This window comes from Manacus vitellinus, unplaced genomic scaffold (assembly GCF_001715985.3).
Source record: "Manacus vitellinus isolate BGI_N305 unplaced genomic scaffold, ASM171598v3 scaffold_20_pilon, whole genome shotgun sequence".
Lineage (NCBI taxonomy): Eukaryota > Metazoa > Chordata > Aves > Passeriformes > Pipridae > Manacus > Manacus vitellinus.
Window position 1 is genome coordinate 9587775 of NW_021939471.1, and position 61689 is coordinate 9649463.

General features: G+C 39.2%; 4 protein-coding genes and 2 non-coding genes across 10 annotated transcripts in view; 2 read left to right on the forward strand and 4 right to left on the reverse strand.

Moving 5' to 3' along the window:
* Positions 1-6857, reverse strand: part of ZDBF2 (zinc finger DBF-type containing 2) — an 11000-nt gene extending 4143 nt beyond the window's left edge. For 2 of the 3 annotated variants that reach the window (XM_029959558.1, XM_029959557.1), the window contains exons 1-6: positions 6750-6857; positions 6223-6274; positions 5635-5686; positions 4978-5083; positions 3992-4119; positions 1-923 (exon numbers count right to left, since the gene is read on the reverse strand). The exon at positions 1-923 is cut by the window's left edge. In XM_029959558.1, the coding sequence (XP_029815418.1) occupies positions 1-923; positions 3992-4119; positions 4978-5083; positions 5635-5686; positions 6223-6274; positions 6750-6773 (1285 nt within the window). In that variant the 5' untranslated portion in view covers positions 6774-6857. Of the gene's footprint in view, positions 924-2795; positions 3017-3991; positions 4120-4977; positions 5084-5634; positions 5687-6222; positions 6275-6749 lie in introns of those variants that run through there. The other variant, XM_018071908.2, reaches the window with a different exon arrangement.
* Positions 6858-19222: 12365 nt separating this feature from the next.
* GPR1 (G protein-coupled receptor 1) lies at positions 19223-34306 on the forward strand. 3 transcript variants are annotated; one of them, XM_018071930.1, is made up of 3 exons: positions 19223-19287; positions 21089-21236; positions 31541-34306. In XM_018071930.1, the coding sequence occupies exon 3, from the start codon at positions 31557-31559 to the stop codon at positions 32607-32609; it is 1053 nt and encodes a 350-aa protein (XP_017927419.1). In that variant the 5' UTR covers positions 19223-19287; positions 21089-21236; positions 31541-31556; the 3' UTR covers positions 32610-34306. The 3 variants fall into 3 exon arrangements, with proteins under 3 accessions (XP_017927419.1, XP_017927421.1, XP_017927420.1); XM_018071932.1 differs by lacking the exons at positions 19223-19287; positions 21089-21236 and adding an exon at positions 25740-25760; XM_018071931.1 differs by lacking the exons at positions 19223-19287; positions 21089-21236 and adding an exon at positions 29873-30120.
* Positions 34307-36933: 2627 nt separating this feature from the next.
* On the reverse strand, positions 36934-41033 carry EEF1B2 (eukaryotic translation elongation factor 1 beta 2). The gene is made up of 6 exons (XM_018071895.3): positions 40680-41033; positions 40399-40521; positions 38857-38980; positions 38415-38481; positions 37602-37727; positions 36934-37125 (listed from the first exon to the last, which is right to left on the reverse strand). Exons 1-6 carry the CDS (start codon positions 40757-40759, stop codon positions 36971-36973), a joined length of 675 nt encoding a protein of 224 aa, XP_017927384.3. The 5' UTR covers positions 40760-41033; the 3' UTR covers positions 36934-36970.
* On the reverse strand, positions 37979-38112 carry LOC112841060. The gene has a single exon (XR_003212702.1). It is a non-coding gene; the product is annotated as a small nucleolar RNA SNORA41 (small nucleolar RNA).
* Positions 38554-38633, reverse strand: LOC112841054. The gene has a single exon (XR_003212696.1). It is a non-coding gene; the product is annotated as a small nucleolar RNA SNORD51 (small nucleolar RNA).
* A 358-nt stretch (positions 41034-41391) lies between the features above and the next one.
* NDUFS1 (NADH:ubiquinone oxidoreductase core subunit S1) lies at positions 41392-59358 on the forward strand. Its single transcript, XM_029959484.1, has 19 exons — positions 41392-41416; positions 41890-41957; positions 42196-42287; positions 43734-43841; positions 44946-45022; positions 45110-45191; positions 45301-45431; positions 46158-46343; positions 51210-51344; positions 51741-51855; positions 52824-52969; positions 53581-53709; positions 54441-54570; positions 55054-55214; positions 56612-56766; positions 57351-57526; positions 58282-58416; positions 58614-58686; positions 58998-59358. The coding sequence occupies exons 2-19, from the start codon at positions 41894-41896 to the stop codon at positions 59087-59089; spliced, it is 2187 nt and encodes a 728-aa protein (XP_029815344.1). The 5' UTR covers positions 41392-41416; positions 41890-41893; the 3' UTR covers positions 59090-59358.
* The last annotated feature ends 2331 nt before the right edge of the window (positions 59359-61689 follow it).

Below are 61689 nucleotides of genomic sequence, written 5' to 3' on the forward strand. Positions count from 1 at the left end.
AGTCAAAACTCATTTCAGAGCCCTCTAAATTAGTATGGTCCAGAAGTGATGAAAAAGTTAAACAGGGATTATTCTCTTCTGTGATATAAATTTCTTCAGATGTAGTTTCATGGCAGTATTTCAAAATTACATCTTCAATAGTTTCATCCACTGAACTTCCATCATCTCTGTTTGTCTTCACGTTTTTGCATCTTGTTAATTGTGGGGATGTCCCAAGATGTAAGGAGCTGCTGATACCCACAGTATCCCTGAGATGGAGATCAGACACCAAAGTTTCATCCTGAGTTCGTAAACTATCTCGCTTTGAGAGAGATTGACCTGAGGTAATAAATAAAGAATTGCTGTGGCTGCATGTAGGATTCTGATGAGAAACTGAAGGGCGTTTTGGGTGAGCCAGTGCTGGAGCAGGATTCAAGCATGGGTTCAATAACACATCACTACTGCAGGCCTTTGTTGCCCTTTCATCACACCGACTACGGAGAAACAGATTTGATGCTGCCAAATCCCTAACATTTTTTCCTGTTTTAGAATTAACAGAAGAACTGTGGATTATAGGACTGATGGAAAATTGCTGAGGTACAGGGCTCACAGCTGTAAACTGACCTTCATGGTTATGATTTGCATTTTTCAGAGTAACCCATTTCTTATCGCTACAGATGCCAATAGACTTCTGGGATATTCCTGGAACATGCTCCTGGCCTCTTTCTCGTTTTTGAAAAACTGCTTGTGTTACAAAAGTTTTCTTTGTGCCCTCATGAGACAGGCATGGAGCAGAAGAGTGTATTTCACCAATGGACTCCTTGTCTTTGCTGGAAATCTCCTGTGTGTCACTGTTTCTCTTTTTCTGCATCTCTGTTGGGGTCAGGCAAGAAATCCTAGGAGCCTCCAGAGTGATGGGGAGTGGTATGTCATCGTATGTTGGTCTAAAAGGGAGGGAGGGAAAAAAAAAAAAAAATCAGCCTATATAAATACTGTAAATATACTTAAGATTTTTCAAACAATAGCAGTGTATGGAGGGTTTAAGAGTAATTACCTAGAGTGCATCACTTCTAACAAACAAACTCAAATTACCAGCTCTGCTACATTAGCAGAGATCGTGAATTTTAAAAAATTATGGAGAGGGAAAGGGGAATGTTCCACAAAGCTAATTTGGCATTAGTCTGTTACCCTCTTCATGATGCCATCAATTAAGAATGGCCAAAAATAGATTACAATAATTTTATAAATACAGCAAAGGAAGAAAATGTAAAGGTATTGCCTTTGGTTGAAGTTGTAGACTATAAAGAGGTTACTTCACTGGTCATCCTATCATTAACTAAAATTGAGAAATTGAAAAAATTCTTTTGTAGAGAAATGGAACATAATAATACAACACAGTATAAAACCGCTATTGAGCATAAATGCCCTTTTCCCTACAAAACATGGATGCCTGATAGGAACCCTGCACATGTTGCCAAGGAATTCCATGTTTACTGTTTCTCTCGGACATACCACAGCTTCTGACTCACTTCTATAAGAAGCCAAGTTCTGATTGTTCAGCCCCACTCTGACAACAGATGTTAACATATTCTGTAACTGGCAGTTCTGTCTTTAGGACTGCCTCGAATACAAAGGTTTGCATCTTGTAGAATTAACACAACTGACAGATAACGACTGTTTCTCTTATGCAATACAGGAACCCACAGGGCTTCGTTATGTAGCAGCTGGGCAAATCCAATTAAAATAATTTTAAAAATACGTAAATATAACCAAAGAAAAGAATATTATGTTTCATTTGAAAGTTATAACGAGACTTTGTGAGACACAAATGGATGCTTATTTTAATAAATGGCAGACATCAGATAACAGAAATATCATGAACAAATTTCATTGCACAGGAATTTCCTTAGTTATATAACTCAGAGTACATACAGCTCAGGGTTATAGGACTGAGTGAGCAAGAGAAACTTCATATAATGAAACAGTAAAAAGAGGATTATTTCTATTACTATATAAATGCAAAGTAATCAAACACATTAGATGATCAAATAATGCCTGCCAATTGAACTGCTGTGCCCTACTGTTGCATGAATACTTGGCCACCTAAGCTCTGAAACAGGACCTAAGGGGAAGGCCAAAGGCAGTAAAAATAATTCTTTAACTTTCTCACTTAAAAGTTCTTCCATCTCTGTGTGAAACACCTGGCATCTGGACACTCCTGAAAGACTCAATATAGGACTAAATGGATTTTGATATAAATAAAATATAACAAATGTATAGGTTTATAGCTCAGTTAACAACCTACATCCACTTTTCAAAAATAACTTATAAGCAAATGTCTCTGGGGCAGAGGAAACAGAACTACAGTTTTATACAGTTAGGTACTTCTGATAGTTTTGCTACAAATTACCCCCAAAGGCAGAGGAAAGATTTACTCTCTTAAATGCTCAGTATTATTTCTTTATGTAAAAAACTTATACACCAAGAGTTTGGAGGAAGGAATGATTTGGAAGTTTGTGTGTATCTGGTTTTGGTTTGGTTTGTTTTTTTTTACTGGGGGAGGGACAGAACAACAACATCCTTTGAAATTCGGTATAAGGCAAAGCTCTGATGAATTTTTCCACATAACTACTAGGTATACTGGTTCTGCAAAACAAATCAAGTCTAAGAAATATTTCCATAATCTTTAAAATGACACTCTCAAGATCCCTTGTGTGAATTCAGCTAAATAGTAAAAACAGTTATTTAAAGAACTGAGTGTAAACTGTATAATAATCCAAGAGTTTTAATGTGAAAGAAGAGAATCCAATCCTTACCTCAGATATCAGTTAAGACCATGACTTTTGTTTCAGAGCAGGACCACAACATAAATCTATTCCTCGCTTTTCCATCTTTGCTTTTCTTCCTCCAAACTCTGTCTAGATTTGGGATTACTCTTCCCTCTTCTTCCTCCAACTTCATCTAGATTTTGTACATTATTTTTCTCATTCCATTCCTTCTTCCAACAACTTAGAGGAACATGGGTAGCTTGTTTTCCCTAGTTAGTAGGTTTCATTCACCAAAGGAATAACCTTGTATTAGTGACACCTCGAGAGAGGGCTTTTTTCATTTGGATGTTGCCTTAAAGTGAATCTTATATTTTCTCCATGGTAAAAAATTGTGGATGTTCTTAAGAGGTTGGGTTTGAATTTATTTCTTGAAGATGGAAGGATTCATTTATTTATCTGTAGTGATGTGTATATGCCCTGAGCTAATTTGGTACAGACATGCATATTAACTTATTTTGTCACATCCTTGATAATATCAATATGACTGCATTCAGACAAAATAACCTTCTATTCTACCTCATTTTTCTAGAATGAGATTTATTTTCTTTCATCTACAGAGAAAAACCTAACACTTATCACTCTTAAAACATGCACACGATAAATAAAGAGAACACTTTTCAAAATTTGAGCATTAATTAATTGGCCAATTAATGTAATTCAAGTATTAACTGAACATGTGAACTGCAAGGATGATAAAATAAACATGTAAATATTTACCTGAAGTTATCCACAAACAACAAACAAAAATAATGAACTCTTTCAAAACATACCATAAAATACACTGCTAAACATGTATATCAAGCCCAGAATAATAATATTTATAATAAAATATATAAAGCTCAAATTATAAGAATTTGTAAATGCATATGAGATTGTACAGTCTGCCATTACACCTGTTCACCCATATACTCCATCTTTTTTTAGGTCTTCACACTTAAATGCTATCAGTGGTGTTGTCTCAAATCCTAAAGTAGTGAAAAAGTTTAAAAGTGAAGAGACAACACAAAAGCAATACACTTGCATGATGTTTACCTAAATACACTTTTTTCTAAATTGTCTTCATTGAAAAAGTTTCACCTCAAATGGGCAAAATTTACTGGTCAGAAGTATAAAAGAAACAGGAATTTGTAATACATGCATTTGAACAACATACACTAAAAACAAAAAAGCCATCTGTATTATACCTGTTGTCATGGTATCTGTGAGGATGATGCTGTAAAACATCTTGCAGAAAACGCTCCATCAAGCTACTGGTACCTGTACGATTCCTACAGTATGTGGTAAAATGTCTGTGCTGGGAGCTGAAAACATGCTGGTGAAAGATAAAACATGATTAGTCTAATACTACTGTAAACACACTGGCCTATTCCTAAAAATTACTTCCCGGGTTAAATCTTTGCTATGAAAATATTTAAATAAAAAGAAAAGTCTTCAGCCTTTTCTACTTTACAGCCTCAATTAATAGAGATTTTTAAGCAGGCTTAGGGAGTCTCAAATAATACTAAAATGTATTGAAATGTCTTTCTGAGTTGGAACTTAAGTTAATGGTTCTGATAGGTGCTGACAAATCTCTTGAAAGTAGTACAAATGCTCTCACAAATCTCACAGCTGCTCACAGGTCTTTTAACTAGAACAAATACAATAAATGTTTCTATAAATGACTTAAAATATTCTTGAACTTCATATGAGTAAACATTCTATAATTCACTGTAATTAACAAGGATTTTCATAAGTGTAGAAGATTAAATAGGCTTCTACTTTCTAATAAAAAAAATCTAAAAGACAGGAGACTGATAGAGCTAAAGAACAGAAAACAGCTGATCAAATGTCTTCAGCCTTGATATCAAACATATTACTATAACCTTAATAATTTACAATACCTACAGAACTCAAGACTAAAGACACAGAAATAAATGTAATGGATGCAATGCACAGCAGTGCACCACTTCAGAAAAGAAGACTGCAGCAGCCATGCCACTTCACCGGCATCTTTTTAACAGGTAATAGACAAGAAGGCTATCTTTTTCTCAGTGCACACATTCTGCAATTCAAACTGCTTATTTTTCACTCAGTATTGGTTATTCAGTGTAGCAGCTGATATTTTAAAAGCTGATAATGCCTTTTGGTGCTCCTTGCTATCTGTTGCTGAACTGTGCAGAAGCCATCTCACCTGTTCCAGATTACTGTAGTGTACGTGGCAACAGTTGCAGTACCCTTGTCTATTTTGCACAGTGGATACTCCAGGCCAAGCATGTTCTTGCCCTCTTGCCTGTGAACTGAAAGAAGCACGCAATATTACCAAGACATGTTGGGTTATTTAATGCATGTCCTTAACAGGGAAATTCTAAATATCTATCTTACCACAGCGATGGAACAAACTTGCGAGATAAATATTTCTATTTCAGAATTGCAATGATAAGTAGGACCATGTATTTTAAGGTATTCCCAAGCAAATTTGGACAAACTTTTTCTTAAATGCAGAACAAAGGATAACAGCTTGAAGGCACAGTGGGCTGAAATCTGAGAAGAACTGCCTCTACAGGAAAAGGCAGAGTCATCTTCTCATTCTTCTATTTTTTAGTATTTTGGAAAAAAACAAAACAAAACAAAGACACCCGACACATATTAGTTTTGGGCACTACAGTGTACCTTCCCCATAATTTTTAATAGTGTTTGGTATAAGATACAGAGGACCTCCATCACACACTTATTGTGCCTCACTGTCATCTTTTATACAAGACAACAGATAAGGCTGAAAAGCAGATTCTTCCCAGTTTACCTTGGTAAGCATTAAGCTAGACACCAGTTAGATCATCACCTAACTTACCTGCTACTGCTGTCCTGTTGTAGAGAGCCTTCAGCACCATGTCTTTGGATTCCTACAGAAAAACAAAACCAAAACAACCAAAAAAATAAAACAACCAAACACACATACAAAACAAAACACTAAAAGCAACAGAATATCAAAGAAATTGAGACAGTTTACCTGCAACTAGCTACTTCTCTTGCATTGCATTTGTCAAAATTACTATTCTAAAGGAAGGTAAAAAGTTTAGTAAGTTCAAGAATCTTTTTGTTCTCAAAGTCCATCCAAGAGCTTCACTCTTTTGCGGCTGAGTGTGAATTTTTCTACTGATTTGTCTGGGTTCAAGACTAGGCAATCTACATTGGTATTCCTACATCCGTGATCACTGAGATAAAATGAAACATGTCTTAAACAGCTTATAACAGGACAAGACAATTACAGCTACATGGAAACTCTTTGGATGATTCAGGAGTCAGTCCTTCCATCCAAGTTCCGTAATGGAATTTAGGAAATCAAATTATGCAATATAAGTTGATCTAATGCTTATACTGATAATTAATTTTTTTTTAAGAGTAATTACGTCAAAAACATCTACTTTGAACTTCTTACCCTGTGCTGAAGAAGCAGAAGCTTCATCAGATCGTCTGATTCTGTCAAACATCTGTAAGCAAAAACCAAAAAAAACTAAGTTATAATAATAATTAATATTACATCTAACAATGTTAGCATTGCTAGCTTTTGCAATGTTAGCTTTGCTAGAAGGGCCTAACTTCTGATCTAATTAATGAAGTCAAATACTATACTTATGAACACAGCCCAGACTATGATAAGTTATTAAGCAATAACCTTGTCAAATTAATTTAATTACTTAATTTCCTAAGTTGCCTTTACAATTAAGAGATATATGCTAATAAAACCCATACGAGACCTACACCACACGACATACTCATCCAGGCTGGAAAAACAATCCTTATTGATCGAAAGATCTGCAACTCAAGTTGGAAACTCACAGTTTTTAATTCAAATACGACTGCAGCACCATGTGTTTACATGCTTTAGGGTATCCAAACCCAAAGGGCTTCCGAGTGTCACACAGTCCCTTCACATTACGGAATGGAAGCACAGAACCTACATACCTTAGACTCACCAGCCTTCTTCATCCACCAAAGCTGACTCCAGACTAGCAAACGATCAGTGTTGAACAGGAGGCCATTTGCAGTGCAGGACAGGGGTTTTTTTTCATCCCATCTGGCAACAAGGAAGTTAAAGAGCCTTTTAAAACAGAGTTAATAATGCATGTTTTCCACGCCCTAAGGCATGTAAATTTTTCTGTACCACTTTGCAAACATGTCAGTCGATAAAGTGGATAAATCTTTCTGAAGTCTGCAGTACATTCTTCTGTTTAATATGGAAGTTGTTTTGACAGTCTTTCCTACATAAATGTTAACCACTCCTTCTGGAATAACTTTGTTCCTTCTTTCTTCCTCGCAGCCCCCATGTCTTAAACATTATTGTCATTTTGGATGCTAGCACTCATGAAATAAAGTATACTGCTACAACAAGAGAAAACAAATTCCTTAATAGTAACCAAACTGCAATGAATCTATTTTGTAGATCATTCATGAACCTGCTCAGAAAAACAATGTCTTATTTTGCTTATGTTACATGAGCTAGTTAGATAGTGAATAATATCACAGTAGAATGGGTGTTCAAAGCATTTTATAATTTAATTATTATATACTCAGTGAAGTATTATCATTAGCATAACAGACAGGAAAACAGAAAGGCTACAATAACTTGCACAATCACTGTCACTAGCATCATCATATCCTGCTTCAAAACTCAGGGCTTAGCAAGTCCAAGATCTGCTCTTTGCTTACCATTTCTGTAATTATGTGATAACAAAGTTTCAAATCAACCACTTTTATTTTTTATCTTTTATAAACTGTCTTAACAAGACTCATTCCTTCCCTTCTCATTTTTTGTTCTCATATATGCAGAAAAGTTGCTCCTATATGAGGCTACATACCATCAAGCTTGACAGATGTGTGGTTTGTTACTTGCTTTCTTTAAACTTGTTTTGTTCTTTCCCAGACTACAAACTGCTCATTATAAAATACCTAGGTTGTTATAGCAGTTATGGTCAGAAGGAATATCACAGTAGCTCAACTTTAAACACACACACCCCCAAAAACCACAAAACAATCCACACAACCGAAACACCAGACTCATTCTCCTCCCCACAGTGTATCAATTTATGTAATAATATTAAAAAAACAAATAAGCAAGAAACCCCAGCTGTTCTTATAAACCTTCTCATCAGGCAACTGAGAAAAGCCTTCTTGATAGAACAACTTATCTCAGCCATCCTGTTATGTGTCCTATACACAGCCAGGATCCAAAAGAAAGTAAAGGAAAAACACAGAAGACTATCTTTCATGAATGACGCTTTGTGTAAAATAACTCGTTCTATGTGCTTGAGGTCAACTTATCAATTTTTTAAGTCTTACTGTGCACACATAATCTTATGACAAAGCTAAAAGTGTGGCAAGAGCACAGGAACTAGAGGAGGCACAGACGGGGCAGTCAGACAACGGTTCCACAGTCAGAAGCGGCTCCACAACCACTCATCTCCATCCACTGCCCCAAAAGGCAATTAAAGCACCTGATATACAAATGTCTGATTTCGTCTCAGAGATGCCAGGCAGTGGGAACTGCAGTGTGCTGGAGGATAACTAAGACAGTTCGTTACTTCCTTATTTCAAGGACTAATTTCAATGGTGGTGTGCTACTGAGAATTCATTCAAGTGCAATGCACATTTAAACTGAGTTAGGAGAAAAGTAACTTTAAACAGGACAGGACTATGAAAATAACTATACTGAACTACTCCAGTCTGGATCTCCTTGTCATCTTTTTACAGTTCAAGGAGATTCAATGGACCAGATTTTCTCACCTGGAGGGAGGTTGTGCTAGGTAAAAGCTGTAAATGCCCAGCTATTGCTTAGTAAGTGACAGAAAAACATCAGAGGAAGATCTTTCAGGGATATTCTCCTCTCGTACAAAGCTGCCAATAGAAGAAAACTTCTTCTCCTTATATCAGTTTTTTTTAAGAACACTAGCGTACAGGAAAAAGAAATAAGTCTGAACTCTATACACACCTTGCTTACCATCTGAAGTCAAGTTCAAACCACCAGATAGTAATGTGAAGGAAATCTGTTATGTAGACGCCTTATTTAATTTGACAAAATCTGGACAGTCTAACTGTAATCCTTACTTTTTCAAAACAGAAACTGCAGCTATTAATTCACAAATGATTTTTCAGATGTTCAGGTAAAGACTGCAGAATTCTACATTAGTTGAGATACTTTCCCCTATAAATATCATAAACTGTTTGATTAAAAGAGCAAATTATATTTGTTCGAAACTTAGCTTAACCATTTTTTCACCGAAAAAAAAAATCCTGTAAATTTTAACAAATGTGGAAACAACTGGATAGACACAGAAGTGTTTGATTTGGTAAATTTCTATCCAGGTTACTTTATCAGCTGTTTCCAACATCAGTGTTTTATTCTGGTTTTACTGAATTACACCGCACACAGCAGCCAAAGAATGAAATACCTCAGACAACCACATTTAAAAAGAAAAATCCACAAAAAGGCAACCAAAAAGCATGAAATGTACACATTAAAAAAAAAAACTCAAACCAAAACAAAGAACAAAAACAAAACAAAAAAAAAGACAAAAGCAGTGGTTATGACAGTATCTGAGTATCAAAGGCATGAGATAAACTCTCCATACAGCGTCACTCTTGCAGTGCAACAGGTAAAATAAAAAAGGTAAAAAGCCAATCAAAACTGCTCCTCGAAAAACGCCTCACGAAAGCCTGAAACGCCCCTTCACCTACGAGCGACTGTGCTTGGCAGAGGGAGAAACAGGGGAAAACTCTCCCCTAAACAAAGTGACTTGCCGTCCCACAGCACCACCACAATCAGGGAGGCTGTAACTCATTCCAGGAACGGCCTTTGCCCCACGGCCGCACCGCACCGCACCGGGGTCCCGGCCCCGCCGCGCCATGCCCGCCTCGCCTCGCCCGGTCCCGCGGGGCGGCGGTGGCGGAGAGGGCCCGGGCCGGGCGTGCGGAGGGGCCGGGGCCGAGCCCGGGTCTGCCCGCGCCCGCCGGGACCGCCGAGCGCTGAGGGGTACGCTGAGGCGGAACGCGCGCGCGAAGCCGCCACCGCTCCCTGGGCTGCTCCGGCCTCCCTTCCCGCGGCCGTCTCAACTCCATCATGCCCCGTTAGCTCCTTCGTGCCGCGCTGGGGTCAAAGGGACGCCAATCCTGTGCTTCCTTGCTCCGGTCGGCGAGCGCGCGCCCACGCGACAGGGCAATGGCCGGGACTGCGGGTTCCCGCGCAGACGCTCCCTGCATGGCGGCGGCTCCTCCCGCCCTCAGCGCCCGGCTCCGCCCGCCGGCGCTCCTGGTGCCGTGCCATCTGTTAGCGCGGCTCACACCAAGCCCAGAAAGCTCCAGTTACTTCAGAACACTGCGGGGCGGCGTCTTTTTGTCAGCCCCAGCTGAGGTGATTCTGGTTGGGAAGTAACCTTTTGTCAGCCCCAGCTGGGGTGATTCTGGTTGGGAAGTAACCTCTTAGCTAAGTTTCACTTCAACAATTGTAATAGTTGTTTTCTCCTTCAAAATGTGTTATTCCACGTGCTTGAGAGCAGGCTGTAGGGTTTACCCTTTTATTTAATTTTCAGCCGTTAAAAGTAGCTTGTTTTTCACAGCGTGCCTTGTTTAGGTAGGCTTTACCAGAAAGTTACAGTCTGACTTCATCAGAGTTAATTATGCTAGATCAGCTTTTCTTATAAGTGGGCTTGAGAATGCGATGTTAGCTCGAGTTCTCTTATTTTCAGCTGTAGGTTTTTGAACGTTTATCTAATCTCCCGTGGGAAAGCAGCTATTGCATATTTCTCTCGTTATGCTGAAGCAGCAGGAATTTTTAAGCAATCTGGGCAGACACAAAGTCAACACAACACCCTTATGTGTGAAGACAGGTGCAGATACAGGCTTGGATTGTGCAATGGGGGGAAAACAATCTCGAATGCGCTTTAATATCGAAAATTTAGAGAGGCTCTTCTGTGGTTATGAAACCATAGCTTGGAAATGTCCACCCACGCTCAAAAAGTAATTGAACACAAATCTCAAATGACAGATGAGCAGGAGAAGGCTTCTCTTTAGGAGGGCTGAATTTAGTTGCTGTTGAATTCTTTTAATATGTGCAGAGGTATGAATATATCTTTATTGCTCAAAAATTATTATTATAGGTCTAAAGTTGCCTGATGATATTTTGTTGCCTATTATAATACACAACTTGGAAAAACAGCAGCTTTCTGTGGAGAACATTTACATGCATGAAGGCTCAGGCACGTGCCCAAATGCATGTCAGCACAGCTGCATTGTTTAAACATGTGGCAAACACATATATAGACATGTTATCTGAGGTTAAAATAGTTTAATTTTATGGTGGTTTACAGTAGGCTTAGTGAGTTACTGTGGCTCGGCTAACCCTTCATAACTTGTTGAAACAAAGTAAGCTTGGTTACATAGCTGAGACACTGACGTTTCTTTTCCAGAATGGCTGATGTAGAACATAAGTCCTTCTTAGCAAAGACAAAGCACTATACAGTCTGTCTTATAATGCCATATAACTTCTCCTCGGAATGTTCCTGAATATTTTGCATTCTATTACATGGAATGTAATATTCTATGTCTTGGACTGCCACTCAAAGTTAGCAGAGCTTAGGCTTGTGTTGCCAAGTATTTCTTGGCTTTCAGCTCTTTCTGTATTTATGAACTTGAGGTTGCACCGTGATTCAAACTCAGTTAAGATATTGAGAGATACTCCTTTACCTCAGTCTCCTCTTCCCCCCTAGGAAACTACTCCTCAATACATGCATGAACACTGAGTAGGGCTGACAAACTTCCTTTCCCCTTTAAAAATTATTCTCTCTCCTGGTCTGACTTTTCTCACACTATTTTCTCTTTGGTGGTATCTTTAGTTATCTACTGAGTTTCTATAAACTGCCCCATATACCTTTCACTGCTTTGCTTTCTACTTCCACTTTGATTTGTTATGTTTTTCACTTCCATTAGCCAAATATAAGTCAAAGGTGTACCTGTTAAAACATTAAGATAAATTGACAAATGCAGACAACAGCTATTTTCCTCAAGAGTCTCAAATTTCTTCCAGCATCTGGGTTCGGATTGGAAAGGGAGAATGTGATGAAAGAAAATCAAGGTTGGTAAAACTGGCTGGCAGGAAACTCTTGTCTAGATTTTTAGTTTGTTGCATATGTACTTTTTACATTGTGATGTTATAAGCCTAATTTGTCCTTATATTGTTGTTTTGGTAAAGTTCTTCAGAGGGTTTGAGCTAAGTGTTGACTGACAGCAGTTGAGGTCTGGGGTTTGACCCATGCAGAGATTACTTTTGCCAAATGTTCACAAAAATGGGTTTTTAATTCTAGCCTGGATTCTAACAAGCACTGCAACTTTCAAGGCAGTCTGAGTACCTGTGTAGATTTTAGAGAACTTCACACTCTGAGTAACCTTGTGGAAGAAGGATCTTTTCAAATTTATAGTAGAATGAATGTTCCATAATGCCTGGCACTATATTAAAACCTTTAATTACTGTGAAGTAATTGTTGTCCTTCTCTGAAAAATTTGATGCTGGCTGCTGCCTGATATCAGATACCAGACTAATGGAGCAATTATCTGATCCTCTATGGTATTTCAATTTTCCTCTTTAGTATAAATTCTGTGATTATTAAATAAAGGTTTTCAAAGTAAAGGAAAATAATTCCTCACCTGTGTAAAAGGCAAGGATAACCTCTTCTCAAAAGAAAGCTTCTTGTTTTCTTTTCTCTGCTTTACTCAAACTGTTCACTGAGTTTGGCAGACTGCTATTACACGTTGATTTTTCTCTATTAAAAGCACTTTTCTCATTTTTAAATGAAAACCATGTTTTTTTAAAAATAATACTGGTCTTTTATTTACTTTGGTATGGCACTGGAATTAAATGCAAACCAAAAAGACAAACAATTCTTAAAATTCTTTTTTTTTTAAAGAGAGTCCTATCTTACAAGAAGACAATCTTATTATGGGCATTCTGCTCACATTCTCATTATTTAAACTGAACTTTTATTTTGTACTCACAGTTTTTTTAATTTTATTATAAGAGCTTTACCTGAGTTAATAATAAAAACATCCTCAATATGCGGGATATTAGCTTAACCCCCAAACTTAAAGGATAATCTAAAAGTTGTTCTTTCTATTTTTCATTCTCTTGCCAGAACTACCTTTTAAGATTAAAAATTGACAACTTAAATTTTCATTTTAATTGCTTAATCATTTAATCAACCAAAAAGTTGTGTTATAATTGAAAGAAAGAAGTTTCAAATATCTTTTAGAACTGAGAGGGTTTTAAAAAGCACTTTTGAAATATGTGGACCAAGAATTTTCTCCAAAGAATATTATTTTACTTTCTTATAATTGGCTCTTAAATTTTTAAAAGGTTACCGGAAACACTTCACAGTGTGACTCTTTTTGCAATATCTTATTAGAAGCAAATCTTCACCTTGTCTGTTTTTTACTCTTCTTCAGAGGCCATGCTGCTGTTTTCACAGGCTTATGTTGTCATAATTTGTGGGATTTACACATTTCTTTTTCACTAAAATTCCTCTCTATGTTATATTTCTGTATACATGTACTTTGGAGAATACAGAGATTTTTATTATAATAGTGCTGGGCAAAATTCTGGGATACGCTGATCCCAGAGTGGTTTATTATTCAGGGTGTTTTATTAATTGCTGTTAGAGCTGCTGTTGCTGTTCATTTGCTAGCAGGTCATCCAGAAGGAACAGCTGATGAGACAACTCTTAAGTGTGTCACTTTGAACAGTATGTCTACAAAATTTATCCAAATCCAGTCTTTTCAGAAAGTTCCTGCATTATGGGCTACTAATGATCTTACATTAGATTTCAAATTCATACCTTGGCATTGCTGCAATTGTTTTGAATCTCTCCATTACCTTAAATCAACATGGTTTTAGGACTTTCTGTTCCAAAAGAAAATGTAAAGAAATTAAATCAGCAGCTGAGAAGTTTGAATGCTGAAAGAACATTCTGCTCTCAGAGAACGTCTTTCATCATAAAAGGCTGAATAGTTTACTGTTACATTCACAGTAATTTCTGTTTTCAGTTAATGATTGTTCAGTCAGTTCATCTCTCTGAAATAACTCTCTCTATTTTTTTAGGGAAGTGACACAAAGAAAGGTCAGAAAGTAGGTTTGCAGTAGCCTGTAGGTCACTGCTCATGAATTGCAGGATATTCTTTGACCTTCGTGTTGTGCATGGAGTTTTTTATAGCTTCAAAAATAACAATTCCTTAGAATTTCTCTATTCTATTTTGCTATTGTTTCATACTTATTTTCAAAAATAACACTGATTTTAAATTTGTCTGGTTGATATAGTCAGTTTGGCCTCTGAGAATTGCAAAGTTTTCATGTAGAATTGTTCATTACCAAATTACTTGGAAATATACAATAATTTCTGATATGTACATACTGGAAGATACAGTGGAAAGTTGTAAAATTACTCCATTTTCCAATGCTGAAGGGAACTCTGCAACCTGAGAGCCTTCAGCTCTGAAGGGAACAGAAAGACCAAGAGGTTCTTGTGTTAACCACAGTCAGATGCCATGACTGAAATACACTTACACTCAGAACAGAATTGGTTTCATCTGCATGGCACAGTGTTTTCATTAGCGTGTTTTAAACCATCCTTCGTTTCATTATTATAGATAAGGTACAAAAGGAATGTGGATTTTTTAATCAGATGTTAATGTGAGAGTCTTGAAGTATTTTAAATAGGTATGATAGATGACTAATACTCCCTTCTAGCCTACCTCACATTCTTTTATAGTAGGAACTCCAAAGCATTTTTGCATAGGTAAGTATGAATTTCCATTAGTAAAGCAGAGAATAAGGTCTTTCTGATACAAAGAGATAATTTTCTCAAAGCTTCTTGGAGGGTTATTAATTCTGTTTGTCAAGAATTTTCACACTCCCAGAAGTTCTGAACCTGCTTTGACCCCTCAGAATATTCTGAATTAAGTGTTCATATCCATCCATTTAAATGAAACTTTTTTGATTTTAAATAGACAGAGATCAATTTAAGATGATCCTGAATGTATAATACTTCTGCAGCTTCCTTGCCTGTAGTGTAATTTATAGGAGTTAGGGAGTTCCATCTATATATACTATTATGTTGAGTCACTGCGTGTTCTGCAGGCAGTTTAAGGTGGGGTCAAAATGTATTCCCAAGGCAGTTAAGTAACTGTTATTTTCCTCTGCACTGGCTGTTCTAAATCATGTTAAATTTTTTTAATGTTCCCACACTAAACCGTGTAAGGTATTTTCTTACATCTGAGAGCAAGCAGACTCTCTACTTTGCTTTACTCTGGGAATAATTTAAAGAAAGATTTCTTTATCCTATTCAGGAAAAAAGAAGAAAGTTAAACAAGAGTTCTGTGGTTTTCTTCCCAGGGACAAAACTTAATTTTAGGCTAGGAATGCTGATAAGCAAAAACATCAGCCTTTGAAAGAAGCCTCTTTCTCTCATAGTTTGAAAATGTAGAGTTTTTCATGGAAAAATTTGAAAAGAGAGAAAAAGAACTTTTTGTGTTTCTTCAGCATTTCACACAGTATTACTTTCAATCAGAGTTTAGCCTCTCTCTTTTTCTCGTCCATCAGCAAACCAGAAGCCTAGTCCATGTTGTGAGATTGTCTGTGTTTCTAATACTGAAGTAATCCAAGTTCAACTTCTCATTTGCACCCAAGCTACATACAATTAGTGTAATTCCCCTTTGCCTAGTTTTTCTTCCTGCAATGAAGAAGTAGCTGTTCCCTTCTACACAAGCTCCCCTCTCTTGTCTTGAAAAAAGGGACCCTTAAGTATCCTTTACATAAAATGCTAGTTCTAGTCTCTACATTCATGTAAATTCCATATTGAAGTGCCTGCCAACTGCTGAATTTGGGTCACATAGTCTTCTCCAAAAAAATAAATTGCAAAGTAAGAAGGATTTAAAATTAACCTCTGTGTGTCTTGATGGAGCTTGAGGATTAGAACTAGAATGGACAAATAAATGTTGGAGGGATTTGCTGTTTCTTTGCTTAGGCTGATTTCCTATGCCTCGTCCTCTGAGCCCGCTGCCCATTTATTAGAGATGGTGCTAGTTTTGCTTTCATTGAAGGCAATGGAGGAGATAAGATTGACTTGTACGATGAGCCCTTAACTAGCAAAGTGTTTTTCAGAGCTTCTAATAATTTGCTTTGCATCTATCACAAGCAGCAGGTTTTATTGGGATTTATCATCTTCTGTCTCGTTAGAGGCTGAGGGCTGGGTAGGGTTTAGAAGCAAAACTGTGTTCTCTGTTTTCCATGTCCATAAATCCTAAGGAATGTCAATGGCTGGTCAGTATGGTAAAGAGTAATCAGCAGGCTCCACGAATCCACATATGCACAGGTGTTTCTCTTACTTACGATTTTGAGTAGTAATGCTGCAAAGCAACAACCTTGCTTGATCACATGTGAGTCCTGTATAGGCACCCTGCCTATTAATGTATTTATTTCAGGGACCTGTCCCAGATTTTGTACCAACCCTCAGTTTTGCTCTGCATTTTTTGCAGAACTCCTCTTCAGTTTCCTGGTTCGCATTTTGTTAGTGTTTAAGACCAGTTGTGTCTCAGTGAGCACGGTAGCCAAGAGCAATAGTCTAATTGCAGAATAGTGATTGTCTCTTTCATGCAGATCTGCTTGTTTTATGCATTGTTATTAATCTTAACAGTCTTCAAGAACTTAGCTGTGAGTTGTTATTAGATGAATGCAGAATGAGAGACTTAAATACCTCTTGGGTCACAGAGCTGTGTCCATTGTATATAGCACCAAAATGTAATCCTATTTGTACTGTGGATTTGGGTCTTTAATCCAAACACCTATTACATAAAAGATGGATAACTGAATCTCCAGACTTTACACTTTAAATGGAAAATAACTCTGTTGGTTGTAAGAATAGGTGTAAGCAATTATGCTGGTGACTTGGATCCTGAGTGGGTGGAGGCAGCTAAAATCCTGAAGAGGTGTGGCTCAGGTTTATCTCTGTGCTTTGGATTTCTTTGAACATAGACTGTCAAGGCTTTGGGCAGATTTTGAGACACCTAATTCAATGCAAAATGCATGATATTAAATTCTGGCTTCACTCCTCAGACCTATCTAGGTAGCTCTGTAGTTCCTGGCAATTTTTGTGAGCTGGAAAAGCGCAAGTTGGTTAATCCCTATATCAGTACTAAAAATATGAAAATACTTTGTGAAATTTGTAGTGAAACAGCTATAATTTGAATAGCCTTATTTTTGTTTCTCTAATCTCTGTAGATCTCTCTGAAATTATTTTTCCAAACGCTGGCATTCCTTCATATGGGAGGAGACAGTACTTCAGCTAAAATGGAAAAATACTGCTGTCAAGTTGGCTGTTTAGCTATTCAATGACTATAATCTTAATGACATATCAGAAGTTTCATTGTCAAGATACCCTCTGAAAATTCCAGTGATTTCAAATGTTATCTAAATGGCAGGTATAATCTCTTATTTTATTGTCATATGAATGTAGCATTTCAAAAGCTGTGGTCTGAAAGTTATGTAGAAAATAATTTCTACTTATTAGTGGAAAATCAGAAAAAATGCAAGTATAAAAGGAAAATCGTGAGGGGGAAGCCTATTTCTAATAGCATTTTTTCGGAGTATCATTCTTTATAAATATATATATATTATATATATGCATATAATGCACTAAATTATTGTCTAATATTAATTATTTCACATAATGCAATGCCCTGCTGACTGTATTTTTGCAGGAGTTACATGAAGTGCTGCTGCTTGAACTGGTATGTATATACATACATATATAGACATATATCAATTCATTTATATGCTTGTGTTTTGACCTGACTAAAGTTACAGATGAAGGATTTTGCCTTCTGAAAAATTGCTGAATTTCTTTGGGGAATTATACATGAAATGTTTCAGATCTTTAATATCAGCATAGAAAGAGGATGTGGACCTGCCTAGATGAGCCAAACTTCCCTTCCTCCCGTGGTTTGTTTGAATGTGTCGCTGGAGAACTTTGTCATAGTTACTGACTGTGGTATATAGTGGGCAGTTAAGCCATAAGTAAACATTACAGCTTTACCAAAAGGATAGGCATGAATAGCCATTAGTTTCACAGGAAGGGAGGAAATGACCCTTTTCCTGATTGTCAGGTAGTTAAACTCGGTCTTTCCAGAGTGGATTTTAATCGATGAGGTATTCAAACAGTGAGGACAAAGGAACAGTGAAGAACTGCTTTTCTAAAAAAAGGGACCGAATTGTAAACAGCAGTAAGTAGTTGCTTTCTTGTGTTGTCCAGCTAAAATTAACCTTAAGAAAACAAAATATGTTTGACCTAATTTGCAAATTTATGGTTGGTACGACTTAATTGAATTGGTGAACATTGAATTTAGTTTGGGGTGTTCAGTTTTAGTCTTGGGTGTTCCTTAGTGCTGAGATTATCTGCACGTACAGATAGGCAACTTAATAAGGTCCCAGCAGTGGGAAAAATTATCAGAATTATCAGGCAATTGTTGGCAATTCAGGTAAATTACAGCTACTTTTGGTTTTTTTATTACTTTTTACTTTGTGTTTTGGTTAATACTGGTAAAGTGTTTCTGAAGGTTTTTCCCCTGTATATTTTTCTTCCATACATCCTCTGCCTTTGTTTTGTTTTATAGGTTAAAAAGCCCCCAAAGAATCAGAAGTGCTTTTAAAACTAGACTCAGGTTATTCACTGCTGGACTACCCAATATCTACTATGTGTATGTAAATGCTCTCCTTTTTTCTTTTTCCATCAGGTATAAAGTAGTATTTCTCTGCTTTGCAAGTTCCACGTGCAGTGTGTGTTCATGAATGCATGTCCTTCTTCAGTGCTGCTCTGGCATATTACCATACTTAATGCAGACTCAAAATTCCAAGACTCTGATAACTTACCCTGTTGAAAAAGCACAAATGACATGGCAGAATAAAATACAACTTCCAAACAGAAAAAGGAGAAGATGTGAAAGCAAACAAGGTTCATTTTTGTTTTCAGTTATTTTCTTCCAAGCATCTAACTTTCACAGAAATATCTGAAAAAATAATACTAAAAAATAAGTTATGTCAATGGTTAATGGGTTGCATGAAAGTTTGTATTAAAAAGCCATGTCATTTGTGCCTCACATTTTCACTTTTTCTGAGCATAGAAGGAACTAAAACAAGGAAAGATTTGGGGTCTAATCTTACATTCTTCAGGGATTTAAGACTCCCACTGTGGTTAGTCAAAACTGTAGGTGACTAAAATGATGTATTTACTCGAAACAGAAAACAAGCAGAACAAAGTCCTTTCAGATTAAATGTAGTTTTATCTGTAAAAGTCTGTTCTCTTTTCTTTTTTTCCTCCCAGGTGTGTTACACATGCTGGTTATACTGTGCAAATGGGGTAATTGCTCACCAGAGCAAAAGCCCCTTTCAATGGAAAAGGAGCAAATGTAGGTAGGATAGAAAAATTATTTTAAATGCAGTAATCTGCTATTCTTGGAAAAAAAAATTCTCATTTCCTGTGAAAACTTTCCTCTGTAAAATGTCTTCTGGGCCCTTAGCATTTGGGATTTCATATTTGGTACAGTGGTAAGGAAAGGTGAGGAAAATAGCCATGAGAGGTTTAATCCTCCCTAATGAGGATAAGCTATCATCACCAGTATATGTTAGAGTAGTCACAAAACTGTTTTAGTTTATGGTGAAGTAAACAGCACCTTAAGGACAATTCCTCACTACCCCAAACTGTTGGAATCCATTGCATTCTCCAGAAGAAGAGAAGAAGAACATTTGGCATATGTGTGACTACTTTTCTTGCTGGTTTTTTTTTCTTTTGTGTATAACGTGAGGGTTATCTACCCGGTAATTTCGTCTTTTGTCCTACTAAAATAGTACTGAGCAAACCCTTGAATTAACTGCCTTACAATAACTGGATTTGGCAAAGTACCTAGAGACATACAGACTCATGTGCCATTACAAGGAAAAAAACCTCAGCAGATCTGCTGTTAAGTGATGCCTATAGTTACCCTATCCCAATATTTAGAAAAGAAGAGAACTACTGTTAAAAGAGATTTTATCAGTGAAGGTTAATCAATCAGATACCTAGAGAAAATGGGAAATCTTTAAAATGCAAGAAATAAACAAGTGAGGTCCTTGACTCTTTCCATGTGCTTTCCTCAGTCAATCCCCTCTGTTCATCTCCTGTCACAGGAATCATGTCCCCCTGTCCTTTTCTCATAGTCCAGGGCCTCTCTGCCTCACCATAACATAATCTCCATCCTCCTTTCATGGAATTAGAGGTTTTCACACTCCTGTTCAAGCTATCAGTGTTTAAAGTTATATTGGCAGAACAGGAAGAGTTGTCATGGAGAAAAAACAAAACAGGTTAGTTTTGCTAAAAAGAAGTTTTGGTTAGTGTTAAGAGAATCTGTGATCTCTGAAATCTGGAAAATTTGGCATTGACTAGATTCAATCAGTGCTGAACATGTTACATGTTTTGCATTAGTGATAGAGAAGTAACACTGTTGGATTATTGCTCCCACTAGAAGATTTGATTTTGGTAAGGGCAGACTGGCAGATGCTCAGCTGATTTAAAATGGTATGATAAGTGTGATACCATCAGAGTCGAGTGAATCAATGGTAGGTTGAATCCAGTGGAATAATATTCCCATTTTACTGACTGAGAAACTGAACTACATGGAGGTCACGAGGCTTGGCCACAAAAATTCGGCAGGCTCTTTACAGAGTTGGGAACCAACCCAGTCTCCTAAAATCCAGTTCAGATTTCTGACCAGTGTTACACTGTCTGACAAAGAGTCACTAATCAGTGTTTTGAGGAGCTCACTTCTACCTTACACACAGAAGGAGATTAATCTACTAATCCTAAATACAAAAGGAACGTATCATGCCATACAGTTACAAAATGATGCTTTCAGTGTGACTTTTAGGCATCTTTCAGCTCATTCAACATTATTTTCTATAAACCAGAGTGCTTACAAAGAAATACTGTTCAGCCTCTTCTCTCCATAACAAAAAGCAGCCCACAACTGTAAGGTCTCTTTCCATTCATCAGTCACCACATCTGTTGCTTGCTTGGACACTGACCAAAATGATTCATTCATATGTCTAACATTTATTTTTGGTGAAATACTGGGATTATACAGAATGGCAGTATTTCAAAAATTGGTCTAGAAAACCAAGGGAAGTTGGAAACAACTTCCTCAGCTGAAAACAAACACGACGTTATATCATTCTGCAGCTTTATTAGAGGGAAGGCAGTAGCCAAGTGAAGCAGCTGGAATCACACTGAAGTCACTCTGAACTCTGCAGATCATTTCATTCTTCCTTCTGCTACAGAGCTCACGTCCCTGATTTACGGTGCCTTTTGTTTCAAAGAACTAAGAAAGGTGGGTCAATCTCTCTTATATTTAAAATCTTTTTCTCCCTCCCTTCTAAATAATGTGTCTCTGCAGCTACAACAAGACTTGCAGGCAAACTCTGTAAGATGGTGTAGCACATACTGGCCAAAACAGCTTCTTGGAAGAAAGACTGTGATATTCACATATTTCAAAGATTGTTTTGAATCACCCCAGCAGCCAGAAAAGATATGAAAGTATGCGTGAATTTAATTTTTAATGACTTCTGAATATGTTTATACACACTTCAAGGAGTTTTATCCTGTCAGAGAATGGTAAGTGACCTTAATTTAAATCTCTCTCTCCCCCCCATCTCCCATAGTATGCAGGTTTTTAGGTTTTTTACTTGGGTAGGGATAGTATGTCTCCCATAGCTATAGAGATTCCCAGTATTATCAGAAAAAAGTACACCAGTTCTGCTCTGAACTGATTCTAGAAACTGGAAATCATTTTAACTTAACAAAATAATTCTGAAGAATTACAGTCATGCAGAATTAAATAAGGTTTCTATGATCTCAGCTGGAAAGTGTGTATGTTTTCCCTAATCATTGTGGAATAAGGTAGGACATGGATCTAGTTCATTAAGTGTATTGGCTTGTTTCCTAGAAGTGACAAGAAGATCTGAAGCCTTGTATACTACCACACAATGAGACAGGGCTATATTCCACCACTTATTCAGACTTAGTGATAACAGTGTCCTTGTCACCTGTCGCCTTTCTAAATGTGATCTTGCAAAGCCAAACAATATCACAGACCTGTTTTTGTAGACTTACACAACATGTATACATTGAATTATGCCTATGTTCATATGTCTATGAATTAAAACACATCAAAACAGTTTTTTTCCTAGCTGAATGAAATTGTATTTCTGAATAATTTTAAATATTCATTAACTCACAGCTAAGGAGAAGAAAGTAAGGGTATATCAGGGTACAGGAATTTGTCAGAGCAGCTTTGTAGAAACTGCTTTCAGGATTAACTTGCTTATGATACCTTACCTTCACTAGCATCATATTATCGTCCTGCTTCAGCTGAATTAGGAAATGCAAATAGTTTGATAAACCAATTTACTTTTGTTTAATGTCATTGCAGCTTCTGCCCAAATTTAAAATATTATCAATCACTTATGCCAGGCAGACAGGATAGAGGTCCTACCAAGTTTACTTCAATCCTAGGAATCCCTATATGTGCCATGAGTGACACTACAGTCCACTTCTACTGCACTTAAAATCTCTGAGTGTGGTGCAGTGGAAGTTATTTAAGCCTGGAGAATGAATTTATGGTTTGAATTCTTGAATTGCCTTTGTGGAAAGGGATCATATGTCAGGAAAGCTCTGTATAAGGATTCTTAGGCAGAATCTGATCACAGAGTTTTACTGCTCTGGTGGGGGCAGAAGAAAAGTATTGATCAAAATAATATATTTCTATGTACTATACATTCTTTTAATTTTACGAATTTCTTTCTCTGCTGACAATCTAATGAGCAGCATCTGAAATGCTTAGATTTGTGTTTAGTTCTGATAGATTGATTAAAGAGGAAATTTATATCTGTTTCCTAATAAAGCCAGTTGCCTTAAAGAATTTTCTTCTACTTCTGTTTCTTAACAGACACTTGAAGTTTGTGATCTGTTATTAGATGTTAATTTTGTATTAATAACTCTGCTGTTCCAAGCACTAAGCGACAGCTAGGTTTGTAGAGGATTGTAATCTATTGAATGGTCTTATTATTTGCTTATTTATTTATTTTGTCTTGTGGAATGTGCCAGCAGTTCAGCTGTCTCTCTTACTGTGGTGGCTGATTGTCTGGCTAATTTGCACTCATTATTTCTGATAATGGTTTGACTTGTGTTCATTCAGTCTAAAGCTAGCAGTTTCACAACACTGCAGGGCTCTGTTGTTGCTGGCTTTGCAAAAGAGAGTTCACTGGAAGGAACAGCTTCTGGTGGCTTGTTACCAGAAGAAAGGGATTGCTGTGACTGTGGTGGGCAGTGACCAACACACATTGGTTTTAGAAGGGAAGATGCCATAATGCAGAGATGAACTCTCCCACACTTGCTAGGCTCCTGAGACTAAAAGAAAAGTTTTGTGTCCTCAAAAGAAACATATAGTTCTTCCAGGGGAGCTCAACTAATTCTGTACTCTTTGTGTCTTCATTATGTTCCAGAGCTTGAGAACCTGAAGACAGGAGCCAAAAACCCTGTATCAGCCCCCGGCTGCTTTTTTTCAGAGAAAATTACTGCTGGCTTATTGCAGCTCTCTTATACCTGGCCCACCATTTTACTGCATTACAGTTCTTTGGATAAAACTGAACAGACCTGCTGCAGATACAATAATTTTTTATTACTGGGCTCAAAGGGAAGCTAATAAACCCATTACTACAAGTCAGGTTTGTTTGCAGGAGTTAACTGCAAAAGCCAGCACACTGAGTCTCTACTTCTTGGCAGGGACGTTAGCTAGCAACAGGTTTGCAGCATTTTCCTATTTCTCTTCCCCTACCCAGGCTCTCTTGATACTTCTTGAAGAATGTATTTCAAGAATCATAAGGCACAAGTATGAAGAACCAGCATCTTTTACCTGTGTCCACAATAGATACTTCCCTCTTCACACTTTCAGCAAGGTCTGAATTCTGCCTCCAGCTCTACCTTTGAATCTACTATTTGGCTTTGGGCAAGATATTTCTTCTGTTCCTTCTAATGCTCTTCTTATGTCTGTTTATTTATAAACAAAGCAGGAATTGTCTCTCATTATGTTCTTATAGTGCCTAGATCCAATGAGGCTTTGATCTCAAAGGCTGAGGCCTTTGGGTACTTTCTTAACATAAAAACCATGCTTTTTCAGCAAGTGTGAGCTTGGCATAGAAGTTTTATTCCCTTCTGAAGCCTTTTAGATGATAGAGGGAAAGGAGTGCATAGTAAGTCCTGTACCATCAATGTAATATCACTTTCTACACTCCCACTCCTTCTTTCTAATGATCCTCTTTAATGAGCTCAGCCCCCCATCATTTTAATTAGATGTTTTGAAAATATTAAGAATCCTTGCCCATTTAGGAAGCCCGAATAATGTTAACTGAGGGGTTGTGCTATATCTAGCAGAGCCAAGTGAGAAGTGATTTGCAAAGCTAATATGGGAAGCCTGTAAAACCAGTATTTCCAAGCTCCTAATTTGACACCTTAATCATAGGTGCCATCTATTCCTATCAGTGCTAGGGAGTGTTGCCAGTGTCATATTAGGCAGATGAATAAATATCCAGTCCTCCTGATATTAACATTATGAATTTTTCAGTTTTGCAGCAATACAGGCAGTGCTTATTTTAGACTCGATCTTAAAGTAAATGAAATAGTTAGCTTTGTATGAGTAGGAATATTAGAATAACACTCATACAGAAGTAGACGCCCTTAATCTACTGTACACGGTGATTCTAGTATATTAATGGTGAGGACATAATAAAGTATGTTATCCAAAACATTTCAGTTGATAAGAAATGTACTAGAGATATTTTGGAATTGGATGTTCTGATTTATCCATGCAAGAGTAGGTGTCAACAGTAATATAATCACAGCAATATTGCATTCATGAAAGAAGAAACTGCTGATGTGTATTAATGAGGAGTAGAATAAACCTAGGAGAACAGACCTCAATTTGGAGGACAGTACATAACCAAGCATACTGTTATAAATGACTGGGAAATTTAATATTTCTGGAATAGAATAGGATATAAGAAGGCATATTAAAGGACTGAGTTGTGGTGCTAATTTTCTCTGGGGTTAGTTCTAAAGTCTTCTTATTAAAAGGACAGTAAGTGTAGCAAATTGTAAGCTATTTTTTATCTCTTGTTTGATAGATATTTTGTATCTTGCTGGAGAGAGTTATTTTATTTTTTTCTGTAATGACTTGTTGTTACTCTGCAGTACCTTTAGGATGGCTGTTGTCTAACATATGTTTAATTGTCCTTATTCAGTCTGCTGAGACAACAGTTGATAATCTGAAAGAAATATCTCTGCATACTCTTTATTCTCTACTGTCACTTTGATGCTTTCTGTCAGGAGGGAGTTGTGGTAAAGTGTGTGTTTGCTGAAGGAGTACGGCCGTGCAAAAAACATGCTCAGAGCTGCATGATCATGATCATGTAATGGCACATAAATGGTAGTCAAAATCATCTTTAATCACAAATATACGAGACAGTTGCAAAATAAAATTTCCAAGTAATTTTTGCTTGAAAACCTTTAAAAGCCTTTATTAATTAGAAATGCAAGCATTTCTAATTAATTAGTCAATCTAGTCACTGTGAAGCTGAGGCACTTACGTTTTTTTCAATTGGATATCTCTATTACTCTAGGTATGTAGTTGTTATGGTGGCTTATAGCCAAAGAAAATACTGCTGGCATTTGTGGAGGAATAGAAAACATGCCTGGAACAATACTTCATTAGTGTGCATATCTTACATGCTGAGAACACAGCCAGTATGATATGTGGTGTACCTGCTGGGCTCTGAGAGGTGTGCTTAACAGCTCTGAGGTATGTCCTGGGCCTGCAGAGACAGATTAGTGTATGTGACCAGCAAACAGTGGAAATCCAGATTCATTTTCTCTTCAGTGCAGAGGAAAAAGGTCAGAACCTGTAAGGGCTGCCCAGGTAAGTGCTGTCTCCCTCCAACACAATGGGCATGACAGCTCTTGGGGAGAGCCTCCCTTTAGGAAAGGGAAGGTCTCTCAGAGGTGAAGCTGTGGTTTCTTCACTTCATCATGAGTGAAGGGACAGTGTTAAGTTTAAGAAAGGAGGATAGGACTGTGGTTAAACCACTAGGCAGGGACTCCAGGTTTAGCACTCGGTTTGATCAGAGATTTCCTGTAGGTCACTCTCAGCATTCCTGTCTGTAAACCAGACTGATGATGCTTCTCACTTGAACCTAGTTTCAGTAAGGGTTATGAATACTGAGGGGTTGAGACTGGTTATGTAAATACTTTGGCAGTGCTGACACATACAATATAAGATGATATTTTAAATCTCAAGTGGCACTGTTTACCTAAACGTCTATTTTTACCTACTTGTAAGAACATGAGAATATTTTTTTTCTGCAAAAAAGGGACTACTTTAAGTGTTCACAGGTATCACCAGTCATTTTCTTGACTCTAATCTACTGTCTTTGAGATCAAATGATAGGCTTGCAGTGGCTACAGCAACTCCTTACATTCAAAAGGAATATTAAAAAAGATATTTTTACTTTTAGCTGTGTTAACAGAAAGGAATAAGAGCAAGAACAGGCACTAGTAGTTATCAGGTGCCCTCCCCTTCCCTAGTGTGTATCCTGAGGACACCTGGGTTTCTTTGTCATCTTTGGGAATAGAAGACCTGGTGCTTGGGATCACGTTTGTGTACGTGTCTGTGAAAGAGAAAACATACACACAAGCCTTGATTCTCCCTTTGTGTGTAGTACCTTAAAATGCTTGTGGCCTGGTAGCTTTGACTGCAGGGTCAGCTTTAGGCTTAAACTCTAGCATAGCTATGATTTAATTTTGTAGTACAGGTGTATCAGGCACTTACTGCTATAAGAAAGTTTCTACACAGAGGCAGGTGGTTGTCTTGGCTTTGTTCTTTTAGGGAGAAATATGAGTGTATGACAGTTTGTAATCTCATCAGTATACAAATATAAAAATATAAAATATAAATATATAAAAATACATATGTACCTCTAATGAATTTACTTAGCCTTCTGAGTTTTAAAATTTTTAGATAAACTACCCTGTGAATTTCATGTTTTGTTTTTTGAGCTAGATAAATTCAAAATTTGTCACCTCAGAAGTTCCCAGAAAAATATTTGAGGGCTCTCAAGTGCATTCAATGCCCAGATAAACTTGCTGATGCACAGTATGACAAGGAGGCTTTTTTTTTGTGAAACTAGTTGTTCTCCAACATTTGGTGCTTGCAAATGACAGAAGTTGAAGTGACTCAATCAAATAAGCTTTCCTTTAACCATAAATAATACACATGGAATGTGATATGCTCAAAATTATTCATAAAGACATTAAAAGGAGAGTTTGTGTAATATATTCCCTCTATGAACTGAACTGTTGAGACAGCCAACTCTGCAAACTGTGATTTTCCAAGTAAGTCAGAACTCACTTCTGTGACCTCTGAACCCAGTCTAGCTGGCCAGGGGCTCTGAACACTGTTTATCACACTGAACAAATAAATTTGGGGACTGCCTCTCAAATATTTGTGTTAACTTTTAACTGACATAGGCAATGAATAAACTCTTTCCTTGGTCCTCCATAAAATTCAAAGATAATGAGGACCAAATGTGAGAGAGAGGCTGTGTTATACCAAACATGTGGTATAAACTGCCAGTGTAATTCAGTTGGGTCCTAACTTGTGTGGTGCCCAGGGAACTTTGAACCCCCACAAAGACTTTGCGTAAAGTGAAATGGGCGAAAATTGCAACTATTTTGTTTGTTTTCTTCTATTTTAGACTGAAAATGCAATGTAATTTAATTCCGAAGCCGTTCCACTGACCTCAGGGCTGAGGTGTGGAGAGGTCAAACGACTTCCCCTGGTCAAACAGGGTGCATGTGGCCTAGCCATGAATAGATTCCAAAGTACCGGTCCCATGTCATAACAGCCATTCTTAGTGTGACAAAAGCTATTCTATTTTAGGCAGATCCAACAATTTGTCCAAGTTGTCATTATGGCTTAACTACATAGGGGCAGAGAAAACAAACTCTAGGTACTTTAAGTAAAAAACTATGAATATGTCAACTGAGATCCAAGTTTGTAATTCCCTGCTGAAATTCAGAGAAAGACATCTTGTGCAACACAGTGAAGTCTGTTTTCAGCAGTTCTGTGGCTTTGTATTTTAGAAATTGGTCCTAATGATTTGTATTTCCTGCTAATTCTGCTTTCTGTCCCAAGATCTAGAAGCACCAAGTGCTAGCCTGTGATATTTCTATGAAGTCGTTCAGTAATTAACTTCTGTTTTACAGAAGGGGACAGGAAATGAAACCTCCTGGTCAACTATTTTCATAATTAAGCAACTGAATCAAGGAGGCTCAGTTTTCAAAGCAGCTTATGACCTCAGCAAACAGGAACAGACTCGTCAAACCACTGCTGCGCATACACGTTACACAGGGTGTTTAGTATTTAAAATAAAATTTAAAAAAAGGACAGGATGAAGTCTAAACTTGGTTATATTAATCCATAGGCAATAGAACACTGTTCTGTAACCTGTGGCTGCTCCCAAGTCTTATTGGCAGACCTCTAACCACACTTTCCTGTTTATTGAAAAATATTTTCCATGCACTGGCTCCCCAGACCAGCAGAGACTGAGCCAGTGAACCGCACCAAACCTCCCTTACCCTTTCTAACAGATGCCTGAAAGCTAAGAAGAAACTGCTGTCTAGAAGTATTGTTTTCTCTACTGAGCCTCAGTTTGCAGGCAGGTTCATGAGAATTTTTTCCAGCTTGGAAATTAGGCCATTTATCAAAGACCATACAGGAAATCAGTGTCAGAATGAGGAATACAATTAGATTTCTTCACTTTCAAGACCTAGACTTGAACTGCAAGACAGCTCTGACTCTGAAAATTTATTAATTTCAGAGTCATGTATTTGAGATAGTGTGTTTTAAGATCACAAAGAAACATCCCTGCTGAATGATGGTTAATAGAAAAAAATCTGTGTCCTTATTGGTAAACCAGAGTAGCTCCCTGACAATCACCTACTGCTTATCTTTTTCAGAACAGGGCTTAGCACTGAGTCCTGTTATAGAAGTACTTCATACATGTCAGTGCCAGAGGTAAAAGTTCCTGGACTTTGCAGATGTAATTGGCAGTCTTTGCTGAACCCCAGACACAGAGTTTAGTTTCAGCATCTGTGCACTGGGAGCAGTGGTAAACAACGTTCCTCTTGCTTTTTTACACCCACTGCAAAAGAGTCATTGCATTGGAAGACTAGAGATAAGGAAACATATAAGCTTGGAAAAATAATTGCATCCTAAAGGTGTGCTCTTTCAATGGAGTTTTAAACTACTGGAGGCTTGGTAAATATTTGGCATTTATTTATGTATGTTTCCTTTCTCCTGCTATACATCGTCTTTGAAATACTAAACATAAAATTGACATTGTTGGGCGATAGGCAAATGTTTGTCATTATGGTTTCTTTAGCAACATTACGGAAAAAAAGTCTGTGAGGAAATGTCTGAATTCAAGTATTATTATGTTGTGCTAACTCTTAAAAGCAAAATTTATTAGTGTCTGAAATAGAGAATGTTATTCAGCAAGAGTTTAAAGAGTTGGAATTTTTTTTATTGTTTAATTGCAAATGCAATCTGCAGATTTTGCAGATTTGAAGGTATGGTTCTTTATATAGGCAAAACCACTTAAAAATCTAATTATTAACCTGACTGTCCTCTGAAACTGTCCAAATATATTGTTGTTCCAGATGTTCGTGGTACTGTTCCATGTTTATACTATTCTCTCAGCAGCTGTTAGGCTGTCTGAAAAAATTACTCAGATGGGTGGTAGTGGTATTTAATGCAGAATCCACCCTCAAAAGGGTGGATTACATAATGTAGGGGTAATTACATAAATATAGCCCAATAAGTATCGTTTTATCAGGACAGCAACCAACTAACATTCCTTCAGCCTGATGTAAATTAAAAAGGGCAAATGCTATCATAGCCTCTTGACAGAACAGGCTGTATTGACTCTTACTACATCTTTTTTTAATCAAGAGATATAAAATTACACAACCTTTTTTTTTTTCTTCCTTGTCCATCCATCTACAAATGAGAAATCTAATCCTGCTAATGCGTGTGCACATGCGTAGCTTCACTTGTGTGAGTAATCCTTTCAAACTGGGAGAACTACTTTTTGGGAGGAAAGGTATGTACATGAATGCAAGCTTGCAGATGTTGTTCTGCAGGCAGTGTGCTCAGGAGACCCCTCTCCTGTTGTCCTTAGCGTGCTGTAATGAATGGAATTACAGGAATGCAGGGCTGAGTTCCAAAAGCTCGGGCTGAATTTCGGTTTCGGAATGGAGATAGCAATCAGAAGTGTAGTGGTAAGATCATTCATAGTACAGCTAATGGACTGGTTGCATCCTGCTCTCAGGGACAGGTTCTCAGTGCAACTGAGTCCAACCAGACAACATAGCTTTAAATGATAACAGAACTTGGCAGAATAATTGTTTTGACCATTGCAGATACTTTTGTCAGACTGTTGCCACCTGTAGTGTGCTGCAGCTTTGTCACATAAATTCTGACTGCCTTTTTTTTTGTTGTTCAACCTCTGTTTGCTGTTTTCTCCTTAATATACTTTTGTTTTCAGAGTTTTTCTTTTGCTTATATTCCACTTTCCTCTCCCCTGCTGCCTTCTCTCCCTCCCACATAAGAAAATTCCTATATGAAAAATCATGTTGTACTTGTAAGTTCAAGATGCTTTTGCAAGAGAAAAAAACTGAGAAAATTCTGAAATTTCTGTTTTGAAATAAAAAGAAAAAAGGAGGCACACACATTTTCATCCATAGCTTTTACAGTGTCTGTTGTATTCATGGGAAGCTTTATTTTCTTTCATCTATACCTGTTTCTCAGCTCACTGGTGGAAGAATAGTATAGTTGTATGTATTATCCCTGAAATATGTTCTGTATGTTTCTTTCTGTACATCTTTTGCTGCACTGAGGAAATCTAATATGTTGAATCATCATTCCTTGATACAAAGTACATGGTAGAGATTAATAAACCCATGAACTTTTAGTTGCTTGAGAAATCACTGTCATTTTTCAACTATAATTTGAGGCGGGGGTGGTGGGTGTAATTTTATAAAAAATGCCTTCCTGGTGTTTAAAGTGAACTTTTTTGCTACATAGATGTCTGATGTTCCTCTGATTTTAGACAGATATAATCTATAAAACTTGCTTCATGTAGGAACAGAGCAATAAAGTATGAAATTTGACCAGAAAAGAATAGTAAAATCATTCTTTTTCTATCATTCAGTAAAATTTTGCATCTGGTCACCTAAAAATTTACCAGTGATATTGTGCTCAGTGCTGTCACTGAGAAGTCAACATGTGGAAAACAGTTCCTGAAGATTTCAAGTGTTGTTTTGATTTGAACATTCCTTAAAATGCCTGTGACCAGAATTCTTCACGAGCTTTGTGCTAGCAACTGACATAAAATGCGATAGATATGTAAGTCAATGTTTTGGGTTTTTTTTATGAACAAGAACTTAAAAGAATTGCAGTTTACTATTTATGGCACAGTAAAACTTTTCTCCTCTGACCATTTCATTTCTTTTCTTCCCCAGAAAGCAACTCTGCAGCATGACATTTGAAGATTTTGAGAATTATTCTTATTTCTACGACCTGTCTGAGGAAGATGAGTCACCCCAGTCCTCCCCCAGCATTGCCCATATTATTTCCCTTTTCTTTTACAGTGTGGCATTTCTGCTGGGAGTGCCAGGTAATGCCATTGTCATCTGGTTTATGGGCTTTAAATGGGATAAATCTGTTTCTACCCTCTGGTTCCTCAATCTGGCCATTGCAGATTTCATTTTTGTTCTCTTCCTGCCCCTCTATATTACGTATGTGGCAATGGGCTTCCACTGGCCTTTTGGAAAGTGGCTCTGCAAAATGAACTCATTCATTGCACTACTTAATATGTTTGCCAGTGTTTTCTTCCTGACATTCATCAGCCTTGACCGCTACATCCGCCTTGTCCACCCAGTCTTTTCCTACAAGTATCGGACTGTAAGGAACACCCTTGTTCTCAGTGGGGTCATTTGGATGTCAGCTGCAATTATTGGTGGCCCTGCCTTATACTTTAGAGACACAGCTACGGTTCTGAACAATGTCACCATTTGCTACAACAACTTCCATGTGCACGACAGAGAACTTATTTTGCTGACACATCACATTCTCATTTGGGTGAGGCTTGCGTTTGGTTACCTCTTCCCTTTAGTGACCATGGTCATTTGCTACTCATTGCTGATTGTCAAAGTGAAGAGGAGAACTGTACTGACTTCTAGCAGGCTTTTCTGGACCATCATTGCTGTAGTTGTAGCTTTTTTTGTTTGCTGGACACCATATCACATATTCAGCATTGTGGAGCTGTCTGCTCACCATGACGAAAACTTGCATGACTTACTACAGGATGGCATTCCGCTCTCCACTGGCCTTGGTTTCATCAACAGTTGCCTCAATCCAATCCTCTATGTTCTGATAAGCAAAAAGTTCCAGGCCCAGGTCAAGACAACAGTCTCTGAGGTGCTAAAACTGGCTCTGTGGGAAGTGAGCCGCTCGGGAACTGTCAGCGAGCAGCTGTGGAGCTCGGACAACAGCCATGCGCCTGTGCACTATTGTGAAACTGCCCAGTGACTGTTCTCGTCAACATCCCTCTCTAGAAGAGCTGACGGGAGATTTGGAGTTCTTGACTTCACATCTGACAGTCAGATATGCATCTTTGCATATACAGTTTTCTATAAACAGCTGGCTTAATTGCACTTGCTGCTTTAATTGAAAGGTTTTTAATGGACACATCATTTGGGTGTGGTGTCCTTGCAATGCACTTACAGCCTGAGCTGAAAGTTGTCAGCATAAGCGGAATTACTCCAACTGGGTTTTTGATGAGGAATATTGTTTTAATCCCATTGTTTTGCTATGGTTCCATACCTCATTGATATCAAAAGAGCACATAATAAAAATATTCCTCCTTGCCATCACTGATACCTCTCTTGTTTGAGGCAGTCTCATCCAAGAGGTTGTAGCCATACATCAGTGGCCATGAGTCCCGATTGCCTAGTGCTGCCTGAAGTAGGAGTCACCTAGCTACATCCCAGCTAAGTGAAGTGACTCTGCTCTGCAGCTGGAGAATGATCCCGAGACAGAGAACACTGAATTGCTGCCTTCTCTTGTCAAAAAAGAAAAATACGGAAATAAAATCTGTCTTCTCCCAATGCTCTTTATCTTATACTCAAAATTAAGACAGGAGACCCTATGTTTTCTGGTCACTTGTGCTTTTAGCACTAGCTGGGTGCAAAATACTGAGCAGATGTTTCATACAGGTATTAGGTTCATTTGAAATGTGCAAAGAATTAGTGAGAATATTTCTTGCAGAAGCTGAGATTAAAGGTCCTGTGCCATACTTCTTTTAAGTTTTTAGGCTTACAGCGGTTTACAACTATCGGTTGCTTTTTATTGCTCTGTCAAGCAAAGATAAAGAAATAACATTTTGTTTGCCTTAATGTCAAGCTTCAAAAAATGGGTGTAGTGAATTCAACAATATTCTGTTACAAGTCTGTAGCCAAATCTGGACTTCGTTGCCAAATGAGAGGCAAGACAGTTCATCCAGGAAATGGAGTCCACTCCCATAAGAAAGATGAAGTAGTCCCAGTTATGCTGTATTCTGTTCCAACTTGTTGCTTGCTGCAGAATGCAAATATATATACATAGAGATATGCTATGTGGAGTGAATCAATTTCTGATGCAATACCACTTAATTAAAAAGTTGAATGTGGGACGAAACTCCACTAAAAGTAAAAGCACAGAGCTTTGGGTAAATTTGAACTGTTTTTAACTTGCTATTGGCTTAGGTATATAGAATAAAATTGCCTTTCAGATAATCTACCTAGTTTCTATGGCCTGCCAACACACATTAGTAGCATTTATACTGTAATTGAGGCCTTATATGTAAATAGATTTGCCTTTGTATAAAATATATATATGTATGCATGACCACACCCAGTATTGGTAGCTGTGCAAATAGAAACAGTCTGACTGGTCTTTAACTATTTCTTTGGGCTCTGGTTTCAGAGCCTGGGAGAGTCAGGCAGGATCAGTGGAATTTCAGTGTATTTCACTTCAGGCTAGAAAGCTAGTAAGCAGCACTCTTCCTTTGAGTCATTTGCTGCCTGGTACATAGTTACTCATCATAATATTTTGGCACTGTGCTGCTGAATATGCCTTAATGAAACATCTTGGAGTTTTTCTTCACATGTTCCCTGACATCTTTCTAGGAATGATGTACTTTCCTGACTGTAGTCCAAATGAAGTAATAAAATTTTGTTGTTTCCAAAGAGTGTGTTCATTTGCTTTTCTTAGCAGCAATATGCAGTAACTGTCCTTTCTTATAACAGCTCCTTCCCAAAGATTTTGGAAGATTAAGGTTTCTTGTTGCACATCAGCTATGTGCGCACATATATTCCTATATACAGTACACAGGCTGATTTTCAAAAGGGAGAACATATTTGCTGTCTTGCATAGATGATCAGAAAGCGTGCCCTGAAGCAGACAAGAGAGAGAGAATAGAATTGAAAAGGGCCAAAATCAGCCTTGATCTATGGAATTAAGTGGATTAACAATTTTGCAATGTAACTACTACCATTCACACCAAGATCAGTTGCAGAATTATCTCCAGATCATTTCTTCTAAAGTAATGGAAGATACCTAAACAAAACAGATAATGCTCTAAGTTTCTGTTTCCCAAGTGCCTGCAAGAAAAGACCAACAATTCTCTGCTTCTTGGACTGAAGGATGCTTGTTCAACCCACCACAACAGAAAAGAAAAGCCAGAAAAGGGGATCTATCTGATCATGGTAAGAGATACCATGGAAAGAGCTATTGACATATTTTATAATAGATAGGTTCTGGTTAATTTTATCTCCTTCCTGGACAGTTTGTGCTTCTGAAGGTTTTTATGTGGGTTAGTTTTTGTTAAAACTCTTTTCCCAGTATTGCCATGTATCACACATTTAAAGTATGGAAATTTCTACTGATCTTTCTGTTACAGGGTGCACTTGGGATACTTGCCTTGTTTACTCTAAGGTGCTGATTTTTCACAGGCACAATGCCACAGTAATACACCAGCACATACCCAAATACTACACAAAACCCTCTCATGTAGATATATGTGGATTACATGGAATTCTCTTGTCCACATGCCAATCTATTTTCTCACTGGGGAGACTGTGCTCTCTAGGGTTTCTTTTATTTTGTTCTTGTGCAGCAACTTCCCTTCTAACATCAGGGGAAAAAAATCATCAAACAAAAGAAAAATCAAACACAAAAGAAATCTCAACAACTGAAGAGTTTGTACATGCATGCTTAGCAAAAATGTAGCACACACACAAATCCAGTCTAGCAGGTCACATGGATGGCTCATGGGGCTGTATTTTAGCAATGTTACTGTCTATAAATTAAACCATTATATCCAGTTAGAGCTTTCATTTTAAGGCCAAGGAAGGAGTTTAAAGGTAAGCAGCACATTGAAGGGGAAGTCAGAAGCAGTGATGGCCAAGGATAATAAAAATTATATTTTTGTAGCAGAATTTTTGTTTTTCTCATGAGGCATTTACTAGTTTCTTGATTTTAACAGCAGCCATGACAGAATTGCTAAACTAAGCTACCTGATTTAGCAGAAGCAACAGATAGAGAATTGCCACAGAAGTGGTACTGTGCATTAGTTACACACAGGATGAAGTTAGCCTTTTAGGAGTTTATGGAAGGTGGCGAGTGAGCCTGTAATTATACTTATTTCAAATCTTTAACCATGCTTTAAACCTTTAGCAGGCAGATTTTTTTTTCTGAGACAAATTATAAACAAAGATCTTACATTATCTGAAGCTGGTAGACCTTTAGACAAGGAGAAACAGGACCTGCTGTGCCAGATAACCACACAAATGCTCTCTGAAAAAAAGAACAAAAGGAGTTATCTAAGCTGCTGCTGTCAGGCTTTGGCACTGAGCATCTTCATCTCAGAGACCAATGTGGCACAGAAAAGGCATCCATTTCATGGTCACAATAAATACTGTCAGTCCAATGGAAGGCATAGAACCGTGAATTTGTCTAGAAGCTTCACAACTGCAACAGCTTTTACATTCATATCATTCCTTTGGAAATTTTTTGGAAAACAATTTATTTCTGATTCATTCTTCAATCATTAAAAAAAAAAGTCAGTATCAATCTAGAAACTAATCTAGACCCAAGTAAGCAGCTCAAACTGGAGTTAATTTTGCTACTTTATATATTTGCATTTTATTTCAACGAATTTTTTTTTAGTTGTTTTTAGCCAGGAGCATGCCTCAAGTTTCTTATATAAGCAGACATCTGCATTAGCTGCAACCCGCGGGCAGCGCTCCCGTTGGGCAGCGCTCCCGTTGATCACTCCCAACGCTGCCACCGAGCTCGCAGCGCCTCCCAGAGGTGCAGTTTATGATCAGCATTAGTTGCTGTACCAAGAACCCCTGGGAAAGAAGCAAAACTTGACATTTCACTGCAAAGGTTTCCAACCCTCAGAGGAACAAGTCACACAACACATGAGAAGGTACCAGGGGAATCCCAAGTCCCATTGAGACTACAGTTGATTCAGTTACCTTCATCAGTTATTTGCACTTTGACTGAGCCCTATTCTTTTCCTTTAAAGTCATCCCTCCTTCCAGAGGAATCAAAGACATTTCCAAAGATGCAATTTCCTCTGCAAGTGGAGCAAAGAACACTCGAGCATTTTAAAGCCATGATAATGTTAACTCTATTTTGATGGTAAATGTAAATTTTCTATTTTCTCTGCTCATGCTCTTGGGTACTACAGTGGGGTGTCAGAGCAACCTTGAAATTCAGTTTCAGCTTCTACTTTACCCATTAACAAAATCTCACATTTGTGAGTTGGATTACTCTGTAATTTTGAATTAAGCACAGGCACAGCATATTTTTTGCAACAACATTTATTCTAGATATATCAAGATTTAAATCTTATTGAAAGCAGCTACATCCATTGATTGTACATAATCTTCAAAAGCTGTTATTCTCTCTTCCAGCATATCTGTTCCAACTTTATCATCTTCAACAACACACTGGATCTGAAGCTTTTTGATACCATAGCCAACAGGTACTAGCTTGGCTGTAAAATAGAAAAAGGCATTAAGTACTCCTCAATTGTGGAATCTCTTAAAAACACAGATCTAAGATTGAACTGACCAAAGGAGTTTGCAGGAATACATAAAAACATCATTTGTTCCACATTATAGACTATCTAATTAACAATGCCGTGATTGAAAAGGGACCTCCACCTCCTCTCCAAACCAGTGATGTGGGTGTATGGGTGTTTGTCTGCTGCATCAGGAATTGTACAGGGAGATGCAGGATAACAGCATCTTAGGTTTATAGTTTTTAAAATCTGTATTTGATTCTTAACTGGGCCGCTGCACTAATCACCTTTTCTGACTATGTCAAGATACTGAAGTACAGTGGTATTGCAGTTCCCACCCTGTTTTAGCTACATTTTCAGAGATCAGCAGTGACCACAAGTCTAACTATTCATATAAGTATCCTAAGGGACTACACTCTCTCCCTGCTCCGGAATCTTCTCATACTTACAAGATCCCCAAACCAGGCCATCTGCTTGAATGCTTCGAACACACTCCTCTAGTTTGGCCATGTCTGTCTCATCATCCCAAGGTTTCACATCAAGCAAGATTGATGATTTGGCAACAACAGCTGGTTCTGGGGGAAGAAAATTGTCTTTAAAAGCTAGGAAGTTTTCAAACACTCATGAATATACTTGCAAACTAGTTTTATTATGTGAGCAACTTTTCCAATTCCATGAACAAAAACCTCACATTGCTGTGACAGGCCTCTGGTACCAATGTACACTTCTGAAGTACTGCAGCTACGTATATCCCAGCATTCAGTGTGTAAATCCATTGTGTTCTTAAAAAACAAGTCTCACAACAGAACACAGATTAAGCAGCTGACAATGTTTGTTACATAGGAAGTCCTTTTCAAAGGATCTGAAAAGGAGCTTAATGCTGTGTAACAGTTTATTTTCCACAGAGGGAATACTGCAACTGCTACAGTTCTGAACAGTTCCAGACCAGTAGCTGTGGAGGGACTTGCAGCCTTTTCTCTGAACTTTGAAAGATAATCCTTGAGTTACATCTGTTTATATAGAAAGCTCAGCCTCTTAGAAAAACAAGCAGGAGTGTATTAAGCAGAACAAAAAGTATGTTAAGGTTCCCATTTACTATGGGAGGACTGAGCATACAGGGAATCCAATAAAGGTAATCACTCCTGTCTCATTTCAGTCAAGCTGATCTATTACTACAATTAATTAGTGCTTCCAGCCACCCTGTTCAAATGCATGAAAATTAACCTAAGCACAAAAAATTAAGAAGTTCTTGGCACACATACTTTTGGACTTCTTTGATTCATACTGTGCCAGGCGTTCTTCCCTCAGTTTCTTTGCTTCTTCACTTTCCTGAAAGAGAAATCTACAGTTACAGAAAAGCACCAAAACCTCACATCCCCAGAGCATTACCAAACTGACTGGCATCTACTCAGACAAAAACAAAACATCACAACTGTCAGCCGAAAGATGGTGATTTTTTGTTTTATTCATCATGTAACCAGTCAAAGTTGGACAGTTGAACCCATTGAAACACATTATTTTCTAACTCAAGTGTTTACCTTCCAAGCTTTCCTATTCTTCAAAGATAGCTGAATTTGAGAATTTCAAGCAGGATCTCTTATCAAGGTCACAAACTTAAGTAACTTAAACTAGCTAAGGCAGAAATTTGCATACCTGGGTTAATTTCAATAAAACCCAAACATAATACAGAAAGGTCACAAGTACCTCCTCATCATCAGATCCAAAAAGGTCAATGTCATCATCATCTTTGCTATCTGTGGCTGCACCTGTTGTGTCCTCAACATCAGCAGGACCGTATTTCCCCAAAGCCTTCTTTACTCCTGGTAAGCTGAAAGAAAAATGCAACTATAAGGAACCTACCAAAATGTTGATACAAATACCATCAGTTTGTCAATGCACCTACAAGTGCATTTGTAATGAAAACACTGTGCTAAAAAAAAAAAAAAAGTCAAATCCTGCTACTTGAAATCAGAACCTCCTCCTAAGACCCAAAAGACAGCCCCCAATGCTCGTGACATGCTTGCAGAATAATCTGTGAATATGGAATTTGCTATAGCCTTACCAAAACTAGCATGATCCCACCCACCATTGCTGCTCCAACTAAGCACATGGACAGTAAAAGCTTTCTTACTGGAATAATTTATCTACAATATATTCCATCTAGGAGGAGTCACCAACTTCTTGTTCATGCTTTCCTAAAAATATTCTCAATTAAAAACTACTAAGTGACTGAAAACATACTGTTGCAAAGTAATCACTACTTTTGGAAGCTTCAGTGAACACTTTACCCTGAATGCTAGCCTTAAACAGCACAGGAGGGACCAGAATGCCCTGAATTCACTTTCCCCTGTAGCTCATATAATTCTGTAGTCTTAGAACAAGCTCATAGTCCTACTGCTACTATGAACTGCTGCTACTGGAGCCATAAAACTAGCTTAGAAAAAGCTCACAGTTCTATTACTGTGAACTGCTGTTACTAGTCATAAAACTAGGCTCTGTTTCCAGGAAGTGTAAGTACTTTCCAGAGTGGATATAGTGAAGCAACTTCAGAATCTCAGTCCCCTTCAGAATTATGAAAGCTTCAGAAATAGGCTGGTGACTGAGCAACCCAGTTTTGGAAGAGTTTCCTATAAACATAACTGAGGCTTAGAGAAAGCATTGTAGCAACATTTACCCTACCTATGCTGTACCTTTTTAGAGGCCTGCAGTCTCCATGGATGTCAGTATACAACCTTTCGCAAACATTTAAAATCACTAAAAAAGATAACGTTTACTTTTATATCTCCTTTTCTTTATATGTACTTCTGTATTGCAAATCACAGACTTTGTTTTATCTTCCAGGACTAAAGACCTCAACATTGATGTGCTGTTTATTCATCTGTAATGACTCCTATAACACTTACTAATCCATTGTGGTGCTGCCTTCATGGAGCTGATTACTGGTAACTAATTCCCGGCTTTCAGCAACAAAAAGGCAGCAACAAAACCCAAGTCTCTTTATAAGCTTTAGCAAAAATGTTAGCAACTGAACAGAGACAGAATTTAGGCGAGCGGATTCTAAGTGAGAAATGCAATGTACTGACAGAAAAGGTCTGCCCTGCTTCGGGACCCGCTCGTGTGCCAACGGCAACGCAAAACGCCACGTGGTACCGCCGAAAAACAGTTTCGTACAAACTCGAAGAAACAAACGCAGCACTTTGTAGGCCAGTTCGCAGAGATATTGCAGCTTTCACAGTTTAAACATACCTTGCCTTCTGCTTTTCGTACGACTTAATGTGATTGTACCAGCGGAGAGCATGAAACAAGTCCGCAGGCGGAGGGGCAGCGATCGCTTCAAAGACTGCGATGTCAGCCTGCGAAGGGACGTACCTGCGGAGAGCGAGCTCAAGTTAAGCCGCTTGCTCGGGACACGCGGGGACACGCGTAGCAGCAGCTGCCGCGGCACCCCAGGGCCCCCCCCCCGCCGCTCATTGTCAGGCCCAGCTCACCTTTCCCGCCCCAGCGCGCCCCCTCCCGCCGCCTCTCACCCCTCAAATGTAGCTCCTGTCAGCCAGGAAGTCGTTGAGGACGCGGAGGCCGCGGCGGACTTCAGGTCGCCGAAACCCATGGCGGGGCGCGGCGGCCAACACGCAGCGCCCGAACCGAGCGCGACCGCGCGGGAGAAAGGCACGCTGCCGCCTGCGCCGCTCTTATAAAGAGTCTGGATCCCTCCGCAGATTTCTGCGCACACGGATCCCTCCGCGAGAACCAACCGCGAGGTAGTTCCTCACGGGTTGGCCGCTCCAGGGCAGGGAGTGCAGCAAGAGGGATACTAGAGGTGCGGGAAAGGGTCGATGTAATACATGTGAGCTTGACTATAAGCCCCAGGAAGGTGTACGGTGTTACAAGGGTTTTGTCACCCCGAACTGCCGCCGCGCCCCGCCCCGCTGGCACAGCGGAAGTTGCCGAATTGGGCGAAGAAAGAGACGGAAGGAGACGGGAATTGCCGAGGGCAGGACGGTGTATGAGTGACGGTGGCCGAGAAGGCACTGAGCTACTGGCGGAAATTGCCGAGTTCCCTCGTTCGCCGGTAACCTGCCGGAAATCCCCGAAGCGGTTCGCTCCGGAGATTGCCGAACGCCTGCCGTCCTCTCCGGAGGTTGCCGAAGGGGGCTCCGGAGGTTGCCGAAGGCGGCCGGGGCAGCGGCGGAGAGGCCGGGCGCGCGCATAGAGCCGAGCGGAGCGCAGGCCGGGTCCCGCGGCGCCGCTGCCCGTCCCGCCCCAGGTAACGCGCGCCGCCGCGGGCGCGGGGTCCGGGCGGGCTGGGGCGCGCTCCCGCGGGCTCTCCCGCCGCTGCTCCCGCCCCCCCCACCTGCCTTGGCGGTGATGGGCGGCGGAGGAGACGCCTCCAAGGTGCCCCCGCCGGGCAGCGGTCGCCGCCGGCCGGGCCCGGGGACGGTGACACTGACACCGAGCGCTCGCCGGGCTGCGCCGGTCGGCCGGTGCGCGCAGCGGGGGCCGGCGCTCCGTTTGCAGGCGGAGAGGCCGCGCGGTGCCATTCGTGTGTGTCATGTATAGATTGTTTTGATTTTCGTATCTTGCGTTTGAAGGAAGTAACTTATTCTCCTGTAACTGTACCTATTGATGCATACGTACCTTTTTGCACCTGGTAGATACAGGTGTTTACTCTTCTTGTTTAAAACCCGTCAGCAAAAGTTTGAACTGATAAAAACAGTGCTGTTTTCTCTCCTACCAAAGCACCATGCTTCGACTGCTTGCTGTCCCCAGGACCTTAGCTGGGGTCACCCAGTCCTCCAGAGTATGCGGTAAGTCTGGTTCACACGTGTGTCTGTGGTGATAAATGTACGTGTGCGCGTTAATGTATGTGCACTTCGCTTAGTGAAGGGCACGTATGCGTACTTCATTTGCAGCTAAGGAATTGTGCTGATTCTAGAAATGGGATTCTCTGAGCACTGTATGAGTGCAAGATAAGGGAGTGTGGGATCTGATGTTTGCATCGAGCAGTAGCCGAAAGTTTTTGTTTTCTTTTTCCATGTCCTTCAGGGCGCACAACTGCAACAGCAGCCAGCAACCAAATAGAGGTGTTTGTGGATGGCCATCCTGTACTGGTGAACCCTGGAACCACAGTACTTCAGGTGTGGGGAACGGCATTCTGAATTTCCTTAGACTCCCCATCTCACTTTTTGCCGGCCTGTTCTGTTCTATACAGCAAAAAACCACCCACCTTTACATTGTTTCTTGCAATTCTTTAGGGGCACTTTCACTGACTGTGATGCAGTTTCATGTGACAGAAATCCACTGGGGAACTCATTGTTTCAAAAAGAAAAATCTGCCATGGTTGTCTGGAAGAAGATGCAAGCAGCATCAATCCCAGCTGCAAATATTTATGCAATGCAATAAGAGACTTTGATAAATTCAGGTTGAAATTCTGTCTTTGAACACTACGTGACTTAGTAGTCTTTCAGAACCTGTTAATCTTGTATCTTGTTAAAGTGATGTCTCTGGTAAATGAGGGATTGCCTCTTTTTAGTTATTCTTATGATTCAGAGTGCTGATCCTTAGCTGCTTTTATTATTCTTGGTGCAGAAAGAAAGAAAACCTGGACCTACCAGCCTGTACTTAGCATTGTTGCTTTTCAGGCTAAAATTTCAGGTAGAACTTTTTCTAGTCAAACTTCTTTTTAAGAAGCTGTTAAATGGGGATGTGATATAATGGGTACATTATATGTACATTAGAGTACATAGTTTATTTCAAGATATAGCCCTCACTCTTCGGATAAAAGTTACTATTTAGGCATTAGAATGCCCCCAGCAGGAGTGTAAATTTTTCTTAAATGCTATTTTTTGATTAGCTTTCCAGTTTTGCTAATGTGATTTTTTTTTTGGTAGAAATTGTCAAAAAAAATATATTTGTTTAGTTCTTTGTTTTTGAGTTTGGTGGTATTTTTGGCAGGCATAGCTAGTGCTATAGCATAGATCCCATCATCTGTGGGGGTTTTATGCAGGAAAGGTTGTCCTTATCTGTTCTCTGGAAATCTGCTGTCTCTGTCCTCCTGTCTCTTCTTCAGTCCTGGCATGCAAGAGTGTTTCTTTGAGTTTGGAGTCTGCTGAAGTTGAAGATTGACTATGCTCAAGTACCCTTATACAGAGCATCCATGTTGTTGAATTACCTGAAATGATTATGCCCCTCATTGTTCCCTTTATGTTTTTCAATTTTTACTGTGATGAACTTTTCTTTAAAGAATGTATGTGTTGTTTAAAAAGTTAATAGTATTGCTAGTGTCCTATCTGTTATAGAGAATTCTCTCTGTTATTGGGGGAAAGCATGAAAGAGGTCAGTTCTCATTTCCTCAATCAGTTACAAAGGTTAGAAAAAATATATTTATAATTGATATCATGATATTGTTCTGCTTCATCACAATTTTTTATTTATGGTCACTTCTTAAGATAAAAGATCGAATGTACTGTACTCCTGAGCACTAACAGTTTGTTAGTCTTTGAAAAGCTGCATAATGTTTTCTGAGGTGGAATTGAAAGGTATAGCTAAGATTTAATTTCCCTTTGTTTCTTATTTTTTTATAGGCCTGTGAAAAGGCTGGAGTTCAGATACCTCGTTTTTGTTACCATGATCGTCTCTCTGTTGCTGGAAACTGTAGGATGTGTCTTGTGGAAATAGAGAAAGCTCCAAAGGTATTTTTTGTGTTTCATAGAAATTGCAATTTTTTGCTGTGCTTAGGGCCTAATTTAAATCTTGTAAATGTTTGTATTATCAGTAGCACATGAATTGTTGTCATTCAGCTGCTCTCATCTCCCCACTGGACTGCAGTGATTGCCTATGGATCAAAGTCAGGTCTCAGGTTATTATGGATTATCTTGCTCCTGGACAAGATAATTTTTCCAAGAACATTTGATAGCTGTGTATTTGCAGTCAGACATATTTTTATGCTTTGTAATTCAGGCTTCAGCCACACATTTTCAGCTGACAGTACTTGAGTAGTAAACTTCAGATACTGTATGAATTCAGCTGTAGGATTAGTGTCTGCAGGTTTGTTCTCCCTAAGCAGAGATTGCAGTTATTTAGTAGTTTGTATCTTAATGCATTGATATCTCTTCTGAAATCTCTTCTGAAGGACTGAACAGTGCTATTAAGAAATCTATGCATGTAGTTGAGGCATTTGTTTGGAGTTCAGTCTTGGATTACACATTTATATTCACCCATAAAATTTTTTTGCTCATCCCAACTTCAGTTCCATAGTTTGAGCTTTCTGTCTCTGGAAAGGTTGGGTTATCACTAAAGATGGAAGTCATGAGGTGATTGAAAAGTAGGAGGGACTAATTTACTCAGCAGGAATTTTTGTTAATCTTACAGTAATCTGTAAGATTACAGTGAAGAATTTTTTTCCAAGACTCTTTATAAAGGCTTTGTGCAAATAAATATCTTGATCCATACTCTGATACATTCAGTTCTAGAGGTCTTCCAGATGTTCGCTGCAGCTTTTTGATTTGCCTTATATTTATTACAACTGACATTCTTACTGCTGTAACTACTTGAATTGAAAACCAAAAGTGTAAAATTTTCAACTCATAAATAAATCATAACTATTTTAACCTTTTTATATAGAAGATTATTAATAAATATGGCTTCTAATGACTTCCCTTGCAGACCTTTTTATTTGTACAACATGTTAAATTAATAACATACCTGTGTAAGAAGTGGAGGGAGGAGGTTGGGGTTTGTGCCTATGCTGAGAAGTATTATGCTGTGTTCATGCTTGCTTTTTATGGTGATTGCAGCCAGTTGCTGCTTGTGCCATGCCAGTTATGAAGGGCTGGAACATACTGACAAACTCTGAGAAGTCCAGGAAAGCAAGGTACCTTTCTTTTAGCCTCCTTTAGCTGATTAGTTGTACTATCTGCTAAATAAAGTTGACACGAACTTCATTTTCTGAACCTAACAGAGAGGGTGTAATGGAGTTCCTGCTGGCTAATCACCCATTGGACTGTCCTATCTGTGATCAGGGTGGAGAATGTGACCTACAGGTACAACATCCAATTAAATTGTGTAGACTTATGTATTAATACTCCTGTCTTAGATGAAATTGTGCTTTCCAGCAGCCTGGATATGTCTGTTTTCTGTTGTCTGTTCTAGGATCAATCGATGATGTTTGGCAGTGATAGGAGTAGATTTAGAGAGGGAAAACGTGCTGTGGAGGACAAGAACATTGGCCCATTGGTCAAAACAATCATGACTCGGTGTATACAGTGCACTCGATGCATCAGGTAACAACCTTTGTTTTTCACTGGAGAGTTTACTGAGCAGGCATATTTCTATCAGTTAGTTACTTGTGAAAGAAACACCATATGAAGGGGAATCAGTTTTTTTAAAATTTCTTTTCTGACTGTACTTAAGAATTTTATTTCTGGTAGTGAATGATAGCTGGTTTCCTGGAGCTACCAGACAGGTGTTACAAAGGAAACAGATATGGCCAAAACATGAAAGTGAAATCAGAATTCTACAGGGCAGAACTGGTCCCATGGTGTTAGTGCCAGAATGGATACGTGCCTTCCTCAGCCACAGTTACAAGATTTATTTATTCTTAATAGCATCTGGTAGCTATATTTATGCTGTTCTGTAGTCCTGAAATGCAGTATCAGCCAACTTGAGCCAGGTGGAAAAGAATACCGTGTACCCAACCAGTTCTAGAGAGAACTTTTTAGTTAGGACTAATGTTGGACTCAGTTTGTGAAATTCACTGAGCACTGAACTGCTCTGTTTTTTGATACAACTCCCCCTAGTTTTTGCAGCCTTTTGTAATGAAATTCTGCGGATGTATGGTCCTGTATATGATGGTGCTGACTAATGCGTCTGAACAATTGTTTTCTTCTTTCAGGTGTATGAATTAAAGCTTATGTTTTACCTTAAGAAAATGAGATGAAGGCTAAAAAATGTTCCATGTTGCTGTTGTACATTGCAGATTTGTTTTTCCTTCTTTGTGCATCTGCCAGGTTTGCTAGTGAAGTTGCAGGGGTAGATGACTTGGGAACAACCGGAAGAGGGAATGATATGCAAGTTGGTACTTACGTTGAAAAAATGTTCATGTCCGAGTTATCAGGAAATATTATTGACATCTGCCCAGTTGGTGCTCTTACCTCCAAGCCATATGCCTTTACTGCACGCCCATGGGAGACAAGGTAAGTATCTTAACTCACTCCGAAGACAAAGCTTTCTGTTTGTCGTATATGTTATCTTAGTCCATTTATGATACCAAGGGTTTTCTCTGAGTTTATTTTCTGTGCTTTTGTTGTAGACTTTTCCATAGACTGAATCTAACAAGAATTCTGTTACTTACAGCATTTTCAAGAAAAGAAAGAATGTTATAGTTTGTAGACTGTTCTTCCCTAATTTTTACCCTAAAATGTACTGATGCTTAGTAAAAGATGTGTGTAAAGGAAAATTCAAATTCGTTAACTCAGTAATTGTTAAGGATGTTATTTTAAATATCTTGTGAAACGAAGCTCTTTTATTTGTATCTAAAGCTAAACCTACAGCACTTTTTGTTGTTTTGTTATGCACTCAGTATAACTGTTGGGCTATAAATAATGCACCCTCATGTTGCCAGTGCAGATCCACTTGAGCCACTTCCAATTAGCAGATTGATCCACCTGCTGGTTGTTTTGATGGTCTTCAGTGACCCAGCTCCTGGGTACATGAACATCTATGTGATGTACCTTTACACCCAGGTTCTCTACCTGAGCAGCAGTGTCTTGCCAGAGTTCAGCAGCCCAGCTGGGCTTTCCCCTCCCCTGACAGTTGCTCTGCTTCCATCACTGCAGCCAACCCTGGAGAGCATTTGCCACCATCCGTGAGTCAGTACAGAGATGTTTCTCATCCAGCCATGTCTAAAGCCACCTGGATACTTTCACTTCTGCAACCTGACTCAATTCACCTTGTCTTTCAGCAATTTCTGCAGTTTGCTGTGTGAGGCTCCACACAGCAGCTTTCCATTAGTGAACAGCTCACATGGCTTCTTGTTTTCTGATATTTCATTAAACAGTGGAGCTTCTGCAGCACGTGCCACCTCCTCCTTGGCAATATTCCAAAATCTTTGCCTTTTGGCCAGCTCATGATCACTTCCAAAATTCCTGGTGATTGGAGTTTTGTGTTCAACCTTGTTTTGTGATCAGTGTGACTCACTTAACATCATGCAGCTGATGCTGCATGGACTGTAGAGGGGATACCCAGCCCCACACCCGCAGTCAGGGTGCCAGGAGGAGCTGTACTTCTGAACCAGTCACTTCTGAGGCGCCTCGAACACCTTCACGTGCTGCCAACATTGCAGGGCTTGGATCCTCTCTATCAACGGCTCCAAAACCCTACAGGTGACCTCAAGTCTTCCCTGGTACTCTCTGTCAGAGGCTCCAGGTAGGGCTGTTCTCCCTGGCTATGGTGTAGAGCATGTTTTTAACATCTTGTCTTGCCCAGACTGGCCCAAGGGCTACTCCTCTTTAATTTGTTCAAAGGCTTGTCATTGCTCAGGGCCCCATTTAAAATCATTCATCTTCTGGGTCACTTTATATAGAGAGGGCTTACAGTCAGACTGTAATTTGGAATATACATTCCCTGAAAACCTATAAGGACTGAGAAGGCTTGTGTTTTCTTTTTTGCTCATCAGTAGAGACATAGCTGTTACTTTGTTGATCACATCCATTGGGATCTGATGACATCCATCTTGCCATTTTATTCCTACAAACTGGATCTGCTGTGTAGGTCTCTTGACCTTACTTTGTTTTATGGCAAAACTGGCTTTCAGAAGGATTTGGACTATTTTCTTCCCCTTCTCAAAAACTGCTTCTGTTGCCCCACATGATGATGCCACCAATGTATTGCAGGTGTTCCAGAGCTTCACAGTGTTCCAGTGCAGTCCGGATCAGTCCGTGGCAGATGGTAGGGGTAGTTTCCACCCCTGGGGCAGTCTATTCCTGGTGTACTGGACGTCTCTCCAGGTGAAAGCAGGTTGTGGCACCAAATGGATTGAGGAAAACGCATTAGTGGTATTAGTTTGGGCATACCCCTGGGCTGCTTCTGACTCCAATTCATACTGAAGTTCCAGCATGGCAGCACTGGCCAGTGCTGCATTTTGGCCATTACAGTCTACTGTGCCAGGCCACTGGGTCCACACAGGCTAGTTATCCTGGTTGTCCCATTCCTCTGCCTAGCTGGAGGCAGTGCCCCTCTAGTCCTGGTCATAGTATTTGCTGCTCACTTTTTGCAAATATGAGTGAGAAATCCCTTCATCAAGAACAGAAATAAGATCAGCCCTTCTACTTTGTCAGAGTAACTGCCCTCTGTAGACTGGAGGAGCAGTTTTCCTGGAAGAACCTCATTTGTGATTGATTGTTTATCCTTAAAACTCACATGTGCTTAAAACACTCAGATCCTTAAAACTCACATACCTGTGACTCTAGGGTTGAGGTAGATTTTCCATTTCCTTTCCTCCTGTCCTCTCCGTGGTCATGCAGGTAAAGCCACAGGGTGGTTACATACCCACTATATCCTCTCTCTTGAGTAGAGGAAGGCTTAACTCCTAATAGCTGAGATAGAGGTGAGCAGAAGGATCTATCCTCTTTGAGTTGCTGGACCCGTTTCTCCACAGCTGAGATGAGGGAGGAAGAGAGACTTTCTTTGTATTGCCAGAGTCAGCCAGCCAGTTCATCGTCCCTTTGTCCCTCTCCGTCTCTCCAGGTCATTAATGCCAGTGAGTTGGTATACAGTGATGGTGTGCTCCATACAAACTTCCACCACATGGGTCATGTGTACCTGACTTCAGCGGGATCTTTGGCTAACTGCTTGTTGTCCAGGTCTTCATAAAACACGTCCCATATGGCTAATTCCCTCAGGTACTGGATACTGTTCTCTATGGTGGCCCACTTGCCTAGGTGATGTATAACATCTTCCTTGAAGGGATACCTTTCCTTAACACCTGACAGGAGTCACCTCCAGAGGCTGAGGACTTGTGCCCCTTTTCCAATTACTTTGTCAATGCCCCTTCCCTAGAAAGGGATCCCAGCTATTTGGCTTCCTTAATTTTAATTCCAGGCCACTGGCCCAGTTATCCCTACATTGAAAGCTGCCAGTGGACAAAGTGCTTGCTTGAATAATGGCTGAAGTCTTTTCACATATCTTGCAGCTCACTCAGGGATGGGGATCATGTGTTTACCACCTTGTTTATCAATTCTTCCTTTTCCTCTTCTCCAGTCAGTGGCTGCTTCTCTTTCTTCTATTGTTCTTCTGATGGCCTTGCTTTGGAGGAGTCTGCCTTTTCCACTTCTTCCTCCTGCTCTCCCTTAGAAGAAGCTCCTTGATCCCTTACTAAACAAGCCAGCTTCCACTTTCGATATTTCTTCTCGTGTATAGGGGTGACTGATACTGGCAGTATCAGTTGGTTCTTTGATGTATCCACAGTGCCTGTTGTGGGGGTTGGTGTACCAGAAGTGCCTGACACTTTGTCATCAGATCCTGTGACCTTTTCCCCCTGCAGATACCGAATAGTGTTGAACAGGATTGGATAGGTCTGGGCCAGGTCCCAGCATGTTGCAGTGATTTGTGTGTCTCTGGAATTGCCAGGGTGACAGCATAGTGTTTCCAAATATTTTACTAGTTTTTCAGGATTCTGCACGTGTTCTGGGGTGAAATTCCAAGATGTTGGAGGTGCCTACTGTCCTAGATACTTGCCCATGTTATCCCACACACCCTACCACTCATAACTCTCCAGGCTTGGGGCAGATGTCTGGGTGGTATTCTAAGTAGCTGTTTAACCCTAAACAAAACCTGAAACACATCCAGGAGACACAGAATCATAGAACGTTAAGTGTTGGAATGGACCTTAAAGATCATCTGTCCCCACCCCCCATGCCATGGGCAGGGACACCTGTCACTAGACCAGGATAACCCTTATCCAAGCTGGCCTCAAACAGACGAACACGCTGGTTTGAACATCCCAAGGATATTTAAAATCCTCAAGAGCTATTGTAATTAGTCTGGCGGAGAAGGGGAAGGTGGAGGAAGGTGTCTCCCCATAGGCTGGCGCTCCGAGAAGGTGAAGGGTGTAATTACTAACCGTGTCCGCGGGGTGGCTCCCGGAGCACAGAGGTGGCTGAGTGCAAACACCAGATCAGTCTCGCCACCAGGAATTTTGTCATGTCACAAAACACTTTTACACAGTTTGACAGAATTATGTCCTTAATCCACCCTCCAGAGATCATAAACAGCAAACAGGGAACATATCTAGCCAGTAAGGTGTTAGATAGCACAGCTCTGAGGATGTGTGCAGCAACTCCGAGACCAGCAATTATTAAACTAATACAATAAATGCTTATAACAAATTTGTTTTAACATACTCTAGTCAGATCTGTTGTTATCTCAACCCTCAGTGCCCCACACTGGGTGCTTAAAAGGACTGTTGTGGTTTAACCCAGCAGGCAGCTGAACACCACACAGCTGCTTGCTCACTTTAGCCCCCCTTGCCCCATGGGATAAGGGAGAGAACTGGGGGGAAAAAAGTAAAATTTGTGGGCTGAGATAAAGGCATTTTAATAGGACAGAAAAAGAAAATTATAGTAATAATGATAAAATAATTAGAATGCACAATGCAATTGCTTGTCACCTGCCAGCCAATGCCCAGCCAGTCCCTGAGCAGCAGCCGCTGACTAGCTTTCCCCCTGGTTTATATACTGAGCTTGACTTCATGTGGTACAGAACATCCCTTTGGCCCGTTGGAGTCACCTGTCCTGGCTGTGTCTCTCCCAGCTTCTTGTGCCTTCCAGCCTCCTTGCTGGTGGGGCGGGGTGAGAAGCTGAAAAGTCCTTGATTTGGTGTAAACGCTGCTTAGCAACAACTAAAACATCCCTTTGTTATCAATACTGTTCTCGCCCTAAATCCAAAACACAGCACTATACCAGCTAGTAGGAAGAAAATTAACTCCATTCAGGCCAAAACCAAGACACTGTTGCTGCTTGTGTATGAAAAACTGTAAGTGGTTTATTTGTTCTTCTAAACAGGAAGGTAGAGTCAATTGATGTTCTTGATGCAGTTGGAAGCAACATTGTGGTGAGCACAAGAACCGGAGAAGTGATGAGAATTTTGCCAAGGCTGCATGAAGATATCAATGAAGAATGGATATCTGACAAAACAAGGTGTGTGGGAAGTGTTTGTAACCACACAGGTGTTTAAGCAAGCATTAAAGGCACACTTTGCAGAACCAGAAACGTGAACATAGCACTGACTTCTGGTTTCAGCTGTTAATATTGTAAAGCTATAGTGAAAAATAATTGGTAAAACATGTTTTTAATTCTGTCATTGAAGTTACTGAGTTTTCTAATGTTCTGATTTTTGTAGCTTTTTTTCACAGTAACTTATTTGTATCGCTGATTGTTTTGCATGTTTTTGAGGAAAAAAAAGTTAAACTTTCAGGGGAAACATTTCTTTTTTCTAGCAGTCTGCAATTATTAGAAAATTTGGTCACAGCATGTATTTAGTATACACAATTATCTTTGTCTTGCTCTTTAATAATATTCCTGGTATTTACTTAGGTTTGCTTATGATGGTCTGAAGCGTCAGAGACTTACTCAGCCAATGATCAAAAATGAGAAAGGACTGTTTGTTTATGCCTCATGGGAGGATGTATTAACTCGTGTTGCTGGTGTGGTAAGAACAATTTTCAATATAGGTAGTGTAAAATTAATTTCCAAAAGTGGATGTATTATTAATATCAAGCCAGCTATATAAAGAAAGCTTTTGACTTTAGGGTTAGAGGGGAGCAGTTGACTTCTAATCCATTATGTTTCCACTTAAATTTCTTACTTTGACTGTTATTTCCTGTTTCATGGATTGGACCTTCTAAAGAACTTTGTGTTATCATGGTTTCATTTGGAGCATTGGGAGAGAAATTACTTTTATTTAAATAGGAAAGTAAACTGCTTCTTCAGAAATTTAGGAGGAAGCAGCTTTCACAAATACTCTGATCTACCTGAAGATATTTTTAAATTTATTTAAACTATCACCGCTTTTGCCATCAAAGCCATTAAATCTGTATTACTTATATCTGAATTGTGCTTTCCTCAGTGCTTTCTCTGTGTAGTGATTGATTCTGCAGCTCAAATGAAGTGCTGCATGACTGCTCTGGATTTTGATTAAAAATTTTATGTGGGTGAAGTAGAATTGAATAACTGTAATTGAACTTTCCTCAAGGATGTTTTTGCCCATGGTAAAGTAGCAGGGTTTGTTACGAAAGCTATTGCTTCTCATGTAACACTTTTGAGTTAAGTTTACTACCCGAGACTGTGTTACAGAAGTTTGTATTCTGTCTGCACTGTGGCTTCATTAAAATAAAAGCATTCACCAATCTTTCTCTCCTCACCACACCAAATGAGAATTAGCCACATCTGAGCAATAACTCAAGTGGGAGAGACCTGCATAGAATACAGAGAGCTGTTCTTTGCTTATCATGAGTTCTGAAGCAGCTGGAGTTGCTGCTTATCAGTTTGTGCTGCTCCAGGCCAGTGGTTGCACCGCTGGCTTTGGCACATCCTAACATAACAAATATTTGCCTGGGCTAAATGAGAATTTACTTCAGTGGTTTCCTTCATTTATGCTTATACTTACTTTCTCTCCAGCTACATGCAGTTGAAGGTAAGGAAGTAGCAGCAATTGTAGGAGGACTGGTGGATGCAGAAGCACTAATAGCTCTGAAAGACCTTCTGAATAGACTAAATTGTGATACGCTCTGCACTGAAGAGATATTCCCTACTGCTGGAGCTGGGTAAGATTACAGGCAAAGTCTGCCTGTAATTAGTATGTTAATAAACTTTCCAGTTTGCAGATTGTCTCTTGGCAAGATTCTGAAATGACCAAGGATAGCAATTGCTGATGCATTAGCAGGATTTGGTCAAATTTACAGTACTCACTTATAGAAAATATTTATAGATTGTGAGTTGATGCATATAGCACTCCACTATAACAAGGATTGCACACCTTACTGTATGTTGTGCTTTATGTACTGATGCTGCAGTTTAACAGTCAGCTACTGAAAGCCAGGTGCACTCTGTTGTAAGTTGGATTATTTAGTCTGTTTCTGTTTGTGTTGTGAAAACTGTAGTACACTTATGATCTTGTAAACTGTGAAACAGAAGATTAAGTTAATGAAGGCTGTCAGTAACTGTAAATGTAGGAGACAGCTACATTGTAATTTAATGTTTTGCTGTCTCATGAAAAACTCTTCTTATTTGGGTTAGTAATTTGGATTGAGAAATCTCTTCTTTCCCTTTCTTTTCCTGAGATAAAAAAACATTTGGAGCACCTACCGTCTTTACCACAGCTTCATTCCTTCCCTTTACTGAATTCTCATCCTCTTCCTTACATCTTTTGTTACAGCACAGATTTACGCTCTAACTACCTGCTTAATACTAAGATTGCTGGAGTGGAGGAGGCAGATGTCCTACTTCTGGTTGGCACCAATCCACGCTTTGAGGCACCGCTTTTTAATGCTAGAATTCGAAAGAGGTTTGTATTCCTTGGTGGTGAATAAGCATGTGAATCCATCTGGATTTAACGGAATGCTTTGTTGGAGCTGCAGGCAGTAACTTGGGAGCATTCATTTAGATGGGCTCATTGGATTTAGTTCACCTTTTAGTAAAGGGAATGGTGATTTATGTGTGGAAAAAGGGTGTCTCGTTTCCCTGTAGTGTAGAGCTAGTTCATTCTCACTTTGACATTTTACATTAAGTTCATCTACTCAGACATTTATTCCTTTGTTACATTACACAGACACCTCAGATTTTCTATTTTATAAAAGTTTGTTAAAGCATATTCCTTAAAGGTTTATTTTCAGCATCAGTTTGCTCCCTTTTGTAGTGTTGTAACAAATCAGATGTGCTGAGTTTAGAAACAGTCATTCAAGTTTAACATTTTCTCTGGCAAGTAGTGTGGCTTTCCCAAACTTTTGAACATAGCTAATTAAACATTGATAAGATATGTCAGTATGAGACAAGCAAGGTTTATGGAAGTCCTGTACTGGTCCTGGAATGTATGTAGAGCAATAGTCCTCTTTAAAAAACTTTAGGCTTGCTTAATAGTCAGAATGATGCTAAACTGCATGCTACCAAAGCAATGAATGCAGTTTAAATTCCTTTGAAATCCTATTTCAAGTTATTGCTAAAATTACAATTAGTGGCTTTGGTTGAGTAAAACTCTATATTTCTTTAATTTTTATAAAATATTTGCTGTGTTTTCAGCTGGCTTCACAATGACTTGCAAGTGGCTGTTGTTGGCTCTCCTGTGAATTTGACCTACACATACAACCACCTAGGAGAGTCCCCACAGATACTTCAGGATCTTGCTTCTGGCAAACATGCATTCTCCAAGGTACACACAACTTAAGACTGTGATGTTAAATTCCACATGTATTGAGTAAGAACCTGAATTCCTCCGAAACAGATCGGAAGAAGAGTACCATGTTGTATATGGGGTTATTTGCTTTTAACCAAATGCACAGATGAGGTGATGATTACTGTGCACCAAGTATATGTAAACTGTTTAATGTATTTCAGGTGTGTAAACTTTGCAGTGCAGCAAACTCCTGAATTATTTCTTGATATAAAACAGGCTGTTTCAGGTGCTCCTGTTTCCAGCATGTGTGGTTATCAAGGTATAGTTCTGTATTGACCTGGCAGTTTACTGCTTATAGCAGTTTCTCCTGGCTTTGTCTCCAAATGAAACAATGACCATTTTGGAACCATAGCTTTGCATGGAAGACTTACGGAGAAATTTTGGGACTTATTACATTATCTGCACCAGGAATTGTCTTCATAGCTGTGGAATGAATTTCTTGATTCTTTACCTGCACAGGTCCTCGACCAGGCCAAAAAGCCCATGGTGGTGGTGGGCAGTGCAGCCCTGCAGCGCAGTGATGGAGCAGCTATCCATGCTGCTGTGTCCACCATTGCACAGAATGCCAGGACTAAGAGTGGTGTTGGTTCTGACTGGAAAGTCATGAACATCCTCCACAGGTTTGCTTTGAAACTTTTTGGGGATGAGCTTTCTTTTACATTGGGCCCGCACAAGTTACCACAATGTATGTGTGCAGATTTCTTTGTGTACACACAAGCAGCTTAGTGGACTAAACTTACAGGGAATATAAAAAACCAGAAGTACAAACTAGCAGAAACTTTTTTATAAAAATAGGTTCCTTGACCTAGCAAACTCCATGAGATTTCATTAATCTGTTATATTCAAATGCAGAATTTAAAGTTTCAATTTAGAGGTATAGAATACAAGAGAGCTTAATAACATCTACCACAGTGCTCAGCAGGATGCACAGCAGACCAGTGTCACTTGCTAAATGACTGCACGTTACCTTGAGGAAGAAAACAAAACGGCAAGAGTATTTAAATAATAGGGTTTCTTTTAATATTCCTTTTACTCTGCAGTTTCTTAACTGAATAGTTAATAGAAAAGCTTAAAATGTTTTCATTTTAGAGCTTTTGACCATAGTTATTCAGTCTGTTGTGACAGTACTCCTTTTAATAGGCAAGCTTCTCTTGGACAGTCCTTCACCACTCCCTTTCTGAAATTCCTACTGTCCAACTGACACCTCTGTAAAGGAAAAATTATTTCAATAAATGTAGTGGCGCTCAATTCCAGAGACTCAACGAAGTCCTTCTGCCAGAAGCAGCTTCATTCATGTAAAACTAGTGGAGTAAGAGCAGGGCTTGGTCCTCTGAAGGAAACTTGAATATAAAATCCTGCTGTTGAAACTGAAATATTCAATACCAAAACACTGATGAGTTAACCCTCATGATACTTTTTTTAACTGTGGTTTAGCAGTCTTGGATATTATTGACTTCCATACTTCAGGTGCACCATCCATTCTACCTTAAGTGTAAAAAGCAACCTATTGAAACCCCTATGTCTGACTGTTAGACAAACATGAGTTACATTGGAAAATCTGTTCTCTACAGAGAGAATCTTTTTTTGCTTTAAATAGAATTGTAAGTCTGGCACCTGATTATGCAGGATTATGCAAAACTGTTTCTTTGAAAAAGGAAAAGACTGCCAGAAAATGAGAATTATTATTTCATTCTTTTAAAAGTATTTTTATGTGTGAATAAATGAATAGTGATGAAATAGTGGTCTTAAGTCTTTGATGATTTAGGGTACCTGATGGCCCAAGAGCTGGTCTTTCATCTTCCACGAGTACCCTAAATTAAAGGCTTGATGAGCTCAATTCATAGCTGAAATGTCATTTGGAGCATCAAAAATTTCATCTGCCTTTGTGCTTCTTGTTTGTCCTGTTACTATTAGGAACCTCTTATGTCCCATAGTTAGAAAAAGAAGTCAGGTCTGTTCTGATGGGAGAGGGAGAATTGTGAAATAACTTAAAGTCATAATGTGTTTGTTCCTACAGGGTTGCAAGCCAGGTAGCTGCTTTGGACCTGGGTTTCAAACCAGGAGTGGAGGCAATTAGGAGAAATCCTCCCAAAGTGTTATATCTTTTAGGAGCAGATTCAGGTTGTGTAACGCGTCAAGACTTGCCAAAGGATTGTTTTATCATCTATCAAGGTAATTAGTAGATGTAAATTAAGAAACACTGCTCTTTTAATAGCTGGAGAAAAAGCCTAAACAGTGACGTAAAACCCGTTGAGAAATTCTAGACTTTGTTTTCTGCCAAGAAATAAAACTTCTAATGCATAACTGAGATACTGATTACCTGTTTCTTGGGTAAAAATGGGAAAGTGTTGATGAGTAATAAGGGAATATAAACCAGTATAGGTCTTCTGGAACACAGCTTCAGACTTGGCAGACAAAATGGCATTGGTTTCCAGCTGTTTTATTGTATGAAAACCTGATGTTGATTCACTACGAATCCTTGTTCCAAGAGCTCCCCAAATCTGAGTGACTATAGAGACTGAACTATCATTTACTCCTGCTTGTAGTCCATTCATTCTCCCCAGAGTATTTGGCAAGTAAGACCTCAGAGCAGTCAGCCTAACAGGCTTCATATTACTGGTTAAGCAAAACTTAGAAACTTCTTTTTTTTCTGGGAACACAGAAATTCTGTGTTGTGTTAGTAAAGCATTTCTTTTTATTTTGACTTACTTATGTCTTACATGGTTATGTACCATTTCCTCTTTCTGTGTATTTAGGGCATCACGGTGATGTGGGAGCTCCCATGGCTGATGTTATTCTCCCAGGAGCAGCATATACAGAGAAGGCGGCCACCTACGTGAATACTGAGGGTAGGGCCCAGCAGACAAGAGTAGCAGTAACGCCTCCTGGGATGGCAAGGGAAGACTGGAAAATCATTAGAGCTGTCTCTGAGGTACTGCTGCTGTTATAAATTGCTTCAAGTAAAAGTATACTGGGAGGTTAAGTTCCTTTTTGGAAACACTTCCACTTTTTAATGTAAAAAGAGGTACATTTTCAGGGAAAGAAATAACTGTAGTTTTAAGAAGTAATATTTTGTATTGAATCCTTTGTTATTTCTGTGAGTTAAATAATATTGTTTCGCTTTTGAGGATAGCACTGACATTGTAGCTGCTGTATGCTGTTGGAATGCATAATGGGTGAAGCTTTGAATGCAAATTCTGTAGGTCTTCATGAAGTGCTTTAGAGGAAACTGTTGGGAGGATGCAGTCTCTTGCTCTTTAGAAAGAAAACAGCATGGACTCTTGAGGACAGGATCTGATAAGGATTAATAAGTCAAATATGTGCTTACTAGTCACAGGGAATAAGATGCATTGATAATTGCATCAACTTTTATCTCATTTGGTGGTAAGCTGAGGAAAGTACAAGCGACATCTATGTGGAAAGAGAAAAGTACTTCTTTTCTTTTTTCCTTTGTATAGCAAACAGGACAGGCTGTTTTTTTAACCTGGGGAAGTGTTGACTGTGTAGGCATCAGAAGTCCAAAAGAACACCGTGACTTTGCTTCGGTTTGTACACTCTAACTGCCTGTGTTTTCAGGAGTGTAGATTTTTCCTGATTTTACTTTAGGTATGTTAATGGATTGGTAATCTAAACCCCTACGAATTAAATCTCTAGACTTGATGGCATTTCTTTCTGTGAATCTCTTAGTTGGCTGGTATGACCTTGCCTTATGAGAACCTTGATCAAATACGGAAGCGTTTAGAAGAAGTATCACCTAATCTGGTTCGATATGATGATGTGGAAGAGGCTAACTACTTCAACCAGGCAAATGAATTGTCAAAGGTAACCAAAAGAGAAGCATCTTGGCATGATTTAGTGCTGTTATATAGCTTGATGCTTTTTTTAAAATGGGCCTTCTTCATATGTAGTATGACAAGCATTCTTTGACCTACACTGAATGCAGAATTCCCTAACCAAATGCTTTGGTAATGAGTTCCTATCATAAAGGTGACTCTCTTTCTTTTCCTTTCCCATCACAGTTAGTGAAACAACAGCTTCTTGCTGATCCTCTTGTTCCACCTCAGCTCACAATAAAAGACTTTTATATGACAGGTATGTATAGTGTGGCCTTTCCATTCTGAGATCAGCAATACATTGTATTTAGCTTTACAGTAAGATTCTTATGAGGCATTTAAAGTTTTCCACTAAGAGTGGAAGTCTTTTGACTTTTTAGTCTTTCAAAGAAACAAAATTTTTCAGTAAAATTATTTAGAATTTACATAAAGCACAGACTATTTTCAGCTAAGCAGCTTAATATTTATCGTCTTTGTATCGTCTTGTACTAAATTTCTTTTATATTGTCTCTGCATACAATTTTTAACATAACAGTTACAACACACTGACGTTTGGATTTTTTTTTTCAGATTCCATCAGTAGAGCATCCCAGACAATGGCCAAGTGCGTGAAAGCTGTTGTTGAAGGTGCTCATGCAGTAGAAGAGCCATCCATCTGCTAGAGACTAATCAGAATGCTAGCACCTCCATCCAACTATTTGTTGCAGTTAACTGCTGTGACTGATACATTTTTTTTTTCAAAATCTATTTGACAGGCTGTTGTATTTTTTTTTTTCTTCATTCACATTTTCATCACTTCAGATAGTCCCATAATATTACAGGACTGTTGTTGTTATGTCTAAGAGAACACGCAGCACTCAACATACTGTACCCAGAGGCAGGGTACATGATGATTGTATACAAATAAATTATAATACCAAACAATCCGCTACCTGTGTAATTCATGTAGCTCATGTTTCTTCCATGAAAAGAATTCAGTAAGAAACTTGGACTCAGTAAATCTTGATTTGCTAGGAACAAGTCTACATGACAAAAATCCTAGATTGTAACTTTCTTCCAGAGTATCCAGGTGTCTTAATTTTAAGCCCTGGTTAGAATGTGAGCATGCTATTTTTGTAATGTGCTTTCAAAACAAGTTGCCCCTCATACCTGGTTTTGTCAGTGTTCAGAGCTATCACTCCTCCAGGTATTGGTATGTTTCTCCATTCCGTTTCAGTTGAGAAGCTACTCAGGTAGGAAATAATTTTGGTGTGAAAAAGAACAGCAGTCTTCACACAGCTTCCACATGCTTTAAAAATCAGCAATCAGATAAAAGCCCTTTACACCAGTTCAAATACAGAAAAGATCTCAGAATAGTTTCACTGTGCACTGATCTTTTTATAGCAAAGTGGGGGAAGGGGTTGTGTTTGACATTTTTTGGTTGGTTGGTGGTTGGGGTTTTTTTAAGCTTTAGAATGAATTCAGTGATTCTCTACTATAGTGGTTAATGTAAGTTTGGAAGAAGGATAACTTCCTTTTCAGCAGGGCTTAGAGTAATTCTTCCAGGAATCATCTAAATGGGAACAGTATCATAAAGCCATCACTTCCACTGTACTATTTAAAAAAGAAAGTGTTAATTTTGCATGAGGAAAAGCTACATTTTTCAGTGTAGTATAATCATGAGTGCATGGGAAGGCTGCTGTAGAAGCCATAGCTTTATAAATTTCTTTTTTCTTCCATGCTTGAAATTTTTCAGTAACAAATAATTTTTTAGAAATTTTCTTTCTGCCCCGGAAAACTTCCTGGCCATCCTGGTATATCACAGTGCTTACACGAGCTAAGTCTTAAATGTTGGGTATTGTTTTCTTGTCGTGATATACAAAAAAAAAGGCAACTATTCACTTTATTCAAAGATACTATAATGCCTGTTAGTGAGACATTGAGAGATACTGCGTTCTGTTTTTAATGTGGCAGTTCACAGGACCTCGTAAGTGTGTGTATGTGAACAAGTATAGCATAAAACCTTCATGCTGTCCTGGAATGCTACTTCTTTAGAAGGAAGAGGGGTTTGTTGGCATACAGAAATAGAGATATGGGACATATCCAAAATGGTTTAAGAAGAAAGGGTGTAGCTGAATCCTATATTCAGCAAAACATTTGGTTCTCAGGTTGCTGGGATGAAAACTGTTTTTCCCCCTGAAAATCCATGTTGTACAAACACAGAAGAATAAGTTCAGCTGTGCAACAAGTCAGTTACCACTTCAGAATTTATAAAGGTTCAAAGGCTTTAGATATTTTTTTTCTTAAATGTTATTGCATTATTTAACTCTGGGAGCTCTGGAACACTTTTTGGGGTTTTTGAAAGCTCTACATCCTTCAGTTAGTATGTATAAAGATTCAAAAAGTGTCCAGCCCTTATCTGGAAAGGCAAAAAAGGTAAGTACATGTGCTGCTGCCTTCCTCTTTCTACCCTCTTTCCCACCTAACTAGTCACCAAGTACAGAATTTTTCAGCCAAACTTGGTAATAGCAACAAGGCTCTGTACAAATTTGACTGTTAGAAACTAGATAGTAAAGACAAATCTAAATTAGCATTCTTATCAACTGAGCTTACAGTGTAGCCCTTCCCTTATCTCTTCTGTTTGCTCTGCTGGCTGGACAGTCAGTGCACATGTGGACTTTTGCCCAGGTAGCAATGAAATCATAGCAGGGGTCTGCAAAAGAAAGGAACTGACATAGGCTGGGCAAACTACTGGAACAAAAAATACAGAAACAGGGCTATTCATGCAATTTACCTCTGCTTATTTAAAAGAGAACGTTTACAGTTAGTGCTACTACTTGCTAGTCCTGAAGCTTCAACCTCAGATTAGAGAATTATGAGAGAGCAGCGATGAAGAGCTGGGAGATAAACACGCTTCACGTATTGTTCCTGACTGTTAAAGTAAGGGCTGATGGGCTGGGTGATGCACCGCCTGAGCGGTCAGCGCTGGAGGTGGGCGGGGGCTTTGTTAGGCTTTGGTTTAGAGCTGAGCCCAGATCCGCCCGAGATGCCACTCCCCGAGTGCAGCCCTAGTGCCACCTGGTGGCCAACCGGCAAAACTTCTCACCGGGTTCATCGTCAGTTCTTATCTCGCCCGTTCCCGTCGCTCCTGCCTGGAGGCAGCCTGACAGAGAACAGGTATGTGTGGGCACAGATGGATGCGGTTAGGCACCCATGCTCCGAACACAGCACCGTGTAAACACAGCTCGTGCGTGCAAGCAGTTAACCCCAAACACGACAAAGA

Excerpts from the sequence above, each read along its gene's own strand:
- GPR1 (XM_018071930.1), top strand. The coding sequence starts at position 31,557 with ATGACATTTGAAGATTTTGAGAATTATTCTTATTTCTACGACCTGTCT.
- EEF1B2 (XM_018071895.3), bottom strand. The coding sequence starts at position 40,759 with ATGGGTTTCGGCGACCTGAAGTCCGCCGCGGCCTCCGCGTCCTCAACG. Across the intron at positions 38,981-40,398 it reads TACGAAAAGCAGAAGGCAAG|CTTACCAGGAGTAAAGAAGG; the intron begins GTATGTTTAAAC and ends TTTTTCTTTCAG. Across the intron at positions 38,482-38,856 it reads TTGGATCTGATGATGAGGAG|GAAAGTGAAGAAGCAAAGAA; the intron begins GTACTTGTGACC and ends TTTCTCTTTCAG.
- NDUFS1 (XM_029959484.1), top strand. The coding sequence starts at position 41,894 with ATGCTTCGACTGCTTGCTGTCCCCAGGACCTTAGCTGGGGTCACCCAG. Across the intron at positions 45,023-45,109 it reads GAGAAGTCCAGGAAAGCAAG|AGAGGGTGTAATGGAGTTCC; the intron begins GTACCTTTCTTT and ends TGAACCTAACAG. Across the intron at positions 55,215-56,611 it reads GTCATGAACATCCTCCACAG|GGTTGCAAGCCAGGTAGCTG; the intron begins GTTTGCTTTGAA and ends TTGTTCCTACAG.